The sequence below is a fragment of the Pelodiscus sinensis genome, chromosome 20 (assembly GCF_049634645.1).
Source record: "Pelodiscus sinensis isolate JC-2024 chromosome 20, ASM4963464v1, whole genome shotgun sequence".
Taxonomy (NCBI): Eukaryota; Metazoa; Chordata; order Testudines; family Trionychidae; genus Pelodiscus; species Pelodiscus sinensis.
In genome coordinates, this window is record NC_134730.1 from 27,164,520 (window position 1) to 27,232,293 (window position 67,774).

Consider the following 67,774-nt stretch of genomic DNA (forward strand, 5'->3'; position numbering starts at 1 on the left):
GTTCAGTCCAGCAGGGCAAAGTGTGATGGTTAAAACGCGAGCAGGCCTGCACATACAATCCTTTAACTAGCAGATTCCATGCGCACTGCGACCAGCTCTCGGCAACGGGTCCCATGTCGCGGAGGGAGGGTGCCAGCACGGGTGCCTTGTCCCTTAGCCCCAGCTTTGAAGCCTCTGGCAAGTTGAGAGACGGGTTGAGCTGAATCAATAACTGCCCACGAAAAGGATCTCTGCAGCGGGCAGAGCGGATTTGCCTGTTGTCAGCAGGCTGGATTTGTGCACGTTTCCGGGTGGATTAAGCCGAGATGGCTCAACCTCATGCCATGTGAGTTGTCAATGCGTTAGGGACAGTTCCTCTTCCCCACACGTGCAGCATTTCAGCAGGAAGGCTTCCAACGTGCTCGCTGACCCCAGCTGTGCTGTGCTAGGATTCAAGGACCTTCAAAGAATTGATTGTTTCTGATTAGTACCGCCACGGACTTGCCCACCGATACACGGTGCCACTAGATGGCACCCTACAGCAATAAGAGCCATCTAATACCTTAATACCTTGGCGATGTAGCCCTGTTGGTCCCGGGAGAAAGAAGGTGGCTGAGCCGCCCTTTGAAGCAAGAGACGAGCTGTCAAGTGCCCCAAAAGGAGGCAAGAAAGCTTTCACCGGCAGAGCTGTGTCCCATGTAAGAAAATACGTCACCACCCTTGTCTCTTGCGAATGGCACGTGCATCTTGAGCAGGGAGCTGAGAAATGTCAGACACAGCGTGTCTGAAGATTGACTACAGAACTTGGTCCCTATGAGAAATTGGCTGTTCCACTGCTGTCCAAGGGAGAATCGGGGTGGGCTGGTAGAAAATTACAGGAGGAGGAAAGAAGAACAAGTGAGCATTTTCTCCATTTTTGTAGCTTGATTTGAATGTCCATGAAGCCAGAGATTCATTTTGGTCCTTCCCATCCTGTGGTCCCCAGCTGGCTGGCATGTTCTCATTAAAACAGCTCAAAAGAGCGGCTGGCTTGGCTGTGCTCCCTGGTAGATCGCTTCAATTGTCTCTGGAGCAGTAACACAGTTTCCGCCACTTTGCTTGACAGCATTTTCTGGCTGCATTTGAACTCGGAACGGGCTTGCCTGAGTGTTTCTGTTCGGGTGTCTCGTTTCAAATGGACTTTCGTGTATTGGGGCCAATGCTGAAAGGGTTAAATTGCCCTCCACCCATGATTGGTGTTTCCCTTGCCTTGTGCCCATTTTTGCAACAGCAGGGGAGGGAATCTTAAAATGAAGGTTACACTTTGCAGTGAAAAATCACCCCTGAAATCGGAGTCCTGTCCTGGTTCCTGATTGAGAGCCGGTGTGCTGTGTCTGCTGTTGGAAGTCTGACTGTGAATAACACCCGCACACAAGGAGCGCTGTAAGGACACAAGGCAGTATTCTAGCGCGGGTTGGCGGTGACGGCGTGCACCACGTGAGAAACCAGCTGCGCACACCCACAGATGCTCTCTCTTTCCGCTGGCCTGGCCCTTGCTGATTAGAACATCCCAGCATGAGCAGAGCGGGGTGTTTATTAAAGCAAGCTGATTCGGAAGCGTGTACTCCCAAGGGGGGTGAGCAGGGGGAGGGGTTGGAGGGCTAGTCAAGCATTACATCCACCCAGAGCAGAGGTGGCTAACTTGTGGCCTATCAGGTAATCCACAGGGCCGTGCTGGCTACTGCTTCCCCATGGGCTGGGAATGGCCAGGGGGCGTGGCGTGGGGGAGATTTGCCTACAGATGCTGGTTGTAAACAGAGTGGCGGCCTGCCAGCGGATTACCCTGCTACGGCGCAGGTTGCCTGCCACTGGTCTAGAAGCTGTGACCTCATGCCGCAGGACCCTGAAATGGACACACACTGTTAGGCATGGGTGTAGGCAGCCAGCGCGGCGAAGTGCAGCAGCTGTGGCCGTGTGGTTCGTAGAGATGGGGGTGTAGGCAGACTCGCGAGGTCAGCTAGTCGATTACCAGATTGCGCCTGGCAGTGGTTTCTCACCATCCCCGGGCAGTCTGGCTGGGGAAGCCAAACCGCCTTGGGTCAGGGGAGGTACGCTGCCGACCCTCCCCCTTCCAGTGCAAAGGGTAACCAAGCATGCAGGTCACCGACTGTCCCGTGGACTTCGCTCGTCGGTTCTTTTCCAATCGCGGCTGTCGCCCTAGACACCACCTTTTAAGGCCCATCTGGGCTGGAGTTCAGCGGGGTCAGTGGGGGCCACAGCAAGCGAGGGACAGTGTAGGATTGCAAATAGCAGCTGCTCAGTGTGCTTCTGTAATCGGTAGGAAAACAGATGCCATCAGAGGAGCATAGATAAGATGCTGAACCTGACTGACTTCACTGCTTGCTTCCTCGCTTGAGCCGGGCGCTCGGCGCCCACCAATGTTTTAAATCCAAAGCTGCTGGTGCGGGTACTTCCTTGGCTTCGTCTCCATGCCCCTTGTTGTTCACACGGGATGCGATCTGGGCGGGGACGTGTTTTTAACCCTATTCAACAGAGCCAGGCCTCTCCCACTCATCCACCATAGCCCCCCTCCCTGCGCATTCACGTCCCAGGCTGTGTTCCAGGCAGATTTTGTTCCAGGCCTGGGGTTCCCACTGCCTGCCTGGCGCCCAGGTGGGGAGAATATGTCTTTGGTGTGCACGGTTTCCTTTTAAAAGGCCATGTGGGACTGGAAAAGTACTGAGTGAAGGCCGTGGATGAGAGCAAGGGCTTAGCGGTGCCCTGGCGTGGCGGCACAGTCGGTGCGTCTAAAATGGTCGTGTTTCCCTGCCTGGCTGTCTTGCTCCCGTCCCTGCAGGCAGCCTCAGAAAACTCTTAGCTGTCCCTGCTGTTCTTTTCAGCTGGGACTGCAGGATGTGGCAAGTGCTAGTTCAAAGGTGATCACGGGGCGGTAAAAACAGGACCTAGAATGGGCCCTTTGTGTCTCTGCTCTTCCCAGCTCCGGGGCTCAGCAAGGGCTGATGCATCTGGCTCGGGACAGGCTGTGACTACCCCCAAACACCCCCTGTAAAGCCATCCCCGACCGCTGGTTCCCTTCATCCGTGCCTGAGGTTTCCCTTGTTGCTGCGCTTTGAAATCCACAGACGAGTAAAACGCCGGCGCCGTGTCAGGCGCTCGTCTCCTTTCCTGGGGGGAAATCCCCCCCCCCCCCGACCAGTTGGCTGACCCTGTAACCAGTTGGGTTCCAGCTCCTTCCACCGCGGAGGTGAGGGGCGAGGGCTGATGGTCTCAGAGCCCAGCCTCCAGTGGGGAAGCCTGACTGTGCCTGGCGGGGGTGACACAGGGCTGGGCTTTGATTTCGTTCATTTTCCCATTGGCCCGGTAAAGGACGCGTCCTCTGTTTAATCAGCTGCCTAAAATGTGACATTGGAAATCTGCAATCTAAGGCCTCTCTCCAGGGATGGCAGGGCCCAGCTCCACTCCTTAGGTAAGCAAGTGTGAGCGAAGGACACCACGATGGCAGGCAGGGCTCGGATATATCCGGGATCGTGTTCGCTCCCACGGGGTCCAGAACCTACTTTCACCCCCGTGGAGAGCTGCCGAGCTGGGAGGAAGTTAACCTCAGGCTGTCTTCCTTCAGCTGCTAGCGTGGGCCTGCTCGGTCAGCTGCTTGGGAACTACCTGCCCTTGTCCTGTGAGCTAATTGCTTCCTTATGAAACTGGGGGGGGGACTCGGACAGGAAACCCCCCCACACCCTTCCCCACATCTGCCTGATTCTCCAGTTTCAAAACCTAAACTCCCCTCCGCTGGGGCCGGGCCTGGCTGGCGCGCGGATTCCGGTACAACCGCCCGGCCCCGAGGAACCGCTGGCAAGAGGAGCGTCGTGTGTGTGTGTCCGGCCGGCTCCTGCGTGTCAGGCTCGCTGCTCCGTGTGGGTATCCGGGCAGATGCCGCCGGGGTGCAACCGCAGCAAGGCCAGAAGCTCCGTGGGACCCGCGCCTGGCTCCCACGCTACCCCGGCGCCTTTCGGCCAACGTCACCTCTCCACGGGCCAAGGCGGCTTGTGCGACGCAGCGGCGGGTCTGCGCACCCTGGCTGCTGTTGGAGAGCAGAGCAGGAGTCCAGGGCGGAGCTCCCGGGAAAACGCCCTTTTCTCTGCTTCATTTCTACAGTCATCGTGTCGGGTCTAAGTTCAGCTGCCGGATGTGGCGGGGTCAGGGTGCTTCTATGATTAGCCCTGCCTCCCCCGCGGCAGGGGGGGGGGTGTCTCTAACACAGCTGGCCTGGCCCCATGCGCTCATTAGTCATGGGCGTTAAAAACAAGATCCAAACACTCCGCCTAAAATCGCTTCCCCTGCCGTCTGGGCTCTTGACTCGGGCTGCTTCTCGGTACCAGCGCTCTCTCAGCAGGCCAGCTAAATCCCGCCTAGCATCACCGATGCTGTCTAGATCCTCCCCCCCCCGCCCCGGGAGGCAGGGCTAGTCTCACCTTCGCCAATGGGGAAACTGAGGCACAGGGCCGTGATGTGACTCACACAAGGCGCCTCTGGCAAAGGAGTGTCTCCCAGCCTAGGCACCTGCCCTAACCACTAGCCCGTCCTTCCTACTGAGTCGCCAATGGCTCTGGACTCTTTCACCAGCCTGCTTAGCCAGGGAAAGAACAAAAGGCCATTATTTAGATCAGAGGTTCCCAACCTGGAGTACGCGTACCCCCAGGAGGGTACGAGAAGCTTGTCAAGGGGGTACGGGGAATATCTGGTAAATAGCTAGATTATCCTAATCGAAATATTCCAAACGGAGTCGTGTTAGTGAAAAGAGTTGTGGATTCTAGAGTCTAGAGTTGATTTCCTTTCCTATTGAATAGGGGCTACGGGAAGGTTTACTAAAAGCCAAGGGGGTACGGGGACTGAAAAAGGCTGGGAACCCCTGGTTTAGATAAAACCTTCCAATCCCCTCCCCCCTTTGTCCAGGAGAAAATATCAGACCCAGGCCTGAGCCCCATCCTGGTTCCCTGCCTGTCCTCGGCTTCCTGCAGAATCCAAACCACATTCCCCTGGTTTCTCGCTCTCTCCATTTGAAGGAGGATCCGGTGGCTCTTCTGGCTTGTTAACCGGCCTCTGTCTGCCTCTGCCATGCCGAGGTCCCCGTGGCCAGCCCCCCTCCGGCTCAGCCCTGCAAACGCCAGCGCCTCTGGGAGGGGGCTTCATGTCCCGCACTTCGCCTTGGACAGGCAAATTATTCTCTCCCCTTCCCATTTCCTCGCCCTACTTCTCGACGCCCCAGGGGGGTCCGTGCAAACTCCCGTCTCGCCTCCCTTTTCCTGCCGCTCTGGGCTCAGCCCCCTCCTGCCTGCCGACGGGACGGCTCTGCCCACAGACCCAGCAGCCCCTCTTCCCCGCGAGTCTCTCCCCTCCTGGGGCGATTCCTTTGGAAGGGGGGCCCGGGGCTCTTTGTTTAAAAGGGACGTAGCTCATTGGCTGTACTAGCAGGAAAAATAGAGACCCCCCCCCCCCACACACACCTTTTGGTGCCATCCTGCTGTCATGCTTGCATGAGACAGAGGGGACCCCCCCCCGGTTCCTCGTGGAACCCCTTTGGCTGAGCAATCGGATGGCAGGTAATTTGTTGCTCTTGGTTAATTTCCAGCATAGCGCTCAGCCTTGTTCCCCCAATTTTTGCCATCCCTCTGCGCAATACACTTTCTTCTGTGCACTGAGGCATGGGCAGATGTGCACCACCAGTAGAAACACAGGCCGGAGGCTGTGGGGACTCTGCTAGTCCGCTGGGTGGCATCTGAATCTCTCCGGGGGGGGGCTGCACACATACACAGCCTACGGGCACCCTGGCGCTCAGGGCTGTCTGAACTGCAAACGTCGGCTGGGGCGCTGAGACAGTTGCAGGTCTCGCCTCACTTCTTTGGCACCCAGGGGTGGAGACAGAACGAGGAAAAGCCGGATGGAGGACGAGAAACAACCAAAGGCTGCTGGGGCAAGCCGGGCCGAGTGTTGGGGGCCAGAGGGCTGGGAAGGGGAGAAAGGGCAGGCTCTCTGCTCTGTTTTTTTGCTTCAGAACCCGCTGGGAAACAGCCATCGCACTTGGCTTCAGGAAAACTAGAGGTTGGTCCTTTGTGGGGGGGGCGGGGTGTCCCTTCCCACCCCCAGAGAGAGGGAGCCTGGACAATGGTTAGCAGTGGGGCCATACTGTGCCCCGCCCCCCAGATCTCCAAGCCTTTGCCGGACAGTCTCGGCAAACCTGGAGGGTGAGTATCCATCTCCCTCAGGCGCAGCTCTGGAGAAGGGAAATGACTTGTCCTAGGGCACTGTGAGAGTCAGTGGCAGAGTCTGGAGAGGCGCTCGGGCCAGTGCAACCGCTGCAGATCCTGCCCCCCTCCTGCATCCAGAGGCTGCAGTTTTGCAAAGCATGGCTCAAATGGCTGGTGTCAGCGGTGGGATTTCAGCGCCCAGGCTATGGGTCCATCAGCAAGCTCCGATCTTAAGGCCTAATTATTATCAAGCATGAACTGAGCAGGATTCCAGCTCGTTCGCCCTGCGTGCTGCGCACAAAGCTACCCACTCCCAGCCCTTCCTAATCCCATTTTAAAGCCCTAATCCTTCCCCCAAGGCACTGGCGGCCTTCTGGGAAGCTCGGCACCCCCCTAGCTTGCAATGTCGGCTGCAGTCTTGGAAGGGCAGCGCCCCAGGGAGCAGAGGGAGGAGGGAGGTTGGGACCCCTATAGATAGAACCGCAAGCTGGGGGGGAGCAGGGATCCTATAGCAGTTGCAGAGCGGGGGGCAGGACCCCTATACACTCGGCAGGCTGGGGGGGCAGGGATCCTATAGCAGTTGCAGAGGGGGGGCAGGACCCCTATGGACCCGGCAGGCTGGGGGGCAGGGATCCTATAGCAGTTGCAGAGGGGGGGCAGGACCCCTATAGACTCGGCAGGCTGGGGGGGCAGGGATCCTATAGCAGTTGCAGAGGGGGGCAGGACCCCTATAGACCTGGCAGGCTGGGGGGGCAGGGATCCTATAGCAGTTGCAGGGGGGCAGGACCCCTATAGACCCAGCAGGCTGGGGGGGCAGGGATCCTATAGCAGTTGCAGGGGGGCAGGACCCCTATAGACCCGGCAGGCTGGGGGGGGCAGGGATCCTATAGCAGTTGCAGGGGGGCAGGACCCCTATAGACCCGGCAGGCTGGGGGGGCAGGGATCCTATAGCAGTTGCAGGGGGGCAGGACCCCTATAGACCCGGCAGGCTGGGGGGGGCAGGGATCCTATAGCAGTTGCAGGGGGGCAGGACCCCTATAGACCCGGCAGGCTGGGGGGGGCAGGGATCCTATAGCAGTTGCAGGGGGGCAGGACCCCTATAGACCCGGCAGGCTGGGGGGGCAGGGATCCTATAGCAGTTGCAGGGGGGCAGGACCCCTATAGACCCGGCAGGCTGGGGGGGCAGGGATCCTATAGCAGTTGCAGGGGGGCAGGACCCCTATAGACCCGGCAGGCTGGGGGGGCAGGGATTCTATAGCAGTTGCAGGGGGGGCAGGACCCCTATAGACCCGGCAGGCTGGGGGGCGGGGGGATCGCAGGCGCTGCGCTCGCTGGGGGAGGGGCGGTTGCGCGGCCCCGCGGGGGCGGGGGCGGGGCCTGGCGGGCGGGGGCGCGCGGGGGCGGGGCTGCGCCGGGCTGAGCCGAGCGCGCCGGGCGGGCGGAGGAGCCGGTCCCGAGCCATGGCCCTGCCGGCCGCGCGCGCCGACTACCTGGCGCCCTGGTGGGCGGCCTGGCTGCACCGCTTCCCGCACGTGGACCTGCGGCTGCAGCCCGTGCCCAGCGCCTTCCGCCCGCAGCAGCCGGACTACCAGCAGGTGGGCCCCCCCGACCCCCGTGCACCGGGACCCCCCCATGCATCCGACCCCCGTGCACCGGGACCCCACCGTGCACCCAGCCCCCGTGCACCGGGACCCCCCCATGCATCCGACCCCCGTGCACCGGGACCCCACCGTGCACCCAGCCCCCGTGCACCGGGACCCCCCCATGCACCCGACCCCCGTGCACCGGGACCCCCCCGTGCACCCAGCCCCCGTGCACCGGGACCCCCCCATGCACCCAGCCCCCGCGCACCGGGACCCCCCCATGCACCCAGCCCCCGCGCACCGGGACCCCCCCGTGCACCCAGCCCCCGCGCACCGGGACCCCCCCCGTGCACCCAGCCCCCGCGCACCGGGACCCCCCCGTGCACCCAGCCCCCGTGCACCGGGACCCCCCCGTGCATCCAGCCCCCGCGCACCGGGACCCCCCCGTGCATCCAGCCCTCGTGCACCGGGACCCCCCCGTGCATCCAGCCCTCGTGCACCGGGACCCCCCCGTGCATCCAGCCCTCGTGCACCGGGACCCCACCGTGCACCCAGCCCCCGCGCACCGGGACCCCCCCGTGCATCCGACCCCCGTGCACCGGGACCCCCCCATGCATCCGACCCCCGTGCACCGGGACCCCACCGTGCACCCAGCCCCCGTGCACCGGGACCCCCCCATGCATCCGACCCCCGTGCACCGGGACCCCACCGTGCACCCAGCCCCCGTGCACCGGGACCCCCCCCGTGCACCCGACCCCCGCGCACCGGGACCCCCCCGTGCACCCAGCCCCCGCGCACCGGGACCCCCCCATGCACCCAGCCCCCGCGCACCGGGACCCCCCCATGCACCCAGCCCCCGCGCACCGGGACCCCCCCATGCACCCAGCCCCCGCGCACCGGGACCCCCCCGTGCACCCAGCCCCCGCGCACCGGGACCCCCCCGTGCACCCAGCCCCCGTGCACCGGGACCCCCCCGTGCATCCAGCCCCCGCGCACCGGGACCCCACCGTGCACCCAGCCCCCGCGCACCGGGACCCCACCGTGCACCCAGCCCCCGCGCACCGGGACCCCCCCATGCACCCGACCCCCGTGCACCGGGACCCCCCCCATGCATCCGACCCCCGCGCACCGGGACCCCCCCGTGCACCCAGCCCCCGCGCACCGGGACCCCCCCCGTGCACCCAGCCCCCGCGCACCGGGACCCCCCCGTGCACCCAGCCCCCGCGCACCGGGACCCCACCGTGCACCCAGCCCCCGCGCACCGGGACCCCACCGTGCACCCAGCCCCCGCGCACCGGGACCCCCCCGTGCATCCAGCCCCCGCGCACCGGGACCCCCCCGTGCATCCAGCCCCCGCGCACCGGGACCCCCCCGTGCATCCAGCCCCCGCTCACCGGGACCCCCCCGTGCATCCAGCCCCCGTTCACCGGGACCCCCCCGTGCACCCAGCCCTCGTGCACTGGGACCCCCCTATGCATCCAGCCCCCGTTCACCGGGACCCCACCGTGCACCCAGCCCTCGTGCACTGGGACCCCTACCTCCCCCGTGCACCAGGACTCCCCCCTGGGACCCCCTTCCACCTTTCCCTGTGCACCAGGAAACATTCCCCCGCCTTCCCTTGTGCACCCAGCCTCCGTGCACTCCCGCGCATCCCTCCAGTGCACAGGGGCCACCCCTCGCCCCTCCTCCCCCGTGTACCCACCCCCCGTGCACTGGGACACCCCCGCCTCTCTCTGTGCACTGGGACCCCTTTTTGCCTCCCTCTATGCACTCAGTCCCCCATCTCCCTAATAGTGCCTACATCCCCCAGGCACCCAAGCCCCAGTTCTGTTCTCCACCCCCCCAGCCCCAATGCAGCCCCTCAATCCTCCTCCGCTCCCCTTCCCCATGCGTTACAAACCCCAGTGCAGTCTCTTCCTACCACCCATCTCAGGGCCATTCATGCTGTGTAATCCCCCCCCCCCCCCCCGCGAACCTGGGGTGCGGTTCTGGGGTCACCCTTGTGTGCTGCCGACTGCCCAGGGCAGCCCTCCCAGCTCCCCCCATGCTGATTCCTGGCTCACTAATCCAGTGCCCAGGGGCAGTCATGGTGCCAGGACCCGCCAGCATCCCAGCGCCTGCTAGAACAGCTGCAATCCAGGGCCCCCTCCCTGTTCCAGCCAGTAACTGACCACCCCATCCTGCCTCCTGGGTCCTGTGGATTAGAACTAAAGCCCCCCAGGCCTTCCCCAAATCCGGTCTCTGACCCAGCCTGGTGGCTGCTCTGAACCGTTCCTGACCCAGCCAGACTGTGCCTTGGGCGGGGGAAAGCTCCTCTGGGAAGCTTGGTTGTAAAATGCACGGACTGGGAATGCGAGGGAGTCCTGCCCAGGGCAGCTGGAACCCTCCCTGCTTCCCATGGTCCTGTTCCCAGATGGCTTTTCCCTACACGCTCGCTCGTACTGCATGGAGGTCTTTTGTTTGCTCTGAAAAAAATCAGAGGGAGGAGCAGAGACTTCCCCTTGGCCCAGTAAGGTCCTAGGAGGCAGGAGCCTGTGGGTTAAGCAAGAAATGCTGCTTTCTAAGCCACCTGTGGCGTGGAACCATGTACACAGCTGATCTGCCCCTCCCTCCCCCCCCAGCTTTGCAGGTTGTGTTCTAGCCTGAAATTAGATTTCTAAAGGTCACAGGTTTCCTGTGCGAGTACCTGAGGTTTGCTCCGTGCGGCTGCCCGGTGGGTTTGGTGTTGCTGTGTCTGGGTGCGCCTGGTTGCAGGGGACTGGCTGATTAGTGTGTCAGGGGCTGCATGCGCTTATAGGTCTGGCAGAACTGAGTCACGCATGGGGGGGGGGGGGGGAGGAAAAACCACAACATGTTTCTCGAGTTAAAACGTGAAGTTCTGCCCTTCGCAGCGAACTGGGCCCTGGCGAGGTTTGCAGCCCAGGCCCAGGCTGGGAAGAAAAGCAGAAATGGCCACTGTCTAGCCGGGCGCTGGCCCATGAATGAAGTGGGGGCGGGGAGAGGAGAGGAACGCAGACAAAGGGGCAGTAAAGCTCTGCTCCTCGGCTGCTTGCCTTGGGCCTCTAAAGCACTGGATTCCATCAGGGCCACCCAGAGCTCAGGGCTCTCGGGCTGTCAGGGCTTTTGTCTCGCTTATAAGAACATCAGAATGGCCAGACTGGGTCAGACCAAAGGTCTGTCTAGCCCAGTGTCCTGTCTGCCCACAGTGGCCAATGCCAGGTGCCCCAGAGGGAGGGATCACAACAGGTAATCCTCATGTGATCCCTCCCCTGTCGCCCATTCCCAGTCTCTGACAAACAGAGGCTCGGGGCACCATTCCCGCCCATCCTGGCTAATAAGTATTGAGAGATCTGTCTTCCATGAATTTATTTAGTTCTTTTTTGAACCCTGTTAATGTCCTGGTCTTCACACCATCCTCTGGCAAGGAGTTCCACAGGTTGACTGTGCGCTGTGTGAAGAAAAGCTTCCTTTTGTTTGATTTAATCCTGCTGTCTGTTCATTTCATTCGGTGACCCCCTAGCTCTTGTGTTATGGGAACATGTAAACTTTTCCTTATTCGCTTTCTCCAAGCCAGTCATGACTTTACAGACCTCTGTCATATCCCCTCCTAGGGTGTGTCTAAACTACATGGCTCCGTCAATGGAGCCATGTAGATTAGGCTGATTGGCAAAGGGAAATGAAGCCGCGATTTAAATAATCGCAGCTTCATTTCAATTTAAATGGCTGCCTTGCTGAGCCGACAAACAGCTGATCAGCTGTTTGTCGGCTCAGCGCGCTAGTCTGGACGCTCCCACACCAACCTGAAAGCCCTTTATCGACCTCCCCGTTATGCCTTGTAGGATGAGGTTTACTAGGGAGGTCGATAAAGGGCTTCCATGTCGGCAGGGGAGCGTCCAGACTAGCGCGCTGAGCCGACAAACAGCTGATCGGCACAGCGGGGCAGCCGTTTAAATTTAAATGACGCCGCGATTATTTAAATCGCGGCGTCATTTCCCTTTGCCGAACAAACAAATCTACATGGCTCCGTCGACGGAGCCACGTAGTCTAGACGTCCCCATAGTTCTCTCTTTTCTGCGCTCAAAAGTCCCCATCTTTTTCATCTCTCTTTACATGGCAGCCATTCCAACCCCTTCACCGTTTTCGTTGTTCTTTTCGGAACCGTTTCCAATGCCAACGTATCTCTTCTGAGGTGAGGCAGCCCTGCTTGCTCTCCGTGTTCAAGATCTGGGCACATCGTGGATTTGCAGAGAGGCAATAAGATCCGTTCTCTCCTTTATTCTCTCTCCCGTCTTAACACAGCTCGCCATAGGGGAGTTTCCCGCCGTGGGCCGTTGCCCTTTCGGTTGGAACACGTTTTGGGGCCAGGTTTTCTCCTGCCCATTGGTGTTTTCAAACAGTTTGTCAGCGCAAGGAGCGAGCGGCGGGAGCAGCACAGCTGCCGTCGGCCCTGGGGGGGCTCCTAGCCGGGGGGGGGGGGCGTGAGATGTGCAGGGCCGGGGTTACTTGAGTGCAGCAGCTCCGGGATTCCCCGTCACTTCCCCAGTGATGCCCAGTGTGCGTGGTGGGCTGCTTTCCTGGCAACGCAAAGCAGAAGCCGTGATGTGCCCCCCACAGGCCTCACTGGGGCCTGACCGTGCGCCCCTTCCCCCCCCTCCGAGCCTCACTGGCCCTCCTGGACCCGGCGTTGCAGCCCTGTCCTTGTGGGTGGGCTGCAGAGAGTGTCTTGGCGTTTGTGCTGTTAGCCGGGGACACCTCAGATGCAGAACCTCAGGTTGACACCCGGCGGGGCTGGCTCCCAGATTCCTGCCAAACACGGCCGTGCTGTTGGGTGGGGGCTTAGCCCTGGGAGGAGATGTTAAAAGTTACTGCCCTGTTGTTTCCCCTCCTGTGGCACTGTTGTTCTGGTTGGCCGTCACCCTCCACCCCAGAAGAGGCTGCATCTCAGCGGGATTCCCAAGTACTTCGCTCTAGACACTCAGCAAATGATACACAATAGATGATGGGCGTCAGGCAGCCCAAGTTTTCCAATGCCTGATCCCAGCCTGTGCCAACTGAACCCTGTAAGCACAGCCCCGGGGGGTGGAAACGTCCTTTTCTCCCTGCATGTCTGGCGGGAGGGCAGGGAGCGGGCGCACCGCTGGGGGGCTGTTGGGAACCGGGGCAGAGAGCTGGACTGCACTCGCTGGATTGAAGTGGGGTGGGGGGAGGGACTCGCTGACGACGCTGGTGGTTTAATTTACACCTGAACCTTCCCCAGCAACCCAAATATCTCAGCTTTGCGCCAGAGCAGCGATTCTCCAGCGCGCGCTCTCCTCTCCCCGCAGCCGCCGGGCAGAGCGCAGGGGGCACCTCCCTGGGGAGGAAGCGCCATTTGCTCCCCCCCGTGTTGAATTCACCTGGTGGGATGCTCAGACTCCCCTGCAAAACTGGGGCAAAGCTCACGCTCCTGGATATTCGTGGTGGCCTCGAAGGGGCGGCGTCTTGGGCAGGTCCGTGCCCTGCGGGTGCCCACGTGGGCTCGGCCGAGTGTCCCTTTAATGCGACTGGTGCACCGGGAGGGCCGGGGGCTCCCAGGAGCGTCTCCGCCAGGGCAAAGGAGCAGGCGTGAGGAGCTAATTGGGGCTCGTGGGTGGCGAGAGGCGGCTGGTGGCACAGTGGGGGGTGCTAAGTAGCCCCCGGGTGGGCGCAGGCTGGAGTCAGACAGGCCCCTGGCCTGGGGTGGGGTCCTGGGGGCGCTGGAGCCAAGCAGCACTTGATGGTTTCACCTGGGAGCGAGATGCTGGGCGGCGGGTGGGGTGGGAACAGCATGGCCACGCCCGGGGTGGGTTCCAGGCCCCTCTCCCTTCTGAAAGCAGCTGTTCTCCAGCCCTGAAGCTTGGCGTTACCGGCCCCCTGGCCGGAGCAGCCGGGCCGTTCCCCTCGCCGGGCCGGAGCAGCCGGGCCGTTCCCCTGGCCGGGCCAGCCGGGCCGTTCCCCTCGCCGGGCCGGGCCAGCCGGGCCGTTCCCCTCGCCGGGCCGGGCCAGCCGGGCCGTTCCCCTCGCCGGGCCGGGCCAGCCGGGCCGTTCCCCTCGCCGGGCCGGGCCAGCCGGGCCGTTCCCCTCGCCGGGCCGGGCCAGCCGGGCCGTTCCCCTCGCCGGGCCGGGCCAGCCGGGCCGTTCCCCTCGCCGGGCCGGGCCAGCCGGGCCGTTCCCCTCGCCGGGCCGGAGCAGCCGGGCCGTTCCCCTCGCCGGGCCATTCCCCTCGCCGGGCCTGCGCTCCTGTCTGAGGACACCTTTTGGAAGACACCGACACATGCGACTATTATTTTTCCTCTTTGATCCCCCGCACGGTGAAACATGCCCCCCACCCCATGGCTCCCTCGGTCCCTCCGGAGCATTGCGGGGGGCTGCGCGGTGGAGCCGAGCTGGCCGCGGTGTAATCAGAACTGCGAGGCGCTCGAGCCCTCGGCTGGCTCCGCATCCCGTGCGGCGCTCTCCGGGGAGCGCTGCCCCTCGATCTGCCGGCCGTGACTCGGGGCGTGGGTTCCTGCTTGGTCCCAAGCCAGCGGGCTGCTGGTGCGCTCGGTGCACGCTGCCCTGCTAGGCTCGGTCCTGCGGGGCGGGGAAGGAAGGAAACCCTCCAGCAATACAGCCCTGCGCAGGAAGCCCTTCGTGGCCCCGCCACCTTCCGCACAAAGGTGTCAGGCGGGTTTCCTGCCTTGCGGCTGCTGCGGGGAGGGTGCTCGGTGCCGCTCGCTTTGGGACGGGGCTCCCCGCGGAGAGGAGGGGGTGCTGGGTGGGTAGGTCAGGGCTTGTGTTCTCCTGTCCCAAACAGCTTTGGCAGCTCCCAAAAGGGGGTGGCCCTGGCAGGCCGGACGCAATGCTCAGTCCTCTGGGCCGCTCGAACCGGAGTGTTGCATGCTGGGACCCGTCTCAGTGCCCTGCCTCCATGGGACAGATCGGCCCTGGACTCCCATAGGGAGGGGTCTATCACGTGCCAGCCCTGGTCGGGGGGGCGCTGGCTCCGCTCGTTAGCACTGCCAGGGTAATTGCCAGTTACGGAGCGAGATGATTCCTGCTGGTGCATTCTCCCCCGCCACTCAGGCGGAGAGCTCGTTAATGAAGCCTTGCGCACTGCTGCCCCTGGCAGCCCCCCCCCCCCCCCCCTGCACTCTGGTCGGCATTAGCGGGAGCAATCGAAGCCAGCCTCTTCGATTCCATGCGGCTTGGCAGGCGAGCGGGGCCGCTGACACCCCCCGAGCCCTTGGTGCTGGGAAATGGCCGGGGGGGGGGGCGGGGCTGGCTCTCGTCAGCGTGTGTGGTTCGTTTCCCACAGCCAGGAAGCGGGGGCGGGAGGAGAACCCCGCAGGGACAGGAGGGCCCTGCCCCTGAGCCCGGCCCGGCTTGGAAACCCGCCGTCCGTGGCTCGCTTTGAGAGGTGGGGTGGCTGAGGGTACGTCTCGCCCCCCGGGACGCGCCCGGCTGCGCCAGCATCGCAGGATGGTCCTTCCTGGGGGGCTCGTCTCCTCTCTGCCACGTTACGACGGCTTCCTGAAAGACTCCGGAGCCCCTGCAGCTGGCGCGGCGTTCCGGTCCCGGGAATACGAGCGAGGAGCGAACGATGCTCTGGCTGGCTCTGCGTTGGGCTGGACCCGGTTACGGAGCAGGCTGGGTGCCCGAAATCGGGGTGGGAAGTCCCTTGTAGAAGGTGACGGCCGACGTCCCATCCTCCGCGCTGCTTCTCGACCTCAGCGGGCCACCTGCCGGGCAGGGAACGGGCGGGGAGACCGGTTCAGTGTGTAAAATGCGGGTAATTGGGTCAGCGCGTAACGGCTGAAAAACTCAGTGGTTACAGGCACCCGCAGCCAGCTCCCTGGGAGCCGGTGTGGGCTGCTCCCAGGGAGCCAGCTGCTGTATCCAGGAGGCTCCCAGTGTACTGCCCCCCCCCCCAGCTTGCAGGAGCGGGGCGGAGCCTGCGTGTAACCGTGACCATTAACCGCTATGCCCGGGCTGCTGGTGAACCGTTTGCACGGTTCTGGTGCCACCTCCCTGGGGAGAGGCAGGCCGGGCTGTGCGGCGTTGCGGTGGCTTTTGGGGCTGTGCGCCTCCTCCCCTGGATCCGGGAGGGGGCTCGCGGGGTGAATTCCGTTTACACTGGAGCAATTGCACGTGCGACGCAACCGTCATCCGCGCCACGGCGATGCCTGTGGCGATTGAGGTGTGGCTCGCCCACGCGCTGCCTCGGGCGGGGGGATGGACGAGCGGCGCCGGGGCGGGGTCTGGAGCAAACGAGGCCTCTATCGTTAATGTGCCCGGAGTTCTGGCCCCGCGTTGCCCTTCGCGGGGTCCCGCTCCCTGCTTGGTGGACACAGAGGGGCCACTTCATGGCGCTGCGGAGCTGTGAGGCGGTCGCGCCCGGCCCCTGCGCTCCGGGGGAATATACAGGCCATGAAGCTGTCGGTCGAGCGCGCGAATGGTCCCCTAGCTAGGCAACAAGCAGCCCCACGCTGTCCCCGTCTGGGAGCCCATGCGAGCGGCACGTCAGACACCTGTGCCCTCCCGTCAGGCTGTGACGGCGCGTTGGGGTCCCCCGCCTCCTGCACCCCCGTAGTGGCACGGACAGACTCCACCAGCCAGTAGAACAGAGGGAGTTTATTGCTTCTCCAGGATGCAGCACAGATGTGATCTGGTTCCAGGGCAGGCCTGGGATGCCTCAGCCCCCCTAGAGATGGGGGAGACTGGGCCCCTAAATCCCAGCCCCCTTGCTTAGGCTGCTTCCTCCATGATACCGGCCAGAAACTAAAAAAAACCTCTTCCAGCCCTGCCCCCCCCCCAGCCAGGTGCGGGTCTCCACCCTCCTCCCTTTGTCTCCCTCCCTGGGAGGCTGAGGCTGGGTGTCTGGGTTAATCCACATTTGGGAGAGTCAGTGAGAATCTCCCATCGCAGCGCAGGGGGACCCCGGTCACAGAGCAGACAGCCCCCCCACTGCACCACAGGCGTCCGTCGGGCCCGGGCCCTCCCGTCAGGCGTCCGTCGGGCCCGGGCTCTCCTTGAAGGCCCATTCTTGGCGAGTCCTGCCTGCTGGAGCACTTAGTAAATCTGTAGTCCGGCAACATCCGTGGTCTGGCATGAGTTTGGTTCGCCGGACGGCCACTTCGGGGTATGGCCAAGTTTGCCACCGTCCCATAAAGTTTGTTTCCCGCCGCCAGGCCTGGCTCGCAGGGTTCTGTGCTGTTCCGTAGCTCGAAGGTGCCCCTACACGTCCTGTAACAGCCCGGCAAGCCGTGGAAATGTCGGTGATGCTGCTAGACGATATTGATCTCCCGTGGGGTGGCAAGTTCTCTGGTTCAGCACCGGTCAGGTCCCGAGGGCGCCGGACTAGAGCGGTTCCGCCTGTATTGGCTGTTTGGGGGACTCCTTAGAGCCTGGTGTAGGGAGACCGGCCCCAGCGTGGGTCACACGTGGGGGTGGCAGGGAGGTAGGGGAACAGGAGCCAGCGGATGTACTTTTGCCTCCCAGTTATTCTGTTCCTTTGCTCTCTGGTCTCACCCATGCACCCACCGCCTGCCCTGGCAGGTAGTGCTTTGGATTTCACCCAGCGGGTGGGGAGCAGGGGGTGCCCCTTTGTGTCCAGCTGCGTTCCGTGCAGAGGCCGTGGTTTGCCGACATCGAAGGGCAGGAAAGCAGGGACCGGCGCTAACTCCGGGGTGGTCGGGTCTGTGACTGTCAGTCTTTGTGAACATCTCAGTCCCCTGTTAGTTTGTGCAGCTCCGCAGGGGGAGTGGAGCCGGTGAGAGCGCCTCGGGCCCGACGTGTCCTGCTGGCCTCCGTGTGGGTCCCGTGACCGGCAGGGCAGGTGGTGGTGCCGTTCGCTTGGCAGGACACTAGCAGATGCCCTGGCACAGGACGGTTCTGCTGGCAGCCTGGCCTGGCCGCCTCTCAGCTCGCTTGGGTGAACTCCGGCCTCCGTTGGATCGGCTCTTTCCCCGCTGCGGCTTGTGGCGTTAAAGCAGCTGTTCGCTAGGCCACGCGGGGGGAGTCAGACGGGAGCAGCTGAGCCGGAGAGCGTGGGAAGGGAGATGCAGCGCAGGTGGCGTTCCTCTGGGCCGGGGGGAGACCCTGCGTCTGCCGCGACCTTCCCCGATGCGGGGCGGCTGGGCTGGCGTGTCGCACTCGCTGCCCGAGGGGAGAGACGAGGGCAGAGGCTGCTCTGGTGCCTTGGATCAGACTCGGCCTCCCTGAAGGGAGGGGCTGCGGGTGGGCGCGGACGCATCTTGCCAGGCGCAGACGCATCTTGCCGGGCACAGCCTGCTGGCTGAAGGCAGAGCCGGGCTGGGGCTGCAGGGGCTGTTCCTGCCCAGCGAGGTGGGGGGCGTTGCATGGAGGAACTGAGCACGGAGCCTGGCCAGGGCGGGATGGGCGAGCATCGGAGCGAGTGCTCCGGAGCAGCTGCAAGGTGGTTACATGTCTCCCACGGGCAGGGGATCCAGGGCTGGGCTCCCCGACGTCCGGCTGGCTCGGAGGGAGGTTCTCCTGGCTCTGGCTGGGGTCCGGGGCGCTGGCTGCTGGGTTGCCAGGCAGGGAAGCTACCCAGGTCTAGTGTGCGTGCGCCTGGCTGGGGACGGACGGCGCCACTTTGGATGCAGCCAAACGTCTGCCGAGAGAGGCTCCCATCTAACCCCTGCCTGCCTGGGTTGCAATGCCCCTGCCGTGGAGCAGGTGCTGTTTGCTGGGCAGCTGGGCTGGGCCGCTCCTAGTACAACTGGGCGAAATCCATGCGCTGAGAGGAGCGAGCCCCGTGCAGCTGAGACGTGGGCTGACGCATCCACGCAATCCCGCTCGGGCCAGCCGAGTGAGAGGTGGCTAATCCAGGGCTGGGAACTGGAGATATGGGGGGGGAGAACTCAGCACCTGCTGGGTAAATGCCAGGCAGGATGCTGACCTGCTCCGTGCCTCAGTTTCCCCTCCTGGGGAAATGGGGCTGGGGCGTCCCAGCCTCGCTGGGAAGCTCTGCGGGTGAATCGGGCTGGGTGGCACTTGGGTGGTCGCTGCTCACACCCCAGCAGGCAGGAGGCCAGGCAGCATAACCCTGCTGGGAACAGCGGCCCGACGTGGTCAAAGACCCTGCTGTCCATGGCCCGGATGTGGGCAGTGGAAGGGGCAAAGGGGCAGGAGTTGAAGCCGGATCCAGCGGCTCGGCTTTGCATTGCGGGTTCGGGCCCCTGGCTTGCTCCCTCTCTCCGAGCGCCCGCTACCGAATCGGCAGCATCCGGGCATCGCGAGCAGGGCCGGCACTGCGCTGGGGGCGATGAGGTTATTTAACCAGATCGTGCTGTGCTCCCCTCCCCACTCCTCCCTGCCCTGCGTCTCCTGGCCCCCCTGCCCTGCCGGGGCGGGACCGGGGAGCGATGCAGCAAACGCCAGCACCAGTGACTTCCGCAGGGCGCTGTGGTGGGGCCTGCCTGTTGGCGGGCGCCGGCTGCTGGAGCACGTCTGAGTCCGTTCCTCGCGCCCAGGGGCGTCTGACGGGAGGGGCGCACCCGCTAAGTCCTGGGCTGCCCTGCCGCTCCCGCTTCCCAGGGAAGGTGGCGGTTTGCCCCTAGCGCCTGGTGCTGGGAGGACAGAGGAGTGCACTGGGCGTGAGGCGTGACTGGAGGAGCTGGGGGTGAGGAGAGCGCGGCTAACAGGGGGCCCCGCCCAGGGAAAACCCTTCTTGCAGCCGAGCCCCCGATATGCCCCTCCAGCAGCGTCTCCCCTGCCCCTCGTCTTCTGCCCAGGTAACCAGGGTCGCCTGGGCCCCTCTCTTCTCTGCCTTCTCTCTCCTCCCCCGGCTGGAACCAGGGTCCTTTCTCCCTGGCCCATTGGCCAGACCTGGCCGTGCCCTCTGAGCGGGGTCTCCCGCGGTCTCCTGTGAACGCTGGAGGAGCTGACTGAGAGAGACCTGAGCCGTTAGCGATGGTCTCCGCACATTCATGAAGACCAGAGAGATTCCAGAGGCCCGGAAGAAGGCAGATAGTGCCAGTCTATCAGAAGGGGAATAAAGAAAACCCAGGGAATTAGGCAAGTCAGCTTAGCTTCAGTACCTGGCAAGATAGTGGAGTAATCGGTCCGCAAACACCTAGGAGATAACGAGTGATAAGTCACAGCCTGGATGTGTCAAGAACAAATCCTGTCACACCAACTGATTAGCTTCCTTTGACAGGGGACCCAGCCTTATGAATGGGGGTAACAGAGGCGGCGTATCTCGGCTTGGCAGGCTGTCTCGTGTGCCCTTCTCGTAAAGCAAGTGGGGAAATACAGTTTAGATGGAGCTCTTATAAGGTGGGTACAGAACTGGTTGGGAAACTCTTCCCAGAGAGTCGTTACCAGCGGCTCCCAGTCCAGCTGGAAGGGCAGAACAAGAGGAATTCCGCGGGGGTCTGGTCTGGGTCTGTTGAATATCTTCATCAGAGATTTAGACAGTGTCCTGGAAAATGCACTTACCAAGGTTGCGACACGACCAAGCTGGGAGGGGTTGCGAGGGCTTTGGGGGACAGGGTGAAAATGCAAAAAGATCTGGACAAACTGGAGGAACGGTCCAAGGGAAATAGGCTGAAGTTCTATTTGGACAAATGCAAAGTGCTCCACTTAGGCAGGAACAATCGGTTTCTCACTCACAACAGGAAGTGACTGTCTAGGAAGGAGCCCTGCAGAAAGGGATCTCGGGGTCAGAGTGGACCACAAGCTAAATGTGTCAACAGTGTGACACTCTTGCAAAAAAAAAAAAAAAAAAAAAGCCACCATGATTCTGGGCTGCATTCACAGGAGTATCGTGAGCAAGACACGAGAAGTCGTTCTTCTGCTCTGATATGGTCTCGGGGATTACTGTGTCCAGTTCTGGGCACTGCATTTCAGGCAAGATGTGGAGAAATTAGAGGGTCTAGAGAAGAGCAACAAAAATGATGAAAAGTCTAGAAAACGTGAGCTATGGGGGAAGATGGACAGAACTGGATTGGTTTAGTCTGGATAAAAGAAAAGCGAGAGGGACTTAATCATTGTCAGGAATGTAAAAGGCTTTTATGAGGAGGAGGGAGAAAAGGTTCGTAACTTCAGAGGTTGGGGCGAGAAGCAGCGGGGGTTCGGTTGGGCACCAGGGAAAACTTTGTGTCATTAGCTGAGCACTGGAATCAATTGTGTGGGGGAGTTGGTGGAGTACAGAGCAGGTCAGACAACACCTGGTTAGTTATTACGTGGTCCTGCCGTGGGTGCAGGGGGCTGGCCCAGAAAACCTCCCGAGGCCCCTTCCAGTCCTGCAATGCTGCTACTGTCTGACCGCCGAGGGGGGGAATGTGAGGAGCAGAGCGGGCGCCAGTCGGCAGGGCTGTGGGAGCCAGGGGACTGCCTGTTGGTGTCTGGGGGAGGCGTGCACCTCACTGGTGCAGAGATCTCCCCCTGCGGAGCCCGGCTGGGGGAGGGGGGGGGCAGCGCCAGGCGGTTGGTGACCTGGGCACCCCATGAATTCCCTGAGGAAGAGAGCTGGGTGCCCCGCGTGCGCCTTCCAGCCGCAGCTCAGGCCGGGCACATTAGCAAAGGCTTCACCTCCAGCTGGGCGGAGGCGCTGGCTGGCTCAGGGCAACGGGATTTGGGCTTTTCCTGTCGGGGTGAGGTGGCAGCCTGGCCCCGTTGGCAGTGACTCAGCGCTGCTCCCGTCTGTCTGGTGCGCTCGGTGCCTCGGCCCTTCCCGGGCACGGCGGCTCCCTGGGGCGAGCCCAAGGCTGCTCCTCCCGGGCAGGGTGAGGCGAGCAGCTGGCACGGCGGAGACTGGCCGTGCCCCGCGGGAGCGGAGGGTTTCCGTCTCCAGCGCTTGCATCACACGCCCCCCACCCCCGCCCAGGCGGCAGTCGGGATCTCGGTCTAGGGCTGCCCATCAGCCGCGGGGAGCCAGGGGAGGACTCGTGCAAGGCGCTGGATCCGGAGCTTTGTCCAGCCAACTTGGGCAGCTCTGTCCAGAGACCTCCCTGCCTCGGCCGCCTCGCTGCCATGGTGGGACCTGCCGGCCTGGGCTGTGAGAGAGCAGCAGTGACTTGCTGTGGGGGGCACCTGCTTTGTCACTCCGGAGCGGAGGAGGTTCCTTCCAAGGCTGCTAGGCAGTGGGAGGGGGCTGCGGGTGGGGTCTTCGCTGGCGCCCCATGGGTGGTGCTGAGCACCCCGGCCCAGGAGCCCGCGATCCTAGAACCAGGGGCGCTTTGAGCCGTGCAACCTGCCTGGAGCGCCCCCCGACTCTCTCTCTCCCCTGCTTAGTCCCTGCTCTTCCTGGGCCTGGTGGCTGCCGTCGGCCTCGGCCTCAACCTGCTCTTCCTCACCATCTACCTGATCTGCCTGTGCGGCTGCAAGCGGGATGAGGAGTCGGAGACCAAGCGGCCCAGCTCCTGCTGCATCACCTGGACGGCCGTGGTGGCTGGTCTCATCTGCTGGTGAGTGTCTGGCAAGGTGGGGTGGGCTGCGGGGCCCCCCTGGGGGAGACACCCCAGGGGGATGGGCTAGGACTCCTGGGTTCCATCCTGGCCTCTGCTACTGACTTGCTGAGTGCCCTTGGCTTAGTCCCCTCACCTCTGTGTCCACACCCGTCGAGAGGGGACAAACGCCACTTCCCGGGGATGACGGCCGAGCTCAGGGCTGCGAAGCCAGGCAGGAAGGGCAGGGACCAGAGGAAGGGGGCAGCCATCGGCAGGGCTTCCTGGCCATTCTCAGCATCGCTGGGTGGGCAGGAATTTCCAGCAGGTGGCCTGGTGAAAAAGACGCTCGCAGTGGATAGTCACAAGCCCATGGGAGCCCAGATGCCACGGGGATGGGCAGGACGCGGCCGGTCTCGGCTGGGGGACGGCTGCTCAGAGGGGGAGGAGCATGGCTGTGAGCTGGGGCGGGGCTCTGCTCCCATCCCCCCAACCCAACTGCGCTCAGAGAGGCCCTTGGGGCAGCTAGCCCCCCGAGCCATTGCCGGAGGAGATGGGCCCCATGCGGGTGAGGCCTGGCCATGCTGGCTAATCTGGGGCCGGGGAGGCAGGGTCGCTATTCCCAGTCCCGGAGCAGATGGCAGCCTTTGGTCACGTGAGGCTCTGGGTCCATTAGCGATGGAGGCGGGGGGGCAGGGAACGGGTCCCGGAGGGGTCCCAGGTGGTGGGGAGAGGCCCTGGGGGCAGTGCTGTGCCGGCAGGGAGCCTCCCTCCGGGCCTCTGCGCTTGGCCTTGGCGTCTGTGCCTGGCAGGGCGGCCCGAGGGGAGTGACGGGGGCGTGTGGGGAGGCTCTGGGTCCCGTGTCTGCGCGTCACCTTTCCTGAGGTGGGGTGAGGCCCCCCACTTTCCCCTCCCCCTACTGCTGCTCCGGCCGGCGTGGTGCAGGCTCGGCAGCGCTAGGCCCGGCGGACAGGCCTGCTCTCATGGCACCGTTGCGGTGAGAGGGCAGCCGAGTCTCCTGCCCGGTGTGACGGCGCGTCCGGGTTCCCCCCGGTCCTGCAGCCCCGGAGCAGCGAGAGCAGACCCCGCCAGCCGGTAGAATAGGGGGGTTTATTGCTACTCCGGGATACAGCCCAGCGCGGACGGGACGTGGCTACAGGAGTCGGGGCCCGGATGCCTTCGACCCCTTGGGGGAGGGGATCCATCGCCCCCCTCAGCATTCGGCTTAGTCTGCTCCCTTCATGTTTTCTAGCCAAGAACAGCCCTGCTCCCAGCCAGGTGTTGGTCTCGCCTCCCTCCCTTTGTCTCTCCCCCTGGGAAGAGCCTTGTTATCTGCTCAGGCTGGGCCTAGGTGTCTGGGTGGGTGAGTCGGTGGGAATCCCCTGCACTGTGAGGTGCGAACCCCCCTTCTCTTCCCCCCCCCCCGGGGTACAGAGCAGACAGCACCTCCCCCACACACGTCACACCTGGCAGGTGCACCAAGGAGGCACTTGTAAGCCCTCCCCTGGGATGTGCTCTCTAATCCAGGGCTGGGCAAGATCTGGCCTGGGGGCTGGACCCAGTCCGCCTGACACTGGGATCTGGCCACTTCCTATTCCTAGCCTGCTGCCCTGGCCACCGAATTTCCAGGCGGTGGCTCAGGCAGCAGGATCCTGTTTACATGGCTCCCGGTCGTGGTGTTCCCCCAGTGGGCGCCGGAGCCACAAGCCCTTCAAACAGCCGCAAAAGCCCCAGGCGGCTGCCTGGCAACGCAGTAGCGGCAGGTCCAGGAGCTGTGAGCCCTTTGCTGTGTGTTTCATTCAAAGCCTCCGGCCCCAGACAACGCTGGGGGGAGGCGAGTCCCCAGCCCCGCCCCTTCCGCCACAGGCCCCGCCCTTTTCGAGAGGTGGAACCGGCCTGGGACCGTGTAGAAAATTCATTGTGGCCCCCACCTGCAAAATTATTGCCCATCCCTGCTCTAATCTTTGCCGTCTATGTGCAGAACAAAGTTTGTTCTGTGCACCGAGGCAGGTGTGGATGTGCACCACCAGGAGAAACACGCTGTGGGCGCTCTGCCAGTGAACGGAGCAGCACATGAATCTCTCCTGGGCGGCCACCCAAGTGCTCAGCTCACCGGGAACGCTGCTCCACTGTATTCAGGAGCTTATAACCCCATGTGTCAGCTCGCCCTGGCCCTGCCAAGCAGCGTGTGTCCTGCGCTCGGTGGCTCTCTGCTTTGGGAATCCTCTCGGCCTGGCCAGGCAGGGCTGCTGCCCCGGGCGGGCGGCGTGGCTTGCTGATTACTTGGGCATGATCCGCTCCCCGTGGGCCGGGAAGAAAGAGGCCGTTCTTCCCGCGCGGAGACCAGACAAAGGTGGCAGTGTATGGCCCTGGACACGCTCTGAAGAGGAAGCAAACGCCGCTGATTAGCTCAGCGTGGCCTTCCCGTGACTGCTGGTCCCCCCTCCCCCCTTCCCCGCTGCGCCATGTGATTCCCAGGGCCGGGGCTCTGCGCCCTCGCCAGCTGCTGCGTGGAGCAATCGGGGTTTCCCGTGCGGCCGTGACCAGCGGCTGATGCTCCACCTGCTCGCTCACTCCCCCGGGGCTTCCCAAGAGACTCCCGAGGACTGTGCGGCGGCTGGGCGGAGGGGGAGAGCTGGGCGGTTCCCAGGGGGCTGGGAGAGGCTGGGTGGAGGGGGCTGGGCGGAGGGGGAGAGCAGGGCGGTTCCCAGGGGGCTGGGAGAGGCTGGGTGGAGGGGGCTGGGTGGAGGGGGAGAGCAGGGCGGTTCCCAGGGGGCTGGCCCCATCGCTCTGCGGGTCCTGCCCTTGGCCAGCGGGACTCTCCCGTGGCTGCCGAGCCCATTCTGGTGGGGGGCTGTCCCATAGGCGCACCTCTGGGCCTGAGTCCCATAAGAACATAAGAACGGCCGTACTGGGTCAGACCAAAGGTCCATCTAGCCCAGTAGCCTGTCTGCCGACAGTGGCCAGCACCAGGTGCCCCAGAGAGGGTGGACCGAAGACAATGATCAAGCGATTTGTCTCCTGCCATCCCTCTCCAGGCTCTGACAAACAGAGGCCAAGGACACCATTTTACCCCCTGGCTAGTAGCCTTTTATGGACCTAACCTCCATGAATTTATCCAGCTTCTCTTTAAACTCTATTATAGTCCTAGCCTTCACAGCCTCCTCGGCCAGAGCGGCCAGGTGCCCGCTGGGGCCGAGGGCAGGACGCGCTTCCCTGGTGAGCGAAGGCACCCGGGGCGATCCCCCCCTGTGGCCCAGGGGGGAGGAGAGGCTGGCAGGCCAGTCAGGGCGGTGCTGTCGGAGCTGGAGAGATCTCGCAGGGAGTGGTCGTGGGCCCCTCTCTCCTGGGGCGTTGGAGCCGGGGGCGGCTGGTGCTGCTCCGGGCTGCATGGGCCCGTAGAAAGCGCAGTGGCTTGCGGGGAGAGGTGGGACCGAGCTGGGGCTTTATAGCCCTCCCGAGGCGCCCACGCCGCATGGACGTCTACGCGGAGCCTCTGCGGCAGAGAGCAGCCGCTACCAGGCTAATGGGCCGAGCCGGCTGCTTCCATCATGCTCCTTGACAGCTGCAGCCAGGCACAGGAGGGGGGGGCTGTTCTCCAGGAGCCATGCTGAGCGCTTGCTGCGACCCCCCCACCGGCTCTGAGTCTGGGCCTACAAGCGGGGGGCCTGGGAGCCACCATTTCCAGGGCTGTCGGGGGGGCCCTGTCCTTGTGCACGTGCTCCCCAGCTGGGAGCTGCCATAGGGCTCGCCCCATGGGGGGGGCCGGGCCCCTGCGAGCCAGGGCCCTATGGCACAGTAACGCCCAGCGGAGACTCCATTGGCCAGGCCGGGGCACTCCTGCGAGGCCACAGAGCTGGGGCTGGCACCTCGGGATGTCAGTGGTTAGCCAGGTAACCAGCCAGGCTGGAACAGCCCCCGCCCCCTTTAAGTGCTTACCCGGTTAAACCTAACCGTTCACCTGTTAACGGATTCAACGGGATTTTCCATCCCTCCTAGCAGCCTGCACTCTGGGTCACATCCGGTCGCCCCGTGGGCAGCCGGGGGCTCAGCGCCCTGGGGAAGACCGTGGGGGTGGGGAGACGTGTGCAAACGGTAACCACTCAGCAGCTGGCACTTAGGGTCCCCCTCCCCCCCCATGTCCTGCCAGAGGCCTGGGCGGTGGTGGAGGGGATGCTGCCGGGGGTGTCTGCGTGAGGCACGTGGCTCGTGGGCTCTACACTGGGCCCCTGTGGCCAGCTGGCTCGCGGGGGCCCGGCTCTCGCTCCTCGTCCCCTGCCGGGGATTAACCGGGGAGCAGGTTTAAGCGGGAGCCATGTTTCTCTTCTGACAGATTCTCTTAATCTGCTTGGCCCGGCTCGCAGCATTGGCAGGGGCTGACTTCGAACCCAGCCTGCGTGTCTGGCTTCGAGGGTGGCTCAGCCCCGGCGTGAGCGGAGAATCCGCACACACCCGGGGGAGGGGGGGGGAGTACCGCGGCCTTCCCAGCCCCCCACTCGGGGGCGTTGGCGCTTCCACTGTGCCCAGAGGCGGGTAGTCCTGTCACTACTCCTCCTCACAACACCCCAGTGCAGCGGGGCAGGGCTGGGGCAGATGAGAAACTGAGGCACAGAGCTTGAGGGAGTCCGCCAAAGTCATACGGCAGAGCAGGGAATTGTACTCAGGTTCCCATGGCTTAGATGAGTGCCCAAACAGCTGGGCCGGGTGTGCAGGGCAGCAGTGGCATTGGGGCAGGACCTCCAGCGGTGGCCAGCCACACGGGGCCAGAACAGCCTGGCCACAGAGGGCCTGGTGGGGGGCTGGTGGGTCACAGCGCAGGATCCCGGAGCTGGGTGGGGCCCCATGGTTGCAGGGCCCTGAGTTAACCCGATGCTCTGGTAGGAGGGGATCTCGCATCTCCCCCGGCGCCTGCTCAGCCCGGACCCGTCTGAACCAAACTCCTGGGCTGCTGGGGGAGGACAGGGAGAAGCGATGGGTAGCTGCCTGCGAGGGGCATCCCGGTACCTGGCCTCACCCCTCGCCTAATGATGCCCTGATCCGCCTTCCTCCTGGCCATGCCCCATGCTGGGTCCAGCCCCGAGGGGCCCGCAGGGCCCCAGCGAGCTGTCTGGGGGTTAGTGGCTATTAGGACTGTTCCCGGCCCTGGGGGAGTTCGTTCCATTTCCTAGTGGGACGGCTGCTGTTTGCTGGCCGTGTCAGAGGCCTGGCCGGGCTGCTCCCCCCGTGTGCTAAACGTGCTGTACCGGTGCTCCGAGGGCTGCCGGAAGCCAGCGCCGCAGGGCTGCCCCCTCCTCTGAGCTGTTCTCTCTCGCCCCTAGCGCTGCGGTCGGCATCGGCTTCTACGGGAACAGCGAGACCAACGACGGGGTGTACCAGCTGATCTATGCCCTGGACAACGCCAACCACACCCTCTCGGGGATCGACACGCTGGTACGATTGCTCGGGGTCGGCTGCACAGGGGCATGGTGGGATATTCCGTGCACATCCCAGGGTACCGGTCCAGCCAGTCTTCAGGAGAGAGGTGCTTCTCCTGAGTCCCTTAGCCTGGCTGGCTGGCAGATACAGGGGGCTGGGCGGGAGACGCTAGCACAGAAGAGACCTGCTGCCAGGCTCCGGCCCTCGGGCTGTTACGGAGCTGCTGGGTATCGGTAGCCGAGGCACAGAGCAGGAAAACGATTTGACCTGTGTCCTGCAACCGAGCAGAAGACCAAACCCAGGAGTCCCGGCCCCACCGTAACAAGCGCGCTAGCCACAGCGATATTACAGGCCGGCGCGCTGGCCGTGCTCGCCCCGGCCTGTGTTCCCGCCAGCCATGGCCTGGCTGCGTTCACCTGGCTCCTGGGATGCAGCAGGCCATGGGAGTGGAGCCAGAACCCGCCTGTGTTTCCGACCTCACTCCTCCTCGGAGCTGCTCGTGTGACGTCGGCGGCCGGGCCTCGTCTTAGAGACAGCTGCCTGCCTCCAGAGATTACGGGCGTCAGCTGGCATCTCCGCCGTGGGGGCTGCACTGGCAGCTCCGGCCTGCAGCTGCTGAGCTGGCTGAGAAATTAAACCTCTGCAAAGCCAGGGGTTTATCCCAGCGAGAAGGGCTGGGCCCGGGCTGCGCTGCCCGGCGTTGGGTGCGCCCCACCGTGGGGCCGCCAAAGGGGGTAACGCGGAGAAGCCCCGTCGTCCCTGTGCCAGCGCTCTGGGGGGGGTCCTCAGGCCTGTCGTGCACTCCCATTGCTCCTCCCTCTGCCCCACGAACCCCAGGTCAGCTGCCGTCTCTGGGCTGATGCTGGATGGACAAAGATCTAGCCGTGTCTGACAGCTCCTGGGGGTGCCTGGCCGCCCCGCTGCCTTCTGGCTCTGGGCGCACTGCTCTCCTGCCCATCACCCGGTGCCTTCTTCAGACCCCTGCCAGCTGCTCCCATCCCACCTGTGTCTGCCTCTCGCCAGCCCTGTCTGGCCTCCCTCTGTTTGTAGCACTGGCTCCCGGAGCGTCTGGCGCAGCTGCCTTGCAAAGCAGCGTCTGTCAGCCTGGTGCTGGGCCTGGCATCCGGGTTGCGCAGAACGGTGCCTTTTGTAGGCCGTGTGGAGGTGGCAGCCGGCCCTCTGGCCCTACTGCCGTGGCGGGTTTCTTCCAGAGCCGGAAGCAGCGTCTGTCAGCTGAGTGACTTATGTAGGTCAGCTCCCAGCTGCGGCACTGCTTCTCGATGGCACCGCCTCACTCCATCCTGAGCCGGGAGGCTTTCCTGCAGAGGGGCTGCTCGTCCAAAGGGGAAACCCCCAGGTTGGCTGGCAGCAGACGGCTCTGCCCCAGAGCTGGTGCGACGTCCGCCCTGGCTTCGGGGAGCCCACGACCCCACCCACCAGGCCTTTCCTCCCTTACCCGTGCCGTCCGGCACAGCCATGCTGAGCTGTAAAGTCTTGCCGGGGCCGTGGGCAGAGAATAAGACAGAACATCTTATTGCCTCTGTATAAATCCACGGTACGCCCGTAGCTTGAATCCTGCGTACAGATGTGGTTTCCTCATCTCAAAAAAGGTCTCTTGGCATTGGAACAACTTCAGAAAAGGACAACAAAAATTTAGGGCTTTGGAACAGGTCCCCTATGAAAAGAAATTAAAAAAGGCGGGGACTTTTCAGCTTAGAAAAGGGACTAAGGGGGGAATATGCAAGAGGTCTATTAAATCATGACTGGTGTGGAGAAAGTGAATAAGGAAAAGTGACTTACTTATTCCCATCACATAAGAACTAGGGGCTACCAAATGAAATTAATAGATAGGTTTAAAACCAAAGGAAACTTTTCTTCATGCAACACGCAGTCAACCTGTGGAACTCCTCGCCACAGGATGTTGTGAAGACCAAGACTTTAACGAAGAACTAGATAAATACACGGAGGTTGGGTCCATCAATACTTATTATCCAGGATGGGTAGGCATGGTGTCCCTAGCCTCTGTGTGTCAGAATCACGTGATGATCCCCTGTTCTGTTCACTCCCTCTGGGGCACCTGGCATTGGCCACTGTTGGCAGACAGGACTGGGCTAGATGAGTTTTTGGCTGAGCACTGGCTGCTTGCCAGGGGTGACTCAGTTTCCCTTGTGTGGTTGGTCAGCGTGGGGGAAATGTCAGTGGTCCCTGGTTGCTTGGAGCGGCACGAGCACTTGCCCAGCACTGCAGAGCGCCCCCGTCTCTGCTTGCCTCTCCCCGCAGCCTGCACTGAGCCAGCCTGGGCCACCGGCTTTACAGAGCTAACGCAGGGGCCGGATTTAAACTTCCTGCTGTCCTGCTTGGGGAGGGGGAGGGGCCCTGCCAGCCGCCCCATCTGAGCCCCTGAAGAGCCATTGCCTGGCAACCTCTCCGGTGGCCCCCCAAGCCCCTGCTTCTGCTCTCGGCCTTTTGAGCCCCACTGGGGTTGTCTGGCTGGGGGGCTCCCCTCCATCCTTCATAGACCCCTGGCTGAGCCGGTGGCTAGCGTGGGGCGGTTCCTAGGGCCCCAGCGGTGCTCGCTGCTGCTGCTGGGCGGGGGAGGGGGCTGCAGAGGGGCCGTGGCTTTCCAGCCCAGGGTGGGATGGGGCGGGGCGGCTGCTTCCGTGGCAGCCTCAGTGCTCCTGCTCCTCTCTGGGCAGGTCTCTGGCACCACGGCGCAGATGAAGGAGGGGCTGGAGGAGCACCTGGCGCGGCTGAACGAGATCTTCGCCGCGCGGGGCGACTACGTGCAGACCCTGCGCTTCCTGCAGCAGATGGCCGGCAACATCGTCCTGCAGCTCTCGGGGCTGCCGGTCTGGCAGGACGTGAGCGTCGACCTGGCGGCGGTGGCCGGCCAGGTGGGCTACGTGGAGTATTACAGGTAAGCGGGGGGGGGCATCGCCTGGGCTGGGCCGGCCTGGCACAGTGGGGCTCAGAGCCGCACCATGTGGCGGGTTGGGGGGGCCCAAGGCTGGCTGCTGAAGGGGGATTTCACTGGGGAGGGGGATGCTGGGAGGCATGGGCAGGGGTTTCCTGCGGGGTGGCGCTGGGGTTTCTTGCATTGCCAGCCGCCCGCCTCTCGCTGTGCCCGGGGCCCTTTCAGAACACCAGCCCCCCGACGGGCACTGCGGCGAGCTCCCTCTGGCTCGGGGCTGACTGGCGCAGGCTCTGCTGTGCTTTCCTGGGCGCCCCTGCCGACGTGGGGGGCTCTCGCGTGGCTAATGCAGGCCGGGCGCCCGCTGGGGGGCAGGAGAGGCCCGACAGTCGCTCCCCCCGGCACTGGGGCGGGAGGGCAGTCGGGCCGACCCGTCTGCGCTCGCCTCCCCACCTGGAGTCCGGCACAGGGCGGGCTCCGCTCGCACCGCCCCAGGGGGCGGACGGACACCCGGCTGCCTGGGCTGTGTTCGCGGTGGCGTGGCCGCTGCTGGGGGTGGCACGGCGCAGCTGGAAGCCCTGGCGGCAGCAGGCCCATGCTCCATCCCTGCTCGATGGCGGAGCTACCGAGCGGTCCCCAGGGCCCTGGGGTAAAGGAGTGGTTGCTATGGTGATGTTGCTGAACGGGGCCTCTGCATCAGAGCCCACCGGATGTCCCCATGTGGGGTAGGGAACGGCCCCGGGGGGGGAAGGGCACCGGGGGGGGGGAAGGGAGGGTGAGGGGGCACCCCCCCTCCATCCCAGCTGCCAGGCCCCGTAGCGCTCGGCAGCGTGCGCTGGAGCGGAGGGTTTTAATTGGCTTCTCTGACTCTGGGCAGTGATTCTAATGAGCAGAAACAGGCTGGTTCCCCCCCTCCCCCTCCCCTGCAGGGTTACCGACCCCCGAATGAAACCAGAGCACGCTGGGCTCCGGCGCCCGGGGGGAGAGCGAGCCAGAGATGGGGCGTGTCCCCCTCCTGCTAGCTCCCCACTGCGCCGCTGTGGCCGTGCCTGCCCGCCCCTCTTCTGGCGGGGCTGCCGGGGCTCGGAGGAGGCGCTGCCTCGCGTGAGGGACGGGCTGCGCCCAGACGACGATTGGCCCGTGCGCCTCTTGTCCGGCCCTGTGGCGCTGCCTGGCCCGCTCAGTCCGTGGTCGCCGATGTCGCATCCGAGCCGGGGAACGGAGCTGAGGCTCCACTTGGAGAGGGGGCTGCCTCCTGCCCAGAGCCAGTCTGGGCACCCCCGGGGCAAGCAGAGGGAGTCGCACCCCAGGGCAGGTCCAGCGTAGGCTCCGGGGGCGCTGGGCTCCATGGGACCGAATACGGGCACCCCCGGGGCAAGCAGAGGGAGTCGCACCCCAGGGCAGGTCCAGTGTAGGGTGCTGGCCCAGCTCCGGGGGCGCTGGGCTCCATGGGACCGAATACGGGCAGCCCGTACGCCCCTGCTGCCTGGCCCTGCGCCGCGCATCAGAGCCCAGCCCCAGCAGTGAGGCGGGACGCGGGCGACGGGCACAGCGGGCGAGCGGCCGGGTCAGACTGCGGGTGCACAAGCCCCACCATCGAGGGGAGAGGCTCTAGCCGCCCCCCAAGACTGCCGGGCTCCCCCTGCCCCCCCCACATGCCTGAGCATGTGAAGGGCCAGACAGGGTCAGGCCAGCGGTCCATCTCCCCCTGGCTTCCCGGCGGAGACGCGATGCTGCAGGCTCCCTCCGGGGCTCCAGCTCCGGGGTCTGGTTCTGGGCGGCCGGGATTGTCTGCAGGGCTCTGACCGCTTTTCCGCCCCCCTCCTCTGGCCCAGGTGGCTCTCCTACCTCCTGCTCTTCATCCTGGACCTGATCATCTGCCTCATCGCCTGCCTGGGACTGGCCAAGCGCTCCCGGTGCCTGCTGACCACGTGAGTGCCCGCCGCAGCCCGAGGGACGCTGTCTGGCAGGGGCTGGGCGCTGCCCGTCCAGCCCCACCCCCTGAGCTGCTGCCCTCCGTGGGAAGGGAGAAGGGGACGTGCCCTTCCGCATGCCCCGCACCTGCCTCCCTCGCGTTGGCACAGGGAGCCTGGCACAGCTGCTGGCCGGACCGTGCGGCAGCCAGAGAACCCAGCTCAGCATGGTGCTGGGATGGCCAGGACTTAGGAGGCCCCCTTCCCAGACTGGGGCAGGGTGGGTCATTACGGTGCTGCTGCTCCCAGCCCCCCGTTCCCTAGCCGTGTCTGTCCCCTTGGGCAGTGCCCGGCTCCGAGCCGGTGTCCTTCCCGGGAGAGCAGAGCTGACGCGGTGAATCCCTGCGGGTTGGAAGGCGCTGGGGTGGAGGGAGCCCACTCCCGAGTGTCACGGGCCAAGGCTGAGCGGGTGGGTAGGTGCTGCCCGCGGTCCCAAAACGTGGGCGCTCGCCCCTGTGCACCCATCGCAGGCCCAGCCCCCTCCGGCCACCGGGGCGAGCTGTGTACTGGGAGCCGGGAGTTACCGTGTGCCAAGGGCCCGGCGGCCGCTCTGCACCGTGCACTGCAAGGGGCTGGTGGGATGGGCCAGGTGCAGGAGGGCAGAGGGTTGAACGTCCTAGCCTCTGAACCCTGATGGGCCACGGGCCTTCTCTGTGGCAGATGGTGGGTTTCCGTGTCCTCCCCGTCCCCCCCCTTGCACCGTCTGCCTGCACCCCAGGCAGCTGGCACCATTCCGCAGCTGCTCGCGTAAGCCTGTGGCAGCCGGGAGTTCTGGGGACTCGCCCCCAGGACCTGGCCTCGACCAGTCCCCGATCCCCCGGTCCAGTTGCTGGACCCAGCCCCGCAGCCTGGGCCTCGCCCGCTCTCTGCTGCCGTGAGCTGCAAGTGCTCTGCCCTGCTCCTGAGGCCGGACGCTTGGCCCCGGAGAGGAGGCGGCGGCAGGTGTCCTGCCTGGGGCCGAAGGGAGCAGGGCTTCTCCCATGGTCATTGGGTGAGTCGGTGGCAGAGCCCAGCTCACCCCCCTGCCCTCGCAGGCTCGCCCGGCCCGGGGACAGGGAGGTCTCGGGTGCCCGTAACGCCTTGTCCCCCTTCCTCTCCTAGGATGCTGTGCTGCGGGCTGCTGACGCTCGTCCTCAGCTGGGCCTCCCTGGCGGTGGACACCTCCGCGGCCGTGGTGAGTGAGAAGGGCAGAGCGGCGGGCTGGCCTCCGGGGTGCTGCCCAGCGGGTGTGAACAGGAGGAGCTCAGAGCCTGGCTCCCATTAGGAGCCTGAGCAGCGGCTGGTGCCTGTAGCCCACTCCCTGGGCCACCCTGCTGGTACCTGGCGTTCACTAGCGTGTGGCCGCCCAATCCCCGTGGCTCCCCCTGCGCTTCCTGCGGCCGCCCAATCCCCGTGGCTCCCCCTGCGCTTCCTGCGGCCGCCCAATCCCCGTGGCTCCCCCTGCGCTTCCTGCGGCCGCCCGATCCCCGTGGCTCCCCCTGCGCTTCCTGCGGCCGCCCAATCCCCGTGGCTCCCCCTGCGCTTCCTGCGGCCGCCCGATCCCCGTGGCTCCCCCCGCGCTTCCTGCGGCCGCCCGATCCCCGTGGCTCCCCCCGCGCTTCCTGCGGCCGCCCGATCCCCGTGGCTCCCCCTGCGCTTCCTGCGGCCGCCCAATCCCCGTGGCTCCCCCTGCGCTTCCTGCGGCCGCCCGATCCCCGTCGCTCCCCCTGCGCTTCCTGCGGCCGCCCGATCCCCGTGGCTTCCCCCTGCGCTTCCTGCGGCCGCCCGATCCCCGTGGCTTCCCCCTGCGCTTCCTGCGGCCGCCCGATCCCCGTGGCTCCCCCTGCGCTTCCTGCGGCCGCCCGATCCCCGTGGCTCCCCCCGCGCTTCCTGCGGCCGCCCGATCCCCGTGGCTCCCCCCGCGCTTCCTGCGACCGCCCGATCCCCGTGGCTTCCCCCGCGCTTCCTGCGGCCGCCCGATCCCCGTGGCTTCCCCCGCGCTTCCTGCGGCCGCCCGATCCCCGTGGCTTCCCCCGCGCTTCCTGCGGCCGCCCGATCCCCGTGGCTTCCCCCTGCGCTTCCTGTGGCCGCCCGATCCCCGTGGCTCCCCCCGCGCTTCCTGCGGCTGCCCGATCCCCGTGGCTCCCCCTGTGCTTCCTGCGGCTGCCCGATCCCCGTGGCTCCCCCCGCGCTTCCTGCGGCTGCCCGATCCCCGTGGCTTCCCCCTGCGCTTCCTGTGGCCGCCCGATCCCCGTGGCTCCCCCTGCGCTTCCTGCGGCTGCCCGATCCCCGTGGCTCCCCCTGCGCTTCCTGCGGCCGCCCGATCCCCGTGGCTCCCCCTGCGCTTCCTGCGGCCGCCCGATCCCCGTGGCTCCCCCTGCGCTTCCTGCGGCCGCCCGATCCCCGTGGCTCCCCCTGCGCTTCCTGCGGCCGCCCGATCCCCATCGTTCCCCGTGGTGGGCAGGGATGTGGGGGCTGCTGCATTGGTTCCCCCCCCCCCCGCCCCAGGAACCTGCCCCCTGTTCGGGGGGGGTGTCGGCTCCTGTGGACTAAATGCAAGGTCTCCAGGGTGGTGGTGGCAGAAGGGACTCTCCTGCCACTGGGGGGGGGGGGCTGTATGAGCTGGTGAAGGGGCACGTGTGAAGAGCACCCAGTCCTTGCTGGTTCAGAGAGGGCGGAGGAATCGGGCCGGTGCCCGCTGTGGGGGGGCAGGGGCAGGCCTGCTTAGGGGGCAGAGGCTGCAAATCTGGCCCTCCATCCTGCTGGCGTGGGCCCAGCTTTGGGTGGCGGGGGTGGCTCCTCTCCGTGTGCTCTCCCACCCCCTTGCCAGCTGCCGCTCTGCTCCCCGGGCTGGGTTCCTCCGGGCAGCCCTGTGACCCGCGCTCTGCTTCTTGCAGGGCACCAGCGATTTCTGCGTGGCCCCGGACAAGTTCATCATGAACCTAACGCAGGGCGACCTCAGTGCAGGTGACGGAATGGCCTTGTGCGCCACGGGAGCCCCGGGCGGGCGGGATGCGGCTCCGGTGCCCGCAGGGCTCCCAGCCGGGCAGGGCTCGTAACTTGGTGCTTGGGGATTCTCGAGGGCTGGCCTCAGCCCTGGGGCAGGTATCATTACGAGGGGGCTTGCGTCTCCCGCTGCCCCTTACGTGGGTGTGGCTTCAATTGGGAACTCCAGCTCGTTGGAACCAGCTCCGCCAGCGGGCACGTGGCAGCGTGTCCTGGCCCAGTGCCGTCCGTGGCTGCCAGCAGAGCCGCTGGTCCTGGCTGGGGCGGAGAGGCAACTGGCTCTCGGCGAACGGCTTCTGCTCAGAGCGGCCGCTTTCCCGGTGCGGGGCCTGGCTGCTGCATCTAACCCTGCTCGGGGCGGGGGGTCTCTGGCTGGGGTGGAAGGTCCCCGCGAGGCTTCCGACGTCTCCCCTTGTGCTTGTGTTGCAGAAGTGGTTCACTACTACCTGTACTGCAGCCAGAGCCTGAGCAACCCCTTCCAGCAGGTACGAGCCCCCGGCCCCTCCTATGGCACGGCCCCCGCCTGGGCATGCCCCGGGGCAGGGTGGGTGGGGGAGCCCGTCTCCTGCAGGTGATGGGCAGGTGTGTGGCTCCCCCTGCTGGCTGCAGATGCCTGGCAGAGGTCCCACAGTGGGACTGATTCCTGCCACCGCCAGCCACAAGCCAAATCCACGCAGGCATCGTGGGAGGGAAAAGCTGATGTATCCGGCTCTCTGCCCGGGTTGGCTCTGGGCTCGGGGGTCTGCAGCCCGGACTCAGCTGGCTCCGTCGTGCCTCGCAGCTGGCACGCAGGCGCTGGGGCTGGCTGGGTTTGGGTCCCCGTGGTTACCACGCCCAGCTTGCCCTCTGGATCTTGACAGTCCAGGCCTGGAAGTGTGCAGGGGGGGACTCTCCCTGCCCTCCGGCGAGCATGGGCCATGCCTCGGGGGCTAGGCCTTGTTTTCTGCCGTGCAGGCCCTGACCATCTACCAGCGCTCGCTCACCACCATGCAGATTCAGATCCAGGGCCTGTTGCAGTTTGCGGTGCCTCTCTTCCCCACGGCCAGGGTAAGGCGGGGCCCCCCGCTGGGCACACAGATCTGGGGTAGCAGTGCCAAGATGGGGGGGACTATTCTGTGTCCTCATACCTGGAACCAAAACCCGTCCCAGGGCTTCTGCCCAGCTGTGTGCGCCGCCCATCGTCTGTGCCCAGTGCTGAGATCCCAACATGCCTGGCCAGCTTCTCCCCAGCCGCCCTGCAGGACAGGGGCACGGCTCCTCCTGGGCTGAGAGCGGGGGGAGGGGGTGGGGACGAGGGAGGCATTCTAGCCCCACCCCGAATCCTGCAGCCGAGGTGTCTGGAACGCACGAGGCATGGGGGGTGATCGCCTGGCAGTGGCCAGGGCGTGTGAGGGATCCCTTAGCTAAGCAGGGCTCTCCCTGCCCGTCCTGCGGCATGCACCAGCCTCTCCGCCCTCCCCCCATGCCATGCCATGCTGTGCTGCCAGCTGGCCTCAGCGCCTCTGCCTTGCCCCTCTCTGCCGCAGAAAGACCTGCTCGGAATCCAGCAGCTGCTGAACTCGTCGGAGACCAGCCTGCACCAGCTGACGGCCATGCTGGACTGCCGGGGCCTGCACAAGGTGGGGCGTTCCCTCCCGCGGGGTGGCTCGCCAGGGCCGGCGCCATGCCCCCTGCCGGCCCAGTGGGAGCACTCGGGGAAGGAGAACGACCGTGTGGTGTCTCCCCGTTGCAGGATTACCTGGACGGGCTGATGGGCATCTGCTACGACGGGGTGGAAGGCTTGCTCTACCTGGCCTTGTTCTCTCTGCTGGCGGCCATGTCCTTCTCCACTCTCATCTGCGCCACGCCGCGGGCCTGGAAGCACTTGGCTGGCAGGTAAGTCCAAGCCCTGTCGCGCCGTTGGTGCCCACTCAAGGGGGTTGGGGGGAGGCCTTTAGGGCCTGGAGAGCCGGGCTGGACACGCCCCAGAACTGGGTGCCCACTGAGGGGTGTGATTTGGCTCCATGCTCTGCCCTTTCAGCTGTCCTGGAGCTAACCTGAACGGGCAACTCGGCTCCCCTCATGGGGGGCGTGACCAATTTACCGCCAGTCTGGGGGTGACTGCCACGAATAGCCACCAGCCCTCGGAGCTGGCTGGCCGAGCTGCCCTCCCTGGCATGCTTTTCCCCTCTGGCTCCTGGTGAGTCCCGGGGACCTCGCAGCCGGGCCCTGAACACCTCCGGCAGCGGCAATGCCGAGTCCTGTCTCTTGGCTGGTCCCTCCCCCAAAGCGAGGGCATCCAGCTGCTGTGGGTTTTCCTGTCCTCTCCCAGTGAGGCCTGGTTCGAGGGGCCTGTTATCCCTAGGACAGGCCTGGTACGAGGCAAGGCCAGGCAAGCGCGCCTTGGCTTCAGACCGGGGGCTGTGATCTTACCCCTGCGCTGAGACTATCCAGTGAGGGCCCCCTTCGCCATCCCCCGGGGGCTGCCCCGCCCGGCCGACTTTGGTACCGAGGGCGACTAAAGGGCTGCACCGCCCCTCGCTTCCTTCCAGGGACCGGGATTACGACGACATCGACGAGGAAGACCCCTTCAACCCGCAGGCCCGCCGCATCGCCACCCACAACCCCACCCGCGGGCAGCTCCGCAGCTTCTGCAGCTACAGCAGCAGCCTGGGCAGCCAGGCCAGCCTGCACCCGCCGGCACAGACCGTCTCCAATGCCCCGGTGTCTGAGTACATGTAAGGCTGCCCGTCCCCTCCCTCCTCGACTGCTGGGGAACCCCGGGGCGGGGCCGGTGCGCGAGGACTGGCCTGTAGCTCCCAGGGCAGGGGGAGCTGAGCACGCTGTGGCAAAGGCATGCTCCAGCCTCCAGCCCTTCCCTAGCAAGTCAGCCACAGAGCTGATAGCCCGGGTGCCTCTCACGCTGCTTGGAGGGGCCTCGGGAGACCCAGAGGGGATCCTTAAAGCACTGACCACAGAAGCTGACCACTCTTGGGCTCAGTGACGCTGCGGTGAGGAGGAAGAAGGCCCGTGGGAGAGTTTGGTGCACTCGCTGCTTCCCACTTAGGAGCTGCCCTCGAGCAGGGAGCTGCTGCGTGGGAGGGGTGGGTTCTGTGCCCTGCTTGGCTGTTCTAGGGAAAGTCCCTTCACTTTGCTGGCCCTGTATCCCACCCCGAGTAGAACGGAGATGGGACTGGATAGGAGGTGGGGTGTCGGTGTGCGGAAAGCGCCCTCTAGCCATGGGGTGCTAGAAAAGAGCAAGAGACGATTCTCCCCACAACCATCCATGGTGGGGAAGACATTCTCGACCCTGTTCTTTGTCGGCTTTACAGCCCCCTCCTTCCTCCAAACAGTCCCAAAATCTCTGGGCGCCGCCAGTCTTTGCAGAGGGCTCGGAAGTGTCCCCTCCGCATGGAGATGTGGTACCCTGCTTCATGACTGTCCTCCAACCCAGGAACGAGGGACGTGGCACGCCCTCTCCCAGATCATAGAATACTAGAACTGGAAGGGCTCTCGAGGTCAAGTTCAGTCCCCTGCCCTCGGGCAGGACCACGCACCATCTAGATCATCCCTGATAGATGTTTGTCTAACTTGTTCTTAAATATCTCCAGGGATGGAGATCCCACAGCCTCTCTGGACAACCCAGCCTAGATGCTGTTAATGACACGAGCTCTGGGAGTTCTGGTCCATTCAGCAGATCTGTCATCCTTGGGGGGTGCTGTGCCATCTCTAAAAGGCTCTTCCTCCATCTCCTCACAGGAACCAGGCTGCGCTCTTTGGTGGAAACCCGCGCTATGAAAACGTCCCGTTGATTGGAAGAGGCTCTCCTCCCCCTACGGTACGATGGGCATCTGAAGCCAAGTCGTTTTTATAATAGGGCCCCTCTCTGCTCTGTTTTTATTGTGTTAATCACGTTAGAACAGAAGAACGGCCATACTGGGTCAGACCAAAGGTCCATGTTGCTAATTGATGGGGAATCCTTCCACTTCCTCAGAAACCCAAGGCTTCATTTGCTGAGCTAGCGACAGTGGCTCATGAACAATTCCTCCTCCAACCCCTCTTGCTCTTGGGCGTTAAGGGATGTAACCTGTCCTTTTGAACATGGTACCTCCAGCAATGATAGTCCCAAGGCTGGAATCGACACTGTTGGAAATGTCGTACTGTGACAGGAAGTCCCGCCTTTTGGAGGTGGGACTTCTTGATATGCCACTTGAGCTGGAGGGAGAAAATGGCTCATGAGAAGACAGGTAACTTGTAACCCCACAGCTCTACAGCTACATCACTGATACACCACATTATGACCCTCTTGGCTTCATTGTATTGTATCTTGTCCTAACCTCATGCTTTAGTGCCATATTTAAAAGCAAATGCGTGCATATCTAACTCGTTAACAGATTTCTTCTCTAATCAGCATTGGCTTTTGAGGGGTGGGGGGGAAGAGCCATATATTCCAAACATCTCAAAAGACAACTTAAGTTTTGTTTCAGTTGCTTTGATTCTGGTTTTATTTATGTTTGTCCCCATTTACCTGGAGTGTATTTACCTGGAGTGTCTGGCTTAATATTCTTTAAACACATCTTGCCTGTTACTGTTTGTTTTTGTTTTTGCCTCAACTATTTTGGAGCTTTGTTGCCCATCAAGAGTAAGTTTTGGTTTTTTTTTCTTTCTTGTTTTGGGATGGTCATTTTGTCCATTGGTTTAGCTGTCCTCACCTCCTTCTTACATTTTGTGTGTTTTGTGTGTGTGTGTTGATTTCATTGGAACAGAAATGGGAACCCATTGACAGTGGGCGATCGGAAGACAAACCCAGATATTTGGTGCATCTCAACACCAGCCCAAAGCCTGAATCCACCTGGATTCCCAGAGTCTCTGCCCGTTAGTTCTTCAGGAGTTTTTGTGCTCCTGCGTTGGGGGGAAACTAACTAGAACCAGAGACTGAAACTAATGGGTGGGCTGTTTGGAAAATCGCCATCAAAATGCCCTTTCCACAGAAAAGGGGGAGACTTCCCCCCTAAATCTTCCATCTCTCTCTACCTTAGAAGTCTACCCCTGCCTCATCTGAGTGAAATGCAATGAGAAGCCAGGATGAGTGTTGACCCCACTTGGAGTAAATATGGCTGGAGGAGGTGGCAGTAACACTAGGAAGGAATTTATAGAAAATAACTAAGTCCTGTACCTGATTCTTTGCCCAGCCAATATTATGCAGCGCTTCTTCTGGGAATGCCTGGGTGTGGCCCTTTGCAGTGAGTTACTGCCTCCGTGGTTGGAATAGCTCCGACTTGATTGCTATTTACATGGTGCTCTAGATGCATAGGGATATCTGGCACCTGCCCAGAGGGGCTTGCAATTAGCCGGGGAGAGCACTTTGTACAAGCAGTATCCGTTTGGGCAGAAGGGCTATCTGTTAATGGCAGAAATGCAGGCCTGTCATTCAAGCCTGCCCAAGGGGGTCCCAGATGGCCTGTCCAGGCAGATTGCTCTTGCGGGATGACCACCGTTTTGCCCCAAGGAGAGACAGGGCCACGGTATGCTGTTGGCTGGGCCCCAGAATGCCTTCACCCGACCCTGTTGCCGAGACTGCTGTGTAGCAGTTAATTGGGGTTTGCAAATGGGTCTAAGCTGAGACCTGCTGAGCCGGACGCCAAGATTTGAAGGCAGAGCTAACGTGTTTTTCAATGGTTGCTAGAAATCATTACGCTTCCGCCACGGGCACACCCTCGTTCATTCACTCTTCTAGGCATGGGCTTCCTTCCCCAACTCCGCTTGAAGATGATCGGCATTTAAATTAGATACTTATATCTCTGGCTGTAACCCCCCTTCCCTTGACCTATGCCCCCACTGGGTGTCACCTAGGCTGCAGCTAAGCGGTAGGCCATTGTGACCAGCTGTGAATGGGCAGGCTGCCGGGGCAGCTGGTTGCTGCGTCGTGCACAGGAAATGTTATCTGTGAAAAGCTGGAGCAGTGCCCGTTCGGGAGGCTTTACTCTGGCTGTGTAAAACTCAGAGCTGGCTCCAAGTCTGTTCCATGAGGAGAGACTCGTGTGCCCAGATGAATTCAAGGCCCATGCTCCTCCCAGCTCTTTGCCTTCTCTGCACTGAGCAGTCGAATTGCAATCCCCCAAGGAAGGGCTTTCAGGTTCCAAAATAACAAATGGAATAATCTTCCCCAAGGCCTTGGCTCGGTGGGGACTTTTTTCTTCTCCTTCTCACCTTTAAATGAAAAGCTGGGAGAGAATTTCCTTTTGCATTATTGCTGGGGTGAGGCTCTGTCTGCACCAGCATCTCCCTTCAAATCTCCTGCCATTCATCTTCCCCAGGACAGCCAAGTCCCATCCCCCCGGTTCTGTGGTGACTACTCATATCCTACCGCAGGGTTAGCTTGGGTGAGCCACCCCCAGATGGCCTGGCTTAGCCACACTGCAAAGCCCTGCCCAAGTTGCCGTGTCTTCACTGTGTGTCCTTACGACTTTTGGGGTGTCCAGTCGTTTTCTGTGCTGCACGGAGCTGATCCATTCACAGCAACTTGTGGGCGACTTTGTCTGTCCTAAGCAAACGGGAAATTGTGGGAAGGCGTACTTGAATGGCTTAATCTGTATCCACTCTGCAAAGTAGGCGGGTTACCGGTACAGGTTTTAGCCCCAGACGATCCAGCTCGCCCGGGTCGGAAGAAGCACTGAACTCGGGCCCAGAGCGTTTTGTGTGTGGATGGAAGAGGGTAGCACCTGAGTAAGCCTGTTAATTGTGCAGTGAAATCAGACATAGGCTTTGTCTAGAGTTATTCAGAGCAGGATCAGCTGTCCCGTGCTCCCACTGATGGAGCTGTCCATGCTGTTCTGGCACGGTGAGCGTGAGGCAGGCTAGTATCGAAGCAGCCTCGGTTACCTTTTCCCGCTGCCTGCCTCATCCTGCTGGAACTAGAACTGGGCGCGTTAATCGCTATGTACTAATAATTCAACAGAAGGTCAGCCAGCAAACTGGCGCCCTAGGGAGAGGGGCGGTCCTGTGAGCTGTGGCACCTGGCAGATTGGTCTTCCTCCATCCTCTCCCTCCGTCCCCCCCCCCTCAGCGAATGGTGCATGCAATGGGTGAGGCGAGACACCTCTGGTGTGCCTTTCACCTCCTGTATGGAGCTATTGTCCAAGTGCCCGTACCGTGTGTTCATCCCAGGGGCAGCTCAGCATGGCAAACACAAAGGCTTTTGTGCTCTTCAGTCAGGCCCCATCACCTATGTGGCTCTAAATGGATACACATGGGGTACCACCATGAAAAAACAACAGTAGAGAAAAATACTTTAAAATTGATTCTTCCTCCATTATCATGGCCTGTGAGCCACCCAAGCCAGTTGCTCCTTGTGTCTCTCTCCTAGGCGGTCAAAATACCAGATGATGCAGGGGACGAGAGTGGCTAATTGCTAAGGGACTGTGGAGTGCCTTAGAGCCCGCATCCATCTGTCGTTGGCTCTGGTGGGGTTTCTTGGGGCTTAAAGAACTGGAGGGCAAGTGTGGGAGTTTTTGAATTTGGATTTAGACTTTTCCCCTGCTGTATTTACAGTTCAGTTTCAGAGCTAGGACCTGAAAAAATCAGAAAACAAATGTGACTAATCTCATTTCACTGTCCCAGCAGAGTGAAAAAAGAAACGCTCGAATTGGGGTAAAATCAGATATTTCCAACACAAATAAAATCGCTTGTTTTACAGAGAGCACTTTAGCTTTCATTTCACCGAAGGGAGGAAACTTGCCCATAAATAGGATTAGATTCCTTTTAAACACGGGAACCTGACTGATAAATAAAGGACTGACATCTGAACATTAAAACACAGACACTTCCTGGAGTTCATTAGGGTCTTTGTTGCTGCTATTGATTTTATGTGGAAGATTATAGTGAGGGATGGCCGAACAATGCCGGAAGATGGGATTGGCCACTGCAGCTTACTTTTATACTGACTTGGGGTCTTAGGCAGGTATTTCCACGTTCGGTAGCGAGCAGCTCAGAATATTGCTTAATCTCCCTCTTCTCCTCCACAGTATTCTCCCAGCATGCGAGCCACGTATCTTTCTGTCAACGATGAGCATATAAGACATTACGGCAATGAATTTCCAGCCTAATGCGTGCTCTCCCTGAGCAACTTACAAGCAATGAAAACACAAACAGCGTTTCTGCCACAGAAACCAAAGGCAACTGGAAAGCGCATGAAACAATAAGGCCTCTTGCTGAAGAAGAGAAGGGATGGGAGCTGACAGGAGAGATCTGGAGATGGTTCTGGCTGAAGGACAAATTGCAGGTCAAAAGCGGATGGTTGCTGGAAGCCCGGACCATGTGCTCTGCAGATCCCTCCTGTATTATCTGGCAGCTTTTATTCATAGTCTTCCTCTCTGACGGGCACACGGGATGATGCTCACAGCCACCATCCTCTGAATTAACTCCCCTTATGCCCTTTGCTTGAAACATGGTTTCCCTCTCAGCACACCCCCAGCATGGGGCAGGGATTCCAGCTGGCTTGTGATACAACAGGCTAGGTTCTGCCACCTCTCTGCCTCCCCAGGCTGAATGCCACTCGCTGCCATTTCTAGCATGACAGCCAATACCAATTTGAAGACTGAAACAGCTTTGTGCACATGGGGTGGGTTCCTCTTTGCTTCCTGTCTGCACCAAATTGGGGTTATTTCACGTCACTGGAGAGTCTTGGTGGCCTTCCTTTTCTAACTAGTTAGGTATGAATAGCAAGACCAGTGCACTGTCCATCCACAGAACACGGGGACATCCACCGTTCGGTGTGGTCACCACCACCTTGCGAAGTGGAGAGATGCTCCTCACTCCTGCATCAAAGCAATAAGAGCCACTAGTGATGCCAGCACCCTTTGGAGGGTGCCAGCGGGTGGGCTTTGCCCCCTGCCATCCTGTGATGGCAATCTCCCCACACTCTCTATAGCACCTGTTTGGAATGTACAGCACCAGACCTACACGCTTCCCCTCACCTCTCATGCAGTCCCTTTACTTCTGGAATAAGCCAGGGCGGTCTTGGGTATTAAGAGACGTCAGAATACGTAGAATAATATTTACCCTTATATTATTTTTTGCCTTTATCTTTTTTCCACCAGTGGTTTTATCGACTATCCAAAGAACACACCCACACAGAGCACATTTTTTTGCCTTTTTTTAGAAGGTGGGTTTTTTTTTTTTCATGGTTTTTATATAAAAATCTTTGGTGGGGCGGGAGGGGGGTTCTTGCAGCTTTTTTTGGCACTGATTTTTTTTTTTTTTTTTTTTTGTTCCTAGGGGCTAGCTTTAAAAATTACTTTTTAGAAAACATTTTAACCCAAACCCTGTGATAATTTTAAGAATTGTGTGCGATTGCATCTCGTTCAGGCCCTTAACTGCTGCCGGGGAGGATGACAGCCACTTCTGTCCCACGGAAGATTGGATTTGAGCATCGTGTGGGGGGAAGGGGGAGTTCTGTCTCCACAGCAGTTGAAATGGTGTTAGCAGCAAGGGGTAGATGGTGGTGCTTAATTCTGAGCAGTTTGGACTGGCTTTTTCCTGAGGCAATCCTAGCTAAACAGCGCTATAGAGTAAACCCAACAGTTCTCAGGAAAACTCCCCCGTTCACACTGATCAGGGAAACCCCGTTAGCTACAATAGTCCAGTAATACAGCTATTGCCAATGCTATTTTCTCTTACAGTGTAGACAAGACCTCAGATACCTCCTCTCCCATCCCTTGTCAAAGAAAGTACAGGTTCACCCTTTGCCTTCCTCCTCTCTTCTCCTTTGGGACAGGAGAGAACATCTAGTCCGCACTGGTGGGTGTGAACTGACTTCTGGCTTCAGGGGATTCAGAGGATCAAAAGACCCAGATGGGGAAAGATTCCTACCCATGTGATTCTTCCAGGTGCATCCTCCTACCCTGGTTAAATACAGCTCTAGCATGTGCGTTTTAGCTCCATTTAAATTCAGTGAGGTTGTATCTGCTTGCACCCAAAACTGAGTCAGAGCCATTGGGCCTCCTAAACTGTAGCACTGCATCCCCGCCAAAACTGCTCTGATGGGGAGAAAAGCCAGCCTGCCGCCACCACCTCAGAACAAAGCGATTGGTCCAGGCTTCCTTCTCCCCAAGCACAAGAAACCAGAGGAACTCTCAACCCTGGATCTTGCAAGGTTGGTTGGATGGCGTTGGCCCAGCCTGCCCTGCTGGCGCTGAGCTATCCTTCCACAAACTCATTTTGGCTCCTCTTAGCCTAACACTGTGGTTTGCGCTGCTAAAACTGGGCCGGCTCCTCCTTCTGGACTGTGCGGAGCTACCCTCCCTGGCGTGCAGACACCTCGTGGAGGTTTTATTACTCATGTCTTTTAAAGATAACTGTACATATCATGCTCCATAACGTTGTTTGTAGGTCCATGTTACGCGTGGCTAGCCTTAGGGTCTGGTTGAAAGTCCTCATTTCTGCTTTTAATGTTTCAGTGTAACAGTACTGGTAGAAGAGCTGTTTTTAAACGCATGGGAACTAACCTCTTTCTGGCCTCCTTGGAGGAACTGGAAATCCTGCTTGATTTGTATGTACCCTCTGGGAAGGAGACAATAAAAACTTGACTAAACATTTAACTGTTGTTGATCCTTATTAGAGCAAGATGGTATCTGCCAACATTTTCCTTGACTTACATAGGTAAGGCTTCAGTCCATCCTAGCTTGCTGTCCTCCAAAGCCAGGTGCACACTTTGCAGCCAACACTGAGCGCAGGAATAGTTTGCTGAAATGAGAATTGTAGCTCTTTAGATTGAGCACAGGTCACATGATACTGCTTCTATTCCCTGACTGAATTGAGAGTCATTTATAATCAGGTTTCTGCTACCAGTGCTCACAATTGTGTGGATTATTTAAATGCTGAGATGCTCCAGTCCTGGAGGGCTATTAAAACCTACACTGATCTGTGGATTTGAACCTGGCTTTCTGCCAATGGACTGGAATATTCACTTGAACATTCGCCTTTTCTGAAAATATTCACACCAGCAAACAGATTTGCTAGAGTATTCTGGGAAATGAATACTAGGAGCACAAGTGCAACAAACAAACATTTTAAAACATCTCTGGAATGCATTGTTGGGGTTATTTTTTTTCAATACTTGCCTAGCTCTAATTGCTTAATTTCAGAGCGTGAAAAAGTTCTTCCAGATATAAGGATGCTAGGACTCAGCTATTTGATACAGAGAGCAGTGCCACCTTATGGTATAAATTGTTTGTGCAATACCGAAGAACCTCAAAATTACAAACACCTCAGTGTAGTGGAGGTTGCTCTTAACTCTGAAATGTTCATAACAAAACATTACGGTTTTTCAAAGATTCACAGATGAACATTGGCTTACTGCAGCTTTGAAACTACTCAGCTGAAGAAAAATTCTGCTTTCCCTTTTTTAGGAGTTGACATTTAACGCCATACTGTTGTATATTTGCTTTTTTGCCCTCTGCTGCTGCCTGATTGCATACTTCTGGTTCTAAATGAGGTGCGTGGTTGACTGGTCAGTTCGTAACCGAGGTTCCGTTGTAAATGGATAACGCTCGATGGATTTAATTGACATTACATTTAAAACAACCCGGTTGCCCTCTGACAACTCCATCTGCGGTTAGCGTCCTTAGCTCATGCTTGGAACCTGCTTGTGCATTGCAAACGTGTCCTTTTTAAATGGCACTAGACAAATACTGGTATCTAGGATATTAATCTAGGCTTTTAATAGCCTGATATGGTGCCACGTCTGTCATGATTGCTACTAAAGCTGGGCTTTATGGCCAGGATATCAAACTTTGTTTTGATTGCTACTAACAAAGATGGCCATAAAAGCTCCAGAATGCAGGTAGGTGCAGTGTTTCAACTGTGGGTCTCTGGTCCATTTTATTCCTGGCCTATCTGCTGAATGTGTCAGCAAGCCTGTCTATCACCAGGGGGGCTACAGCTTCTGCAGGTCCCCATGCCTGTGGAAGGGGCAGACATCGGGCAGAAGGGGTGGGGCCAGTGCAGCTGCCCTCACTGCTGCCCAGCCCATCGTGCTGGACGCCATCCCAGCCTTCAGCTGTGTGGTGTGGCACTCCAGCAGTGATTCTCCCAGACCCCTTTGAATCACCAGGCCCTGGGGCAACTGCCCCCTCACACCCTGTAGGCAGGCCTGAATATCACAATGGCTGGTTTCAGGTCATGTTAAAAAAACATGTCTATGCCTATGCTAGTCAATCTGCTTCATTATCTTCTCTGACAGCGATCAGCACCAGGTGGTTCAGAGGAATGTGCAAGAAATCCCACAAGATGTAGTTGAGAAAATCTCGTTAACCAAGAGTGGCCAAAGTCCTGAAGCATAAAAATTCTTACTCCATCACAACCTTTTTTTGTATTAGAACTCTGGATAGTCCTGTCATCCATATAAATGCCCGGTTCTTCCCTGAATTTTGCTAAATTGTTAGCTTTGACACCCTATGTCAGTGAACTCTAACTTTGCATTATTTATTTCCTTGCTCCGTAAGGTGCAGCTTGGTAACTGGATGTTAATATCGGAACATCGCTGATCTGGGAGAGTTCTGTAAAGGTACTCACCTGTGGAAAGGCTCTGTAGCCTGTTTTCTCAGTTCAGTACAATTTTGAATAACAGGATTTAATTTTTTTATTACATAAAACTAGGGGGCTGCGCCTTGTACTTGCTACGCTCGCCAACCCTCCTCTCTCTGGCTACTTTTGCGGCCAGAGAGCCTGATGATGTCATTGTCACGTGGCAGGAAAAACTTTTGAGAGAAAGAGATTAATTCAGAGGTGGGGGAATTTCTGTCCCCCACAAATCCCCCAAAAAGGGAGCAATGGCAAATTCTGGAACTAGGGGAAGGATGTTTTGTCTGACTTCTTGTGAGTAATACACATTCTTCCTCTAGCTGTTACTAGACATTTTAGCCACAGCCAGGGTGCCAGGTGAATTAACTGTCCTGTCTTACTAAGGGTAGCAGTAGAGTTCAACATTCTCCATCTTTCTCCTCTAGTATCCCAGGATTCTTTTGGTGACTCATGCTTTTCTTGAATGGTTTCCAATACCATCTAGTTTTCATACTGAGCGCTCCTTATTTTGTATTCCACTCCATCTCTCTTTGCTCCTTGCAATAGTGTCTGGAAATAAGCCGCTGGTAGATAATGGCTGTTTTGATAGTGAATGGGACTGCTTATAACTGTTGGCAGCAGCCCACGGCTGTTGGGTCACAGTGCTGTAATAACACTGTTAATATAAAAAAGTAGTTGCTTTTCCATCTGATTTTTTTTTTTTTTTTTTGTAAAGCTCCTGAATTTGCAAGGAACAGCTGGTTCTGATGAGATCTATTCCTCTGTGGTAGGCTTGGGCTGAAGCTGTTCTCTTCAATCAATGCTTCCTCACAGTCTTGGGTATGTTATTCCCTACGAAGTCAGTTAGTTAAATTTTGGCTGGCGTTTAATGAATGAAAATAACGGGCTGTGGGGCAGGCCTTGTTCTTTCATCTCCTAGGTTTCCCACATGGGGGTCGTGACAGGGTCCACGGGCGTGAGAGCGTCCTTCCCGCCGTCGGGTCGTGACAGGGTCCACGGGCGTGAGAGCGTCCTTCCCGCCGTCGGGTCGTGACAGGGTCCACGGGCGTGAGAGCGTCCTTCCCGCCGTCGGGCCGGGACAGGGTCCACGGGCGTGAGAGCGTCCTTCCCGCCGTCGGGTCGTGACAGGGTCCACGGGCGTGAGAGCGTCCTTTCCGCCGTCGGGTTGTGACAGGGTCCACGGGCGTGAGAGCGTCCTTCCCGCCGTCGGGTCGTGACAGGGTCCACGGGCGAGAGAGCGTCCTTCCCGCCGTCGGGTCGTGACAGGGTCCACGGGCGAGAGAGCGTCCTTCCCGCCGTCGGGTCGTGACAGGGTCCACGGGCGAGAGAGCGTCCTTCCCGCCGTCGGGTCGTGACAGGGTCCACGGGCGAGAGAGCGTCCTTCCCGCCGTCGGGTCGTGACAGGGTCCACGGGCGTGAGAGCGTCCTTCCCGCCGTCGGGTCGTGACAGGGTCCACGGGCGTGAGAGCGTCCTTCCCGCCGTCGGGTCGTGACAGGGTCCACGGGCGTGAGAGCGTCCTTCCCGCCGTCGGGTCGTGACAGGGTCCACGGGCGTGAGAGCGTCCTTCCCGCCGTCGGGTCGTGACAGGGTCCACGGGCGTGAGAGCGTCCTTCCCGCCGTCGGGTCGTGACAGGGTCCACGGGCGTGAGAGCGTCCTTCCCGCCGTCGGGTCGTGACGGTCCACGGGCGAGAGAGCGTCCTTCCCGCCGTCGGGTCGTGACAGGGTCCACGGGCGTGAGAGCGTCCTTCCCGCCGTCGGGTCGTGACAGGGTCCACGGGCGTGAGAGCGTCCTTCCCGCCGTCGGGTCGTGACAGGGTCCACGGGCGAGAGAGCGTCCTTCCCGCCGTCGGGTCGTGACAGGGTCCACGGGCGAGAGAGCGTCCTTCCCGCCGTCGGGTCGTGACAGGGTCCACGGGCGTGAGAGCGTCCTTCCCGCCGTCGGGTCGTGACAGGGTCCACGGGCGTGAGAGCGTCCTTTCCGCCGTCGGGTCGTGACAGGGTCCACGGGCGTGAGAGCGTCCTTCCCGCCGTCGGGTCGTGACAGGGTCCACGGGCGAGAGAGCGTCCTTCCCGCCGTCGGGTCGTGACAGGGTCCACGGGCGAGAGAGCGTCCTTCCCGCCGTCGGGTCGTGACAGGGTCCACGGGCGAGAGAGCGTCCTTCCCGCCGTCGGGTCGTGACAGGGTCCACGGGCGAGAGAGCGTCCTTCCCGCCGTCGGGTCGTGACAGGGTCCACGGGCGAGAGAGCGTCCTTCCCGCCGTCGGGTCGTGACAGGGTCCACGGGCGAGAGAGCGTCCTTCCCGCCGTCGGGTCGTGACAGGGTCCACGGGCGTGAGAGCGTCCTTCCCGCCGTCGGGTCGTGACAGGGTCCACGGGCGTGAGAGCGTCCTTCCCGCCGTCGGGTCGTGACAGGGTCCACGGGCGTGAGAGCGTCCTTCCCGCCGTCGGGTCGTGACAGGGTCCACGGGCGTGAGAGCGTCCTTCCCGCCGTCGGGTCGTGACAGGGTCCACGGGCGAGAGAGCGTCCTTCCCGCCGTCGGGTCGTGACAGGGTCCACGGGCGAGAGAGCGTCCTTCCCGCCGTCGGGTCGTGACAGGGTCCACGGGCGAGAGAGCGTCCTTCCCGCCGTCGGGTCGTGACAGGGTCCACGGGCGTGAGAGCGTCCTTCCCGCCGTCGGGTCGTGACAGGGTCCACGGGCGTGAGAGCGTCCTTCCCGCCGTCGGGTCGTGACAGGGTCCACGGGCGTGAGAGCGTCCTTCCCGCCGTCGGGTCGTGACAGGGTCCACGGGCGTGAGAGCGTCCTTCCCGCCGTCGGGTCGTGACAGGGTCCACGGGCGTGAGAGCGTCCTTCCCGCCGTCGGGTCGTGACAGGGTCCACGGGCGAGAGAGCGTCCTTCCCGCCGTCGGGTCGTGACAGGGTCCACGGGCGAGAGAGCGTCCTTCCCGCCGTCGGGTCGTGACAGGGTCCACGGGCGTGAGAGCGTCCTTCCCGCCGTCGGGTCGTGACAGGGTCCACGGGCGTGAGAGCGTCCTTCCCGCCGTCGGGTCGTGACAGGGTCCACGGGCGTGAGAGCGTCCTTCCCGCCGTCGGGTCGTGACAGGGTCCACGGGCGTGAGAGCGTCCTTCCCGCCGTCGGGTCGTGACAGGGTCCACGGGCGTGAGAGCGTCCTTCCCGCCGTCGGGTCGTGACAGGGTCCACGGGCGTGAGAGCGTCCTTCCCGCCGTCGGGTCGTGACAGGGTCCACGGGCGAGAGAGCGTCCTTCCCGCCGTCGGGTCGTGACAGGGTCCACGGGCGTGAGAGCGTCCTTCCCGCCGTCGGGTCGTGACAGGGTCCACGGGCGTGAGAGCGTCCTTCCCGCCGTCGGGTCGTGACAGGGTCCACGGGCGTGAGAGCGTCCTTCCCGCCGTCGGGTCGTGACAGGGTCCACGGGCGTGAGAGCGTCCTTCCCGCCGTCGGGTCGTGACAGGGTCCACGGGCGTGAGAGCGTCCTTCCCGCCGTCGGGTCGTGACAGGGTCCACGGGCGTGAGAGCGTCCTTCCCGCCGTCGGGCCGTGACAGGGTCCACGGGCGAGAGAGCGTCCTTCCCGCCGTCGGGTCGTGACAGGGTCCACGGGCGAGAGAGCGTCCTTCCCGCCGTCGGGTCGTGACAGGGTCCACGGGCGTGAGAGCGTCCTTCCCGCCGTCGGGTCGTGACGGTCCACGGGCGAGAGAGCGTCCTTCCCGCCGTCGGGTCGTGACAGGGTCCACGGGCGAGAGAGCGTCCTTCCCGCCGTCGGGTCGTGACAGGGTCCACGGGCGAGAGAGCGTCCTTCCCGCCGTCGGGTCGTGACAGGGTCCACGGGCGTGAGAGCGTCCTTCCCGCCGTCGGGTCGTGACAGGGTCCACGGGCGTGAGAGCGTCCTTTCCGCCGTCGGGTCGTGACAGGGTCCACGGGCGTGAGAGCGTCCTTCCCGCCGTCGGGTCGTGACAGGGTCCACGGGCGTGAGAGCGTCCTTCCCGCCGTCGGGTCGTGACAGGGTCCACGGGCGAGAGAGCGTCCTTCCCGCCGTCGGGTCGTGACAGGGTCCACGGGCGAGAGAGCGTCCTTCCCGCCGTCGGGTCGTGACAGGGTCCACGGGCGAGAGAGCGTCCTTCCCGCCGTCGGGTCGTGACAGGGTCCACGGGCGAGAGAGCGTCCTTCCCGCCGTCGGGCCGTGACAGGGTCCACGGGCGAGAGAGCGTCCTTCCCGCCGTCGGGCCGTGACAGGGTCCACGGGCGTGAGAGCGTCCTTCCCGCCGTCGGGTCGTGACAGGGTCCACGGGCGTGAGAGCGTCCTTCCCGCCGTCGGGTTATCGGGCAGGGGCCTCGCCTGGCGCATTGGGATTCGGCTCTGCTGAGGGTCTCCCTTGACCCCGCACCACCTCCTGGGGCTCAGGGCCGTGCTCCAGCCCCTTGCACCCCCAGCTCCCCAAGCAGCAGGCTACTGCCCACCCCTCGGGGCCAGGCCCGTCGCCGTGGGCCTCAGTCTCCCTCATCGCGGGCGGGGGCTCCATGCTGGGCTGCGCAGGCCAGGCCCAAGGCCACGGTGAGGGGCGGGCAGCAGGACAGCGGGGGATGGGGGGGGAGCCATTCCCCTCCCCTCCCCCCCACACGTGCCTCAGCAATGGCGCCTCCCCTCCCCCCTCAGGGAACTGCCTGCTCCTCTCCCCTCCCCCCCCAACATGGCGGCGGCTCCCGGCATGTCACGTGACCGCTCCGCTGCCATCCCCCCCTTCCCGGGCGTTGCTAGGCAACCGGGGACACGCGGCGCACGGTTGCCGAGACCCGGAGCGGATCCGCCCCCGCCCGGTAAGATGCGGCGGGGGGGGGGGGAACAGGAGCGCTCCCCCCGCCGTGCCCTGCAGCTCGCCCCTCCCCCCACGGGTCCCCCCGCTGCTGCCCCCCCCCCCGTGCAGCGCGGGGAGAGTGGGCGGGTCTGGCCTCAGTTTACCCCCGAGAGTCGCTGCCCGCGGGGGGGGGTGCGAGCCCCGGGAGCCCCCCCCCCGCTAGCGCAGGGCTACTCGGCCCGGCCCGGCCGCTTTTCCATCCTGCCCTTGGGAGGGGCTTTTCCCTTTTCGGCCAGATGTGGGGCCAGATGTGGGGCCAGACTGGGCCAGATGTGGGGGGGGGGGGGCTCTTTCAAAGCCCCCTCACCCCTCGGAGAGCAAGGCACGCGGCTTCCGACAGAGCGAAAAACGGAAGCGCAAACACGTCCCTGGACGCAGAAGAGTTTTTCCGGGATACATCCCGGAAAAACTCTCGGGCTACGTCCAGACGGGCATGATTTTCCGCAAATGCTTTTAACGGAAAAGTTTTCCGTTTAAAGCATTTGCGGAAAAGCACGTCTAGATTGGCACGGACGCTTTTCCGCAAAAGCACCTCTTGCAGAAAAGCGTCCGTGGCCAATCACGACGCGGTTTTGCGCAAAAAAGCCCCGATCGCCATGTTCGCCATCAGGGCTTTTTTGCGGAAAACAAATCTGAGCTGTCTACACTGGCCCTTCTGCGCAAAAGTTTTGTGCAAAAGGTCTTTTGCCCGAACGGGAGCAGCATCGTATTTCCGCAAGAAGCACTGATTTCTTACAGTAGGAAGTCCAGTGCTTTTGCGGAAATTCAAGCAGCCAGTGTAGACAGCTGGCAAGATTTCTGGAAAAGCAGCTATTTTTCCAGAAAAACTGGCCAGTCCAGACACAGCCTTGTAGTCTAACCGTACCCTACAAGTGCTGTCATATGGGTGGAAATTGGGTAAATATTGCGTTTTACTAAAGTCAGCAGAACTGACTTAAATGGGGCCTGCGCGTTGTATCATCTCGCCTTAATCTTTGTATTCATGCCCCTCAGTGTGAAAGAAGCTATTTGCATGTATATGCAACCAGACTTAAGTTGCGGCCCTCGGCGTGTGCTGTATCATTGAGTAGCCCTGCACTAGATCATCCAATCCAGGTTAGTTCCCAAATTAAACTCATCATTTCTAAACCCAGAGCGTCATCCCTGTGGGTAGGGAGGGATCACGTCTTTCCGTGTCCCCCGGGAAGCATCCGCTGTGTCGTGCAGCAGTGAAAGGGTGAGTTTGAAGCATGCAAAGGCGCAATGTGTCCTTCTCCCTCACCCCAGCAGGTGCCATGGAGATCGTCTACGTGTATGTGAAGAAGCGCAGCGAGTTTGGCCGACAATGCAACTTCTCCGACCGGCCAGTCGAAATCAACGTGGACATCCATCCGGACCCCAGCCAAGCCACAAACTTCATAGAGAGGAACCCCATTGATACTGGAATACAGTGTGCCAGTGACATGTCAGAGCATGAGGTAGAGTGGGAGTCAGTAATAAATTGCAGCTCTTCTGGGACCTCCTTCGCGGGAGCAGGATATAGGGAATCAAGATCTTCTCTGGAAGAAATACCATGGTGGTGCTGTATTCTGAGCAGTTGTCAGTGATATTATCTCAGGGTTCTTGCCCATCCCAAAAATTCACAAAATGGCGACAATGTTTTCATTGCTGGCTGCCGCAGGCCAGTTAAGAGCTTTGAGTTTGTCAAGTGCTTAAAACAGGAGAGAGGGTCCTGTTCACTGTGGGACCCTGGCAGCTCGAGAGACAGAGCTGCTCAGATATAAAGTGGATTTTATCTTAGCTACCTTATGGAAAGCCAGTTGGGAGGCTCCATGGCTGTTTGTAGCACGGCTTGAGATGCTCAGGGGAGAGCCACTGCCAGAGCAGGAAGGAGGCGATGGGGTTGCAAATCTGGAATTCCATTAAAAAAGGGGAGGTTGGAGGATTCTCACTTCCTGCAGTCAGTGACGGTAAATAAAGCAATTAATGAATGATTCCTTAAGAGCTCCCAGAATTGGACTGATCCTTTGCTAAGCCAATCTGCTCCACTTGGATGAGCTATGAGAAGCTACTTTGAGTTTTAAACAGTGGCGAAATAGCCAATAATTCTTCTTGCCAGTGCTGGTTCCTGTTTGCAATCACATTGTTGGAACCCCCCACCCCTCTTCCTGTGTGGGGAGCAATAGAAAATAACAACTCTGCAGAGTTCCCTGTGTTAATATTTCCAGAAGAGCTCTGTGCCTTCCTTGTAATTGGGATATACATTACGGGATTGCTCAGGAAGGTATAGGATGTAATACTACATGATCCCTCCTGCACTCCAGTTGCTGGAAGGTGAGTGAGAGTGCTCAGAGGTTTGGTGAAGTGATTATCCATCATTCCATTGTTAGGCACAGCAGGGACTGCGAGTTCAAGACTTGTCTGTGGCCAGAGAAGTGATTGTCAAGCTAGCAGCTTCTCACCATGGGCATGAGTGTGTGTTCAAGTCACGTCTGCTGATGGCACTGACAAAAACTAGCATTTCCTCCCCTTAGCTCTGCAGAAGCAATGTAGCCAGGGAGACGTATGAGGGGGGTCAAGTTTGTGCATCAGCAAATGAACACTGTTCTGTTCTGACTGCTGGATCTTCATTCCTGGCAATGGCTAAGAGCTAGAGAAGAGAAAGCTGAGATGCAAGGACCCAGATGGCGTTTGCAGCGCCGATAAAGCTAGGAAAATCTTGACTGGTAGTATGAATGCTAGCAGGATCTGGGATCAGGGAAGGATTAAGTGCTAGACTCCTCCCCATCTCCATCAGCTTATGGAGCAACCATCTAAACCCAGCCCATCAGCTTTGTATCTTTCACTTTGTGCAACACTCCAGGTCAACACAGAGAGATTTGAGATGGAAAATGAGGGCGTTAACCATTTGGAAGGTGGGTGGCCAAAAGACGTCAACCCGCTGGAGATGGAGCAGACCATCCGATTCCGGAAGAAAGTGGAGAAAGATGAGAACTACATCAACACCATCATGCAGCTCGGCAGTGTAAGGCCACTGTCCCATCCTTTCCTCTGCCTTTCTGCCTACTTGGTGGTGGTACAGCTCCCTTTCCCGTCATGCTCTGCTCGCTGCCTGCTCGCTAAAACCAGTCCCTTTCCCAAATGTCACCTCATAGCTTATTTGCATGGCTTGCTTCACAGCTGATGGAGCATTGCATCAAACAGAACAACGCGATCGATATCTACGAGGAGTACTTTGAAGACGAAGAGACGGCGGACATAGCAGATGAGCCTCCATCTGCAAAAACCATTACTGTCTTCAGGTACTGGCAGCCCGGAGGCGCTGCCTAGAGTTGAACATTCCCTGTTCTTTTCTAGTTCATATTGACCATTGGGCCAGCTCAGGCAGCTGCTTCAGTTAAGCTGCATCTGCTGACAGGAGCAGGCATAATTGAAGCAGCAAACACAGCAGATCCTAGCAACCACCCAGCTCGGCCAGAATTAACTGCAGGACATCCTAGTGGTTTGAATGGCAGGCTTTCTCTGGTGGAGTCAATCTCTCTCTGCACTCAGACCAACCCTGGCAATTTAGGACAAGAAGCTATGGGCTTAAATTGTGGCAGGAGAGGTTTAGGAAAAACTTCCTAACTGACAGGGTGGTTAAACCCTGGAATACATTGCCTAGGGAGGTTGTGGAATCTCCATCCCTGGAAATATTTAAGAGCAGGTAAGATAGACATCTATCAGGGACGATCTAGATGGTGCATGGTCCTGCCATGAGGGCAGGGGACTGGACTTGATGACCTCACGAGGTCTCTTCCAGTTCTAGGATTCTATGAATGTCATCTCTGGCTCAGAAAAATAATCCTTGGAGAGTAATATATAAATATAGATGCTCCTTTGGGTATTTCCAAGTAATTTTTCGGGCGGAGGGCAGTTACTACAAGAGGTTAATCCCTCACCTCCCCCACTTTTCAGATTGTTCGATCCCCAAAAGCAGGCAGTTTTTCCTACACCCTGCGCTGAGGAGTATTTAACACAGCGATGGGCAACCAAGAATAGTGAGCAGGCCGCATGAGTGACCCTCCTTCATCTCAGTGGGCGGCAGCAGCCTGCAGTTCACTGGGGTTCCGCTTGCAGCCGCTTGGGCCCCCGTCTGCCCCCCTCTTGTTCACTGGGGCACCAGAGCCCTGCACTTCCTACTGCTTCCCTTCCCGCCCAGCACTTTCAGAGTGCCGAGGGGGGAGCAGAGTCGGAGGGTGAGTCAGGCGATTTGTGACACTCTGAAAGTGCTGGGAGGGAGGGGAAGGAGTAGGTTACGTGGGGCTCCTGGTGCCCAGTGCGTGAGAAGCGCATGGGGGAAGGGAGCAGATGGGGGGGGGGGGGGAGGTCCGTGGGCCTCAGGTTGCCCACCTCTGATTTCACATGTCCTTCAAAACCCGGTCAAATAATGTACATCTGGGGAGGATCTAATGGGCTTGCGATATTGTGGGGCTCTTTTTAGTTAGTGCACTTCAGTGAGTATCCCAGGTTCAGTATCTTTTGTACCGGGCGAATTTCACAGGAATTTCCTTCCGTTTGTTTAGTGTTGGGGCCTGCTTATTAACTTTTCAAAGTTAGCTCCTGGCATGTACCCGGACTGCTACACATTCAAACTGGAAAGACTAATCAGCTCATCTAGGTCCTCCTTTCCTAATTCAGTGCAGGATTGGTTCCTACAATCAGTGCCATCAAGGGGTTTAACCTGTTTTAATTGAAGTTCCCACCTCTTCCCTTGGGAACCTGTTCATAGTCTGGAGTGTGGCAATTTTGTTAGCAAGTTAACGCTATTGTTTGACGTCTTATTATCAAACAGAGATCCCAATGTCATCAAAAGGACAGCCACGCATCTCTCCTGGCATCCCGATGCTAGCAAGAAGCTGGCAGTAGCTTATTCCAGCCTGGAGTTCCAGCGAAGCTCTAAAGAAATGAGCTACGATTCATACATATGGGATCTCGGTAAGAGGCAAAAATGCTACCGTTAGGAACACTTGCCACTGAGATGGCCCTTAATGTCTGGGAAGTGCTCTGCAGGTGGAGACTAGCTAACTCGCAGCTCACCCTTGGGAGAGCAGAAAGGGGAGGCGCCTCCTGTTTCACGGACGGACACGGAGGAATGAGAAGAGGGGTTTTGGGTATCTGAAACCTGATCAAAGTGTGGAAACCAGCCTGGAAAGCCCCACTCTCTGCCCATTTGCCCAATCTGTTAAAAAGCAAAAAGCAGCACAAGACCCATGTTCGGAAACACCTTGTGTTGCTGAGGCACTTCCCTGGGGAGTCCCTTTTAGGACTGACAAGCGAAAGGGGTGGGAGCAGAAAGGGGTGAGGCCTCCACCCTTGCCCACCCAAAGTGAACGAACCTTTCGCTGCCACAGGGAGCTTTGAGGCTCTGACCACAACCTGACAAGGGAGCTAGATACCTTCCTTCTCATCCCAGCTGGCTGTCTAGTGACTTGCCTTCCCAGCTACTTGGGGCTCCTCCGTGTTGGTTCCCCCTTCAGAATGGGTGGTAACTGGGAAAGGAGCGGTGGAGAATGGAGGCAGAAAGCGAGCACTCAATGCAGCACTCCTCTTTCTGCGCCAAGACCTGGCCTGGCTAATACCGGGGGAAGGTGGATTGCTCGTCTGTTTCAGGCGCAGGGCTGGGAGTCAGGACTCCTGGGTTCTCTTCCTGGCTGTTGAGATACCATGGGCAAGTCATTTCCACTCTCTCCCTCCGCCTGTACATTGCTTGCAAAGTGGTTTTAGGTGCTCGCTCTTCCTCCGGATTAGTACCTTGTAGGAACGGTTTCTGCCCTTCCTCTAGCTAGCACTGTGTTCTGTTGATGAGACCTCTGGGGAGACGTGGGTTCCGGTGGTCACTGGCTAGCCTGCAGCATTCCTGAGCTGAGTTAGTTGCAGGTGTTGTTTTCCTGCTGGGCTTCACTTAGACTTTGCTTTTCCTCTCTTTTGTCCCTTCCTGGTAGAAAGTCCCAACAGACCGGAGCAGCTTCTGAGGCCATCATCCCCGCTCGTGAGCCTGGAGTACAACCCCAAAGACTCCCACGTCCTGGTTGGTGGATGCTACAATGGGCAGATCGGTAAGGGACAGCCATTGTTTATCAAGCAGCGCTACCGGGGAACTGCTTCATTTTAATTCTGCGCTAGCCTCGCTCCAGTGCTGATCTGCACAAAGACTCTGTAGCGTCATTAGCACCACGGCCTGGAACGCTAACTTGCAATCGGAGCCCTGGGACTTGCAAGCCTGATGAAATAACACGCGGTCACCTAATTAGGCAGCAGGTGGTGGCCATACACTCTGTGTTGCTTGATAAGTCACCGTTGTGTGATCGTGATCCGGGGGAAACCCATTCTGGGAGGGAGGGAGGGGGTCTTGTCTCCCCAGACAAGGAGGCTGTGTTATTTCCTAGAACAAAGGGGGGGAAAGAGGGTCATTTCCTTTGTTTAGCTCTCAAAACATGTCAAGCCCTTTCCAGATGGGAAATGGACACGGCCGTAGCTGGAAGAATGTTTTGAATTACTAAGTAACTTCAGTGCTTGTGAAACTAGCTGCCCCTAGGGAACAGAGGCTCATGCTTCTCCAGACAACCAGTACAGCTCGAAGAGGGACAGTGAGAACTTCCTGGCTAGTGGGTCTCCGTGTCCATCCAGTCTGCCTGTGCGCGCTTGTCTCTTTCTGCCCCTCACTCCCAGGAATCAGTGCAGCGGGGAGGGGTGTGGACTTCAGAAGCAGGACTGAGTCCAGCAACGCCTGTCAGCATGTCATTGATTGTCAGCGGTAGCCCAGATAGATCTAATTGACTTCATTAGGAAAGACCCCACCCCCCAGCCCTGGGATGTCTCTGGTCCACTGTGTCCAAATAGCTACTCTCACCGACACACACGTTCTCTCTGGAGATGCACTGGGCATGTCTTTGCTAACAGAAGTGTCCTTCCTGGCGGTAGCTACACCATGTCATCAAGCAGGCTAGAGCTGAGGACAGGACGCTGCTGTTGTAGGTCCCGTACCCTGACCAGAACACTGTCAGATAGCTGCCGGTGGGTAGTGTTCCTGGCTATCCCTCACTCCCCCGCTGACGTGCTTTGGGAAGCATGCCGTGGTGTTAGAGAAGCTTGAACCAATTGCTTTCATTTCCTTTGGAGAATAATTTTTTGTTCGCTTGTTTCAAACATTAAAAGACATCCCCCTCCCCCGCTTGCCAGATCTGAGTAACATTCTGTTATTTATTCAGCCACACGACCCATTCGATTTAATTGGGCTCATTTTTATGTTTTCATTGCCCTTTGCAACAGCCATCTGATCTGGCAGGGCATGTATTAGAAGGACATTATCATGTGCTCCTTAGGTGCTGGAAGAGAGAGTCAATTTCACCTCCTCCTTCGCAGGGCTCCCCAGGCGCACAGCTGATGGCCCAGCAGAGCGTGCGCTGTCACATTCAATTGTTTCATTGTCACCCGGCAAGAGCGAGCGAGCGACACGCTGCTGTGTCTGCAGAGAATCAACCTAGCCCCTTAGCCTGGCTCCGGAGTGGTTTGAGTAGCCTGCTGTGTGATCTTGGGGCCTGGGTTTCAGAACTGCCAAGGGCCAAACCACCAGCTGGAGTTGAGGGGAGCTGAGGTGTTGCACTGCATCCCCGCATACAACTCTGTGGGGTCAGAGCTCATCCCATGCCCCTGCAGGGGCACCCGGGACACTTGGACTCTCCGGCACTGGAGTTTTTAGCTGCGTCGGAGCCTTGCTCACCTCAGCTTCGAGCTGCTCCGGGGAAGCCACCGGTTAGCCTTTGTGCAGCCCATCCGCACTAGGGATGTAAAATCCCGTTCATCAGTTAGCCAGTTAGCTGAAGGGTGGGCAGAGGATGGCTCCAGTGTGACTGGAGCAGCCCCCCTGCCTGCCGCTGAACTGGAGCCGCCACGCTCCCTCCCCCCACCGCAGGCAGAGGCTGCACTGGCTGGGCTAGAGCAGCCCCTGTCCACGGCAAGCCCCCTGTGTCTGGAGCCACCCCCTGCCCGTGGCAGGCAGACAGGGAGCTGCTCCCACCTCCACCGGTTAACCTTAACCAGGAAGCCTCACTGGTTTAGAATGAGGCTTATGGGTTAACCCTTCACACCCCTAATCCGCTGGAGTGGCTGCAGCAGTTTTGCTAGGCCGGTGCTGCGGTGCGGGTGGCTACAAGCCCCAGAGCAGGTGAGGCCGAGATCAGTGGATGGTTTGCCTGGCTCTGTTGTGGTGAAATGCCCAACGTCAGGGCCTGGTCGTCAGTCGCCAGCCCTGCTCTTATTCCTGGCCTCGCTGACGGCGCCGCTGAAGCAGTAGCCCCCGGCGGACTAACTCCAGCCCACGCCCTCTCGTTAGGAAGCATTGAAGGGGAAACCGCCCACCAGAGCCAGCTGGCCCAGAGGCAGCGCACCGGGTGGAAGTGGCTATTCACCAGTGCAGGTGGATAAGGCACTGCTGATGGTCTCCTCCCCCTTCACAGCTTACTGGGACACCCGGAAAGGGGGCCAGCCGGTGGAGCTCTCCACCGTAGAGTTCAGCCACAGGGACCCCGTGTATGGAGTGATCTGGCTTCAGTCCAAAACCGGCACAGACTGTTTCTCCGCCTCTACGGATGGGCAGGTAAAGGCCAGCACCTGGCCTCGCCCCACTGCCACAGCATGCGTGCAGCACCGACAGGCTCTGCTCAGAGGCGCTGGGTCAGTGACCGGTCAGGGCCAGCATGGTGACATCTCCCTGCCTGGCGGCGCTTGTCTGCTGGCTATAAAACATGGGGCATGCTTGTTGCTGGACCCTTGGTTTGTCCCAGGACACTCTGCTATACCCCCTCCCCCTGCAGAGCGAAAGCACGTGTGTTCACGCGTCCTGCCATTACCGTCTGGTCTGACCCTGCCGCTGTCTGATGCTGGGTAGTACAAATCCCAGCTGCTCTATACAAGAGAGAAACTCTGGGCATGCTGAGAGCGAGCGGTTCTGAGACCTCCCCTCCGCAGGTCCTGTGGTGGGATATCCGAAAGCTGACCGAGCCCACCGAGACCCTGGTGATGGACATCAGCAGGAAAGGGATCCTGGAGAATGCCCTGGGAGCCATCGCGCTGGAGTTTGAACCTACCCTGGTGAGTGCTGCTTGCTGTGCTGGACCACAGAACTCCCCACACCGGAGGCTTTGCCCCGGGGGCAGCGGCGTTCCAAAGACCCTGGGCGTCCCAGCTTACGTCTAGTCCAGGCTGGGGGTGCTGAGCGGGCTCGTGCTGGGCTCCTCAGCCAGGAGGTGACGCCTCGGGGGAGAAGTGCCCAGTGGTGGACTCCTTCGGCAGGCTTGGATGATGGGCAGGCGGATGTGGGGAGGGAACGTGCACGTTAGTTGTATTAATTTAGATGGAGTAAGTTACTGTCTGGCGTTGAGCAGCGTGAGGCCCTGGGGTTTGTACGCAAAGTAAATCACTGGCTTAGTATCAAGGTGAACACGCTCTTAGGAACCCTTTTCGCCTTTTATTAGAGACAGGGCAGAAGGGAAAACTGAAAGTCTTTGAAAAGTGAAGTGCTAAGTGAGGCTTTCTTTTTAACAGCAGCCCTTGTTCCCTTACCCTTAGCTGGAGAGAGAGAGTCTTTAAAGGAAAAAACCCGTGCCTGACAGACTCTTAATGAGGTCTACACTGGTAATTGAACGATAAAACTTTTGTCCTTCAGAGGTGCTAGACGCCCCTCCCTTCCCCACCAAGTTTTGCTGCAGCCCGTGCCGGTGTGAACCGTGCGCTGTCTGTAGGAGTGTTGTCTCCCTGGGGGATCAGTATTTTGTTGGCAAAAGAACCAAGAAACAGCAGCTACACCGCTCGATTGTTAGTGACACAGCTGTGTCGACATGGCTGTCACTAAAAGCTGTGCAGTTTAGACAACGCCATAGATCAGGGGAGGGGAACCTAAGACCTAGGGGCTGACCTGGCCCCGAGGCTCAGGGCTCCCCCCCTGCCAGCATCCAATCCACCCTGGCACTCCAGCCCCCCTGCCGCCTCCCCCAGGCTGGAGCACACAAAATCTATTAGCCTGGGCCCCCGTAGGCGCTAGTGTGGGAGGGGAACGTGGGAGCGTCTTTCTGCTTCTCAGTCGGGGGCCACGTCACGAGGGTTGGAGGGTTGGACCGTAGGAGCTTTCGTGGGCAAAACCCACTTCATCAAATGAGCAGAAGTTTCAAAAGATAATAGAAGGTTTTTTAATCAGCAAACTCTGCCTGTTGTTTAGGGCTTACCCAGTCTATGCAGCTGGGGATCTCCTGCTTATACCTAGAAAGCCATGCCTCCCTAGAGTCCAAGCAGCCCAGAGATAGTCAGTTCCTCCTTCTTAGGGGTTTTATTCTTCTCTTCACCCACGCTTTTGGTTGCAAAGCTCAGCTGATGGGTGGAGTCCGAGGCCTGGCTTATCTGCATGGAGAGGAGACAGAATAACCGCAAACCGAAATATGGAATGTCCCTACTTATTGACAGTACATGGGGAAATTCCAGTTGCATCCCACAATAGTGCATCAGGTATTGGCAGACTTTTCCTTTCGGGAAGGATGTTGAAGACCAACCCTTCACGCTAGTTAATGTCTCTCCCCTGTCTGGTGAGTTAGTCACAGCGGATCATAGTGCAGCGGCAAGTTGGGATGCAGATGCTGTAAGTGGGATTTATGCCAACTACAACTCACAAGCATTCAATAAAGTCTAAACACTAAAGCAGTCTGAGAACCCTGCTACCTATTTTAGCAGCACCAACCCCAGTTGAGCCCGACAGATACTTGCTATGTATTTGTCAGTGTTCCACTGAGACATGGGGACCTTGCCATGAGCCGGCACCTGGCCTGCCAGCATTACAGAGGGTAGATGTGTGGGCTCATCTCATATGGTCCTGACGTGTAGGGTGCAGCAGGCAAACCAGGTTCTCTACACGCTGGTTTGCATGTCTCAAACGTGCGGATTGCCTGAGCTCGCTTCCTCACCATCCCTGTGCTTCATTAACATGCGTCACACCTGCCTGCACACAGAGTAACTGCGACAGCTTCCAAGGGTCACTCTGGATGTACAGCCGTGGGGCTGAGAGCAGGCTGTAGGTTGTGCACAAGTTTGAATTTCAGAGAGGCTGGCCGAGCCTCTCAAATGCTCCAGGTGGTAATCTCCATGCTCCCACGGCTCGGACGTCCTGCATGGAGCCAGCACTGAACAAGCCAGGAATGTATTTATTTTCTTCTGATCTCGGCATACAAGTAACAGTCTCTGTTCGAAGACTGGTAATGACGTGAGACTGTTTGTTGCTAAAGCTGAGTATGCGCGGCATACACAGGGCGCTCTCCCCGGCAGCCTGCTGGGTTCTACATTAGTGAGTGTCAATTACCCGGTGTTGAGTTGTAACTTCCTTTCCCTGCCGCTGCAGTTGGTGGCTGCTGAGACAGGAGAAATCAGGTGTAGACTCTGAGGGCTCTCCAATCTCTAGCGCCAGCAGGGGCCTCACCGGGATGAGCATCTTTATCTCGGCATGCACAGCCGAGCAGTGCCGCAATCGCTGGGGATGCAGGGCTGCCTGGAGCCGGTGGGGGGCTGTGGTTGATAAGTATCCTGCGCTGTGGGCACAGATTTTGGGATGTTTACAAAGGCATGAGGGCAGCAGTGGCTGAGAGCCAGGGGGCCGCTTTGACACTGGCTCTGTGGAGCAAAGCTCAGCCCCACGGAAGTGTCTTTAGTTTATGTCCTGAAGACAAAGGAGCCGAGCTGAATATGGAATGTAAGTCCTGTTGGGTGAGGCTCCCTCTCTCCAGCAGGCATCAGGAAATCGTAGCCTAAGCTTATGTGCACGGTACAGGAGCCATCCACGAGGATAAAGTTTATCAACCAGAAAATAAATATCTTTTTCTCTAGACCCTTTTGTCTGAGCAGCGCAAAGCCCTTTACAAAGACGAACGGTTGTGTCCATGTTTTAAAGAGGCGGCTTATCCCATTCTCATCACCTATCCTTAAAACCGTAAAAACGTCCTGCCTGTCAGGGCGGCGAAACACAGGAATAAGTTGCCTGGGGAGGTTGTGGAATCTCCGTCACTGGAGCTGTTTCAGAGCAGGTTGGACAGACACCTGTCCGGGATGATCTAGACGGAGCTTGGTCCTGCCGGGAGGGGAGGGGGCTGGACTTGATGATTTCACAAGGTCCCGTCCAGTTCTATGATTCTAAGCGAAGGCAAAAAAATAACCAGTGTCTGCCTGGGGAAATGCCACCTTCCAAGCAGTCACTTGCTCCACAGCGGCTTCCACCCACCTTTCGCCAGCTTCGGGAAGCCGGAGTTGGGCTTGTCCCTAGAACAGTGGATCTTGCCAACAGCAAGATTGCCTGAGCTCGCTTCCTCACCCTCCCTGTGCTTCGTTACCATGTGGCACGCCCGCCTGCACGCAGAGTAACTCCGCCAGCTTCCAAGGGCTACTCTGGACGTACAGCCATGGGGCTGAGAGCAGGCTGTATCCCTCTAGTTCAGGGGTTCCCAACCTGGGCTACGCATACCCCCAGGGGGTACAAGAAGCTTGTCAAGGGGGTACGGGGAATATGTGGTAAATAACTAGATTATCCTAATTGAAATATTCCAAAAGTAGTCGTGTTAGTGAAAAGAGTTGTGGATTCTAGAGTTGATTTCCTTTCATATTGAATAGGGGGTACGGGAAGGTTTACTAAAAGCCAAGAGACTGAAAAAGGTTGGGAACCCCTGCTCTAGTTAATAGTACACCTGCCAGTCTCCAGCGCCGGTTCAGTTCTCCTCTCGATGCACGTTGGGGGGGAAGCTTGCCTGCGTAACTTGGATCCAAGTTCACCCTCACCCTCCACGCGTCTAGAGGAGAACAAGGCCCCCCGTAGCGGTCCCTCTCCCCTCGCTGGGAGAGCATTCCCACACCCAGTGACCGTGCGTTCCACTGCGCTTCCACCCACAGCCGACCAAGTTCATGGTGGGGACGGAACAAGGCATGGTGATCACCTGTAACCGCAAGGCCAAGACGCCCGCCGAAAAGATAGTTGGCACGTACAGTGGGCACCATGGCCCCATCTACGCTCTGGCTCGGAACCCTTTTTTCCCCAAGAACTTCCTGACCGTCGGGGATTGGACGGCTCGGATCTGGTCTGAGGACAGCAAGGAATCGTCCATCATGTGGACCAAGTAGGTGATGGGTTTTATTTTGCACTTGCTGTTTCTGCCCCAGATAGGGACGGGAAGGGGTTTCGGAAGCGTCTCCATGACAGAGGCCCACAAGTCTCTTCATGTTAACAGCATTTCAGTGCCTGGATCACTGGGGACTTTGGAAATCCCCCCCCGCCCCCAGTCCCTGCGAGTGGTGGTAGGATATTGGCTCTTTGTCCAGCTGTCGGTCCCCGCCCCCGTCCCCGTGCGAGACCTGCCCGGGGTGTGAGAGCGACACGCACGCCGGGCAAGGGGCAGCGGCAGCGGCAGCGGCTCCGGTGCCACGGCGCTCTTTGAAACGGATTCTTCAGCCCCGAGTGGCGTGACCGAGCTGCCCTAAGCCGCTGGGTGCGTTGGCAGGTATCACATGGCTTACCTAACAGACGGGTGCTGGAGCACCGTCCGCCCGGGCGTCTTCTTCACCGCCAAAATGGACGGGACCCTTGACGTCTGGGACTTCCTCTTCAAGCAGAACGACCCCTCCCTCAGCGTGAAGGTTGGTCCCGGCACGCGCCATCCTGCACCTCGCCCGCGGGGGGAGCAGAGATCTGAACCCCCTGGAGGGGTCGGGGAGGGGCTTTGCAGAGCTCTCCCGGGCTCCGTGCAAGGCCCACTGATGGGGGTGGGGGGAGATGAAGGGGGCAAGTCAGAGGCCCGGGGCTCTCAACTGCTACGGTGGCAGCTGGGAGCTCCGGGCCCCTTTGAATCGCCACGAGCTCTGCTCCGTGTGGCTCTGAGGGCTGGGGAAAAGCGGGGGCTGACTGCCCTCGGCCCTGCGCCTTCCGGGGGCATGGAGTCAGGCCCCCACACGTTGCCCCCGAGCCCACGGTGGCTGTCGGCCCCGCTGGTTCTGCAGCCCAGCAAGGGAGGAAATCATAGTGCGCTCTGGTGCACACATGGGCACTCGCCCATATCGCTCTGTCTGGGCAACCCAGCCCTGTAGGAAAGCAACGTTAGCTAGGCCTGCGTGTCGGATGTGCCCATCACCGTCCCGTCTGGCTGCCTGCGGCACTCCCCTCTGCAGGAGCCAGGCCTCCCCGCTCCCCCATTTGGACCACGTCACCCAGGAGTGAAAACCTCCTTCCCAAATCAACCAATCTGACTGACAGCGTGGGAGGCGCTTGCATCCGTCGGCCCTGCCACGCCTGCCGGGGGGCCAGCCTGGACCGGCTCAGCGCCCACACACCTGGACAACAAACTCCCCAACTCTGCCTCCCCAGGTCTGCGACGAGCCTCTCTTCAGCCTGCGTTTGCAGGACAACGGGCGCTTCATTGGCTGCGGCTCGAAGCTGGGCACGGTGACCCTGCTGGAGGTCTCGTCCGGGCTCTGCACCCTGCAGAGGAACGAGAAGAACCTGGCCACGGCGGTGAGTCTCTCGGGCCGGGCTTCGCTCCCTGAGCCCCGACGCTTGGACTCCCCCTCGTAGCATTGGCCGGGAGACACGGGCATGGCCTGGCGCTTGTGGCTGGGGAGCTCAGCATGGGCACCCGCACAGGGGGCATCTCCAGCACCCCCGGGGCGTCTCCGCTCAGGAGCTGCGGCCGGTTGATTCAAATTGGATCCCAAACCAGTTTAGTGAAGCCAGTGCCCAGCCCTGTGTGGACGCGCTGGCGGCTGCTCCAGCCTGAGGCTGCTGGTTTCGCTTTGCCCTGTGAGCTCC

General features: G+C 60.4%; 2 protein-coding genes across 5 annotated transcripts in view; both read left to right on the top strand.

The window, feature by feature from the left end:
• Positions 1 to 7,614: 7,614 nt before the first annotated feature.
• Positions 7,615 to 46,076, top strand: TTYH2 (tweety family member 2). The gene is made up of 14 exons (XM_075904039.1): positions 7,615 to 7,816; positions 22,064 to 22,236; positions 27,534 to 27,645; positions 30,327 to 30,547; positions 32,377 to 32,472; positions 33,616 to 33,688; positions 35,391 to 35,460; positions 35,929 to 35,984; positions 36,454 to 36,546; positions 37,026 to 37,118; positions 37,232 to 37,374; positions 38,031 to 38,216; positions 39,238 to 39,316; positions 43,503 to 46,076. Exons 1-14 carry the CDS (start codon positions 7,682 to 7,684, stop codon positions 43,581 to 43,583), a joined length of 1,611 nt encoding a protein of 536 aa, XP_075760154.1. The 5' UTR covers positions 7,615 to 7,681; the 3' UTR covers positions 43,584 to 46,076.
• A 2,785-nt stretch (positions 46,077 to 48,861) lies between these two features.
• Positions 48,862 to 67,774, top strand: part of DNAI2 (dynein axonemal intermediate chain 2) — a 21,768-nt gene continuing 2,855 nt past the window's right edge. Inside the window, exons 1-12 of one of the 4 annotated variants that reach the window (XM_075904036.1) lie at positions 48,862 to 48,879; positions 53,926 to 54,027; positions 54,199 to 54,389; positions 55,775 to 55,936; positions 56,092 to 56,213; positions 57,746 to 57,888; positions 58,896 to 59,009; positions 61,410 to 61,549; positions 61,921 to 62,043; positions 65,869 to 66,092; positions 66,474 to 66,609; positions 67,334 to 67,480. In XM_075904036.1, coding sequence (XP_075760151.1) covers positions 54,207 to 54,389; positions 55,775 to 55,936; positions 56,092 to 56,213; positions 57,746 to 57,888; positions 58,896 to 59,009; positions 61,410 to 61,549; positions 61,921 to 62,043; positions 65,869 to 66,092; positions 66,474 to 66,609; positions 67,334 to 67,480 — 1,494 coding nt within the window. In that variant the 5' untranslated portion in view covers positions 48,862 to 48,879; positions 53,926 to 54,027; positions 54,199 to 54,206. Of the gene's footprint in view, positions 48,880 to 52,759; positions 52,895 to 53,925; positions 54,028 to 54,198; positions 54,390 to 55,774; positions 55,937 to 56,091; positions 56,214 to 57,745; positions 57,889 to 58,895; positions 59,010 to 61,409; positions 61,550 to 61,920; positions 62,044 to 65,868; positions 66,093 to 66,473; positions 66,610 to 67,333; positions 67,481 to 67,774 lie in introns of those variants that run through there. The other 3 variants (XM_075904035.1, XM_075904037.1, XM_075904034.1) reach the window with 3 other exon arrangements.

What these genes read in the sequence shown, in the direction of transcription:
- TTYH2 (XM_075904039.1), top strand. Translation starts at nt 7,682, where the DNA reads ATGGCCCTGCCGGCCGCGCGCGCCGACTACCTGGCGCCCTGGTGGGCG. An exon ending in GGCTACGTGGAGTATTACAG is followed by an intron (nt 30,548 to 32,376) that starts GTAAGCGGGGGG and finishes CCTCTGGCCCAG; the next exon opens with GTGGCTCTCCTACCTCCTGC. An exon ending in TGAGCAACCCCTTCCAGCAG is followed by an intron (nt 35,985 to 36,453) that starts GTACGAGCCCCC and finishes TCTGCCGTGCAG; the next exon opens with GCCCTGACCATCTACCAGCG.